The sequence below is a fragment of the Onychomys torridus genome, chromosome 9, assembly GCF_903995425.1.
Source record: "Onychomys torridus chromosome 9, mOncTor1.1, whole genome shotgun sequence".
NCBI classification, from domain to species: Eukaryota; Metazoa; Chordata; class Mammalia; order Rodentia; family Cricetidae; genus Onychomys; species Onychomys torridus.
In genome coordinates, this window is record NC_050451.1 from 106,548,507 (window position 1) to 106,620,595 (window position 72,089).

Here is a 72,089-nt window from a genome sequence, read left to right on the forward strand (position 1 = left end):
AAAAATATTCATATAATGGAGTGAAGCCATTAAGCCAATTATGTTCCAGAGTGCATAAAATTAAAAAGTGGGACAAATGCTCCAGAACTCTAACAGAGCACCCTGAGGTTGTAGGCAATTAAAACTCAAAGCTAATATAAATCCTTCCAAGTTTTCCAAGAAAAAATATAATTCTTGGTTTGGCTTGGTTTGGTTTGATTTGCTTTTGGTTTTTTGAGACAGGGTTTCTCTGTGTAGTCCTGGCTGTCCTGGAACTTGTTCTGTAGACCAGGCTGGCCTTGAACCCACAGAGATCCACCTGCCTCTGCCTCCTGAGTGCTGGAATTAAAAGCATGAACCACCTCTGCTCAGCAAAAAGCAACTTTTTAAAGGAAGTATTGTAATTATTGTAATAGAGAAATGAACAAGCAGCAAGCTGAGGCTATGGCTCAGTTGAAAGAGTGCTTATTGAGCATGAATGAGCCCTACAATTTATCCTCAGCACCATATAAACCCAGCATGGTGTAATCCCATCACTCAGGACAGGCAGAAGTTTACAGTGATCCTCAGCTGTTCTATGCTGTTCTGGACTTCATGAGACAATATCTCGAAACTCTGAATCTCGGAAGTCTATCTTCAAAACACAAAAATTGCTTAAGCCATCACTAAAGTTAGTTATCCCAGCAATACATAGAAAGTGAAGTACCAATATTCACAGGAGACATGTAAAAAATATCAAGTTACCAAAGAAGTAAATTCAGGTCAGAATTGTGTTTCAAGCCGAATAAATATTATGTCATACACACTAATCATTTGCCAAAACATGATTTTTATTACCCTGTTTATTTGGTGTGGGTGAGAACATACAAGCACATATGTGCACATACAGTGGTGATGCAGCACTAATCTTAAAAGGGCTTATTAATTTAAAAAAAACTGGAGCCAGATTTTGGGGTGAACACTGGAAGATCAGAGATGCAGAACAAGCTACAGCCACCTCACCTCGCCAGTTCCTCAGCTAATCCTGTTTCCTCAGATTGGAAGCCTCTAAGTCCTCATCCATATGGATCTCAGCTGAACTGCCACTCAAAAGCCTAAAAGCTTAACCAGCTCTAGTTCCTGGTCCTCATGCCTTATATACCTTTCTGCTTCCTGCCATCACTTCCTGGGATTAAAATAGTGAGTCACCACACTATTCTCAGTGTGGCTTTGAACTCACAGAGATCCAGAGGGATTTCTGCCTCCAGAATGCTAGGATTAAAGGCGTGTGTGCCACCATTTTCTAGCCTCTATATCTAGTGGCTTTTCTGTTCTCTGACCCCAGATAAGTTTATTAGGGTGCACAATATATTGGGGGACACAGTATGTCACCACATGGTGATGTAGAAGTCAGAGGACAACTTGGTGGAAAGTTCTTTCTTTCCACCATGTGGGTCCCAGGGCTCCAGCTCAGATCTCCAGGTTTGGAGGCATGCACCTTTACTCAATGAGCCATCTTGTTGGCCCCCAAGTAAATATGTTTTCTTTCATAATATTTACCCTTCATTGAGTGGGAACTGTACCTTTTTCCATCTCACCAATCTCTCCCGATACTACTTGGAATCACATGCTGCTATGCATTATTAATAATGTTCAGAGCAAGTGACATAAACTTTCCCATGTGGGGGGTGCGGGCTGCGGGGGGGGGGGGGGGGACAAACAAGATTTGGCCAAAGTCCTTGACTGTTATAACATCTCAGTTTCTCACCTGCCTCCTGTCTCTTCCCACATATTTTAGTGTTACCAGATGAAAGTCAGGGATTATAGTTAGTGAGTCAACAATTCTGCTGCCTCTGATATAATCGCACACCACAAGGCTGGGCATGAACAAAGAGATGGAGGGCAGGAGCCAAGGCCTGCCTCAGAGGAAGTTGACACAGGCTCCCCAGAGCCAGGTTGGTGGAATGACTGGCAGGAAAGCTGTGGCCCTTTAAACCCTGGAGTGTAGCCACGAGAGCAGCAGAAAAGTCACCTTGTCCAACAGCCAGAGATGCCATTTTGAAGAAAAGAAAAAACTTCAGACTCTGAAAAGTGCAATTTTAAAGCTCATTCCGTGCCAGAGAGGTGGCCCAGTGAGTGAAGAGTTTGCTGTGCTAACATGAAGACCTGAGTTCTGGTGCCCAGTAAAGGAAGCCAGACTGGGTGGCAAGGATCTGTAACCTCAGTGCTGAGTGAGGATGGGGATGGAGGGACCCTGGACCAGCAGGGTCTGGCCAGCCCTGAGCCAAAACCATAAGCCGCAGACTCAGTGAGAGACCCTGTCTCAAAAAGATGGAGAGAGAAAGAGAACCGTAACCAAAGTTGACCTCTGACCTCCACATGCACACGTGTGAACAGATGAATGCACTACATTCATGTACACAGACATACAACACACATATGCATGCCACACATGTATGAATAACTTAGTGAATATATAGAACTTACAAAAACTGAGGCACATCTTAAGACTGTGCAGCAGCGATCCTAATTTTTCTACCCATTTGCAATACATGCTGAGTGAATATCGGAAGCCTTTCTTCTCTCCTGTTTACATATGAAATGTTAATTATTCCTCAGGACTTAAAGCAGAATAAGTATTGCTCATGTTGGTTCAATCTGCTGCCTTAAAAAAAATAATAACAGACATTTGCACAAGAAAGAACTAAATAATTTCAGGTTTTATTCCCCATCAATCAACCCCATAAAGGTATGTGTATGTCGGGGGGGGGGGGGGGGGGGGCGGGCGGGGGGAGATCTGAAGAAAAAAATGAAGAAAAGATACAAGAAAGAGTGGTGTAACTTCTCAAGTGGGCACACAAAATGCAGCATGTAACTACTACAGTGGAACACTATTCAGCCTTAGAAGGAAAAGTGGGGCTAGAAATGTTTCGGTAGTTAAGCAGGCTTGCTGCTCTTGTGAATGAGGTGAGTTTAGTTCCCAGAACCCACATCAGGTAGCTCACAACTGCCTGTTATTCTAACGCCACAGGATCTGGAGCACTTGCTGGGTCCAGAGGTCCCCGGTTCAGTTCCCAGCACTCAAATGGAGGCTCACTTACCTGTAACTCCAGGATCTGACGCCCTCTTCTGACTGCCACAGGCATCAGGATTGCACATGATACAAAGCCATGCAGGCAGGCAAAACACCCATACACATAAACTGTTTAATTTTACATAAATCACTACAGCACATTATTAATGCTGGAATAAAACTTAGGAGAAACACTAATCCTCATTAGCCCAAAGAGGCTTATGTGGAACAAAAGTTCCAAGAATTTCAAAGACACAAGGGTTAGGCGGGCTAGAGACTTCAGAAACAAAGGATCAAGGGGCCAGTGAGGACGTAGCTTAGAGCACAGAGTGTGCTCGGTATGCATGAGCCTCCAGACACCATCTCAAGAACCCTCACCCAACAAGTTCAAGTCGACAATTCAGAGAAGAAATACAAAAAAAGCTACAATTTTAAAAAACTAAAGTACTCAGGCATGAAAAGCATGATGAAAGAAACATAATGGACTCCAATTTTAGACAACAATATAAGGAATTTTGCGGCGGAAATAAAGATGAATAAAGAATGGATATATCACTCCATACACGGTACCAGGACATCTGGTTAGTGATTTGGAAAAGATGGAATGTGCCAGGCCCTATTTATACTGAAAATTATGGATCTGATACTTAAGTAGTTCTAAGTAAAAGAGCTGGAAAATGCATCTCCTGTTTCACAATACAGATGAAAACTGCAGTCGTTCTGTGCCCTCTCACCTCTCTGTGCTGGAGAGGGAGAGTGAATCTTCCTCACCATTCCGGAGAACCTGCAGGTACAGCACCGTGATCCCCTGAGGGGATCATGCAAAACTGATAGGAGCAAGCTCTTCTCAGCCCCAGCCCCTCTGGCTGAGCCAGTCAGCCAAGTGGACAGCGTCCGTCCTGTGTGAGAGAGGTCTGCAGGAAATACAGCCTGCCATTGGATAATTCGACTGTTTCTCTAAAGACTAGAATTATGAGTGGTTTCTTCTGCCATTTTTCTGCTTTCTAAACTTCCTGTGATAAGCATATAAGCATGTGTATATTTTTGCCTATATATATATATATATATATATATATATATATATATATATATATATATATATATATATATATAATGCCACCAAGTTAACCTGAATTTAGTAATGAAACAGATGGTGAGCAGCAGCTCCCAGTGGTTCTACCTGCCTTTTACACTGTCCCGTGAGCCCTGGGAACTTCTTCTGAGGAAGGTGGATGTGCCTGCTCACCAATCCACAGTGTGGGCTTTTCTTTCATCTTCCACAAATGGCCGTGTCCCCACCTGACCTGGTGACTCAGGGGGAGTGGAGGAAAGGGGAGGGCTAAGTGCTTGGTGGCCAGCTGCCCTGCGCACTCGGGGCCTTATCCTGCCTTTGAGCCTGCTAGCATATCAACAGGATATGGCCTGGACATTTTTCTCCCTTGGCTTCCCCAAACACAAAATGCAGTCTTTTGTCTGGACAGCACTTTGATGGGCTCTGGATAGGACCATTTTCAACTTTCTCTCATTAGATGAAAATGTCCTGCAGCCAATTAAAATTTAATCTGTGAAAGCAATGCTTGTGCATTCTAGATCCACAGCCTGGATGAAGTTTGACTTCTGATACTTCTCATGTACTTAGCCTGGATTTGATTCTGAAGAGCTATTTTATTGTTCAAAAAGTCTTAGCACTGTGTTTAGTGCCTTTCCAGTTTGGTCTCATCTTTGGCTAGTAGGAGCTCTGTTTTTTGAGTTAGTACATTATTTTGCAAACCTTCCAAATCTAGCTGTTGTCTTACTCTGTTTTCAGTCGTTATAACTGAATGCTTGAAACCACAGGAATTATAAAGAAAGATACATATGTATCTTACGGTTCTTAGAAGCCTAAGATCAAGGGGCCACATCTAGTGTGGACCTTCTTACCAATAGGGACTCTACACGAAGTCCAAGGTTTGCACAGGGCATGGAGTGATAAAGGAGCTCACCAGGGTAGCTAATCTGGTTTTAGAATACATCTGATCCTGTTAACTTCCTTCCTCCATTACTAACTAATCCACTAATCCATGTATGGATTGATCTATTCATAAATTCAGAGGCTTCCCTTACTCACTCACCTCCAAAAGGTCCTGTCTCTAAATACTATTAAATATGACTTTGGGAGATTAATTTTTCAACTGAAAAATTCTGGAGATAAACATTCAAACCATAGCAGCTACTTTGTACAAAGTACAAAAAAAAAAACTCACACATTTTTCAAATGATAAAATGGACACTCTAAAAGCAAACCTACATAACAGGAAGCAGTACCATTTTACTATTTTAGAATGGCATTTAGCTCTTGCCAGGGCTTTGTCTGTGTAAGGTCTGGAGAGTATCTACTGCCTAGTTTATAGGTCTCAATGCAAAATGAAAAGATGTGGCTCATAATTTAAAAATTATGAAGACTTCTCAGACAATGACAGCAACTCATTAAGCCAGTCTCTCGGCCCTTCTAACCATGGGGTCCTGGGCTGCACAGGTCACATATCCACAAGGCTGTTGAGATAGACAGTGTGAGTCCAAATTATACTGTGTGTCAAAATGCATTCACAGACTACACAAACTGTGTTTTTATAGGAATCATCTTTGAAAATACTTTGCTTTTAAACTCAGGTGGCTGCAAGTCATGTGTTTATTTTGTGAGAGACTCTGATAGAGCTATAAATAGTGTTCTCTGTGTGTTTTGGAATTGGTGGACTTGAGAAAATCAGACCTTTCAAGTCACCTTCAAAGCTAACAAACTTTCTGAGTACAACAACGGGCAATGAATGAGACGGTCATGCTGCTTTGTGTGTTTAGTCAAACAGCTATAATCCATGAGTATGGCTTCTTTTGATATTTTGAAACTGATGCTTTATTTAATCCATGTTTTTTCACTGGCATTTGAAACATTCATGGGGTCTTTGTGGTGTAATGAGAGCATTTACTGGGGGAAAACACAGCACTAAGCCACGTCTCCCATTCCCACGCATCCTCTCCCAAGAGAAGACAATGCCAATCACCTGTCATACGAGAAAAGCGTCATTGACAAGGCACATCAGGCCACCAAGCTCTGTTCAGTCGAGAGAGAATTTGGGTCTTGCTTTTTCTTCTTTTTATAACTGAAACTCAGATCTGAGTATCTTGGTATATAAGGAAAGTTTGTTTCTTTATGGTGTGAGCTCTGACCGGCTGGAACCATCACAGACTCTAATGAGATATGGCAGAGCATTATGTGGGTACAGATGGTTCAGTCAGCTTCCTCACCATCAATTGGTCTCGTTAGAATCTCAATCAGACTTGATCCATGGAGCACAGACTTGTACACATGGCATCTTTTATGGCTGAGATCTTCAATGTCCTCTGTAGGCCTCTGATGGTAAAGGAGAAGGTGGTGAGGCCTGTGATAAGAAGGATTTAGTAGAAGAAAACTTCCCAAGCATCCCGAGGAAGGGGATACGGGGACTCTTGCTTCCTGCTGTCATGAAGCAGTAATATTTCCCCCACTGTATACATCTCCAACAAGCCCCAAAGCAACAGGGCTGAGCAACATGAACTACAAACCCTGATACCCCGAGCCCAAACAAACATTTTGTCTGGCTAAGTTGCCTCAGCCTTTTGTCACAGTGAAGGAAACCAACAGGCCATCATGCTTGGGTTTCTAAACAGCGGTTCAGAGCAGAGACAAGACACGGAAGAGGGGAAGAATCACCTTTGAGCCAAGTGGACATGTGGGTATGTTTTAAAGATTTAATGTGTATGTTTGTATGTATGTGTACCACATGCATGCCAGTGCCCTCAGAGGTTAAAAGAGGACCACCATGTGGGTGCTGGGAACCAAACCCAGATTCTCTGCAAGAGCAGCCAGTGCTCTTAACCACTGAGCCATCTTACCAGATCAAGAGGACATGTCTTAATTTGAATTTAGACACTGTATTTGTTCTTTGTGGTTAAGTTCCTCTTTTAAAACATTTCCTTACTTGTCAAGTGGGGAATTATTAATATGTACTTTATAAAACTGTCATGAGAATTAAAAAGTTAAATACATGTGTAGATATCTACACATATAATCATATATGTATAGCTACATGTGCACATACATGTAAAATTTGGCCCATTGACACTAAGTAAATGGCAGTTTTTAATAATATTTATTTGTTTATTTATTTAAAATTGTTCAACACAGTCTCACTATGTAACACAGACTGTCTCAGCTCCTCGAGTGCTGGGATTATAAGTATATATCATCACGCCTAGCTATAATTTGTATTATTACTAACTATTTAAGCAAGAAATTTGCACGACAGCCTCCTTGATAGGAAAAGAAAGAAAGAAAACTCTACACAGCATTAAGTTACTTATATTATCTCCATAAAATTAGATTTGAGGACAAAGAGAAACATCTAAAAACAAGGAGAAAATAATAAGCTCCAGTGTGTGTCTGACTACTAATTAAATGTCATTAATTTGCATTCTGTTTCTCTCCCCCCCCCCCGTGTGTGTGTGTATGTGTGTGTGTGTTTCTCTCTGTGTGTGATTCTGAATGTGTGTGTGATTCTGTGTGTGTGTATGTGTGTGTGTGTTTCTCTCTCTGTCTCTGTGTGTATATGTGTGTGTGTGTTTCTCTCTCTCTGTGTGTGTGTGTGTATGTGTGTGTGTGTCTCTCTCTCTCTCTGTGTATGTGTGTGTGTGTTTCTCTCTCTCTCTGTGTCTCTCTCTGTCTCTATGTGTGTGTGTTTCTCTGTGTGTGTGTGTGTGTGTATGTGTGTGTGTGTTTCTCTCTCTCTCTCTCTGTGTGTATTTGTGTGTGTGTTTCTCTCTCTCTCTGTGTGTGTATGTATGTGTGTGTTTCTCTCTCTGTCTCTATGTGTGTGTGTGTTTCTCTCTCTCTCTCTCTCTCTCTCTCTCTCTCTCTCTCTCTCTCTGTGTGTGTGTGTGTATGTATGTGTGTGTTTCTCTCTCTCTGTGTCTCTCTCTGTCTCTATGTGTGTGTGTTTCTCTCTCTCTTTCTCTCGTGTGTGTGTGTGTGTGTGTGTGTGTGTGTTTCTCTCTCTCTCTCTCTCTCTCTCTGCGTGTGTGTGTATGTATGTGTGTGTTTCTCTCTCTCTGTGTCTCTCTCTGTCTCTATGTGTGTGTGTTTCTCTCTCTCTTTCTCTCGTGTGTGTGTGTGTGTGTGTGTGTGATTCTCTCTCTCTCTCTCTCTCTCTCTCTGTGTGTGTGTATGTATGTGTGTGTTTCTCTCTCTCTGTGTCTCTCTCTGTCTCTATGTGTGTGTGTTTCTCTCTCTCTTTCTCTCGTGTGTGTGTGTGTGTGTGTGTGTGTGTGTGTGTGTGTGTGTTTCTCTCTCTCTCTCTCTCTCTCTCTCTCTCTCTCTCTCTCTCTCTCTCTGTCTCACCAGGCCTCCCTCCCTCTCTCTGTCCCTCTCCCACTCAGAGCTCATATATCTGCAAAGCACAAGTTCTACCACTGAGCTACACCCCGGACTTCTATGATTTAATGAAGATATTAGTCGGAGGATCAAATATCCATAGACAGTTGTATAAAATAGGCGTGCACACAACTCTGTTAAAGGAGTTTGTAGCTGCGGGTAAGGCTCAGCAATAGAACACTTATTTGACATACACAAGGTCTTAGGTTCAAAGTCTAGCACTGTAAAAAACAAAAGTACATGATTTTAGCAGCTTATTGAGCCCATTTCAAAGATGATTTTGTCTGTATCTACCAAATGGAAACAGTGAGTTGTAGTGGTCTGAAAGAAAATGGCCTCCATAGGTTGTGGCACTATTAGGAGGTGTGGCCTTGTTGGAGTAGGTGTGGCCTCTTTGAGGAAGTGTGTGACTGTGGGGGTGGGCTTTCAGACTCCTGCTGCTACCTGCAGATCCAGATGTAGAACTCTCAGCTCCTTCTCCAGCACCACGTCTGCCTGCACTCTGCCATGTCCCACCATGACGATAATGGACTAAATCTCTGAAACTGGAAGCCAGCCCCAATTAAATTTTTTCCTTTATAAAAGTTGTGGTCATGATGTGTCTTTACAGCAATAAAAACCTTAAGATATGAGTATCCTTGTATAAGATTGGTACTTTTGGCTACATATTACTCTGTCTCAATTAATTGACCCTAACACAATCAAGTATATGCCCAAAGGCATGATTATTATAAAGGTAGTTCAATTATTGGGGATCCAGGTCCTTTCTATACACCTGCCCTGCCATCTTTGGAATGTCAATAATTTTGTCTCCCAGTGATAATGCGGCTCAAAAGCTTCAAACACTGCATCCTCCCACAGAACCTATAAAAAGACTGAAAATAACCAAAGAAAAGGAAAGAACAGAAAACCCCTATCTCTAACTTGTGGCTTAAGAACAAAAGAATAAACATTTCTCATAAGTGTCCTCATAACAGACTCATCATATCCCATTAGTTAAAGTCAGATCACACGTTCATTCCTAACCCACTCACTGGCAAGTAGTATAGATTCAGCTTTTGAAGAGGCTGGAGCCACCTCTGCAGAAACACAGGGCTCCATAGAGTTTAGACACTAAAGAAGAAAAGTCAGAGATGGGACCAGGGGACAAGAAGGTGACATCTAGCAGTGTTTGCTCACCACTCTGGATTCCTGTGAAGATGAGTGAAATAATTCACTGGAAAGCTTTAATCCCCTAACAATGGGCTCTTCTCTGGACACCTGCCACCAAGCATAACATTTAATCACAGGGCTATGATTACCCACTGGAACTGTCAACAAGATTGGGCCTACTGATGCTGTCTCATAGAAGGGGGTGTGAGTGGAGCCATTGGGCACTCTCTGAAACTGCAGTCACTTCCTTTTGTGCCTGCCTCTGCTACCATTGCTGAAGATCAGGCCAGATGTTTCCAGATCCTTGGCCTCTTATCCAAAGAACTGAAAATAAGGGCTCACACAGATTTGCAAAAGAAGCAAAATCTCTTTATTTAAAGCAAAGAGATAGTACAGATTATAGAGGGATGATACACTGTCAATATTGACAGCAGGCCAGATGAGTAACAGCACTTGAGGGCCTCTGCCTACAGCCAGGGATCTCTTTACGGGATATAAAGGAAGGAGTTGGTTCATGCTTTGACTGGCAAGTGAGATCATGCATTCTTTTTTCCTACCGCCCTTGTCCCTTCCCATAATGCATCTGATTTTAATAATATGCATGTCCAAGTATACATAGACGTAAGATAGTGTGATGGTCCAATTAGCAATGTTCCCCTTAGGCTCCTGTATTTGAGCTCTTGGTCCCCAGTTATGGAACCTTTAGAAGGTGGAATCTTGGTAGAGGAAGTACATCACTGGAGGTGGGCTTCATAGCCTGAGTCCACTCCCTGTCCTCACTTTCTGCTTCCTGTGCACTGATGAAAAGTGGTTTCTCTGCTTCCTGACTACAAGGCTGTCCTCACACCCCTGCTGCCTTTTCTACCGTGATGGATTATGTCTCCTCCGGATCTGTAAGCTAAGGTAACACCTTTCCTCCCATAAATTGCTTTTGGTCATTGTATTTTATCACAGCAACAGAAAAGTGAATAGTGTGGATAGTACATGGGAAATTCTTCTAAAAATGTAGCAGACATAGTCTGCCTCATTGCATATGCACCCAAAACCAGTTCAGGTTGGATTAGCCCTCTGTTCTTTATTCCGTGATACATTGGGAATACACATGAATAGAAACTGTCTAAATTGGAGTTGTTATTAGAGGTGGGAAACCTATATTGTTGCTCAGAGATGGGAGGGAGTAGCTCAATGTGGGGGGGCATTGAGGGTATTCTGAGGTTTTTAGGTGTATTGTTTGGAGAGAAAGATGTGTGTGCACAGTACATGCAGGTGAAGTAACTAGACAGCCAACATCACTAATGGAAGAGGAGGTTGTGGATAACCCCAAAAAAGCAGAGTCACAGGACAAATTACCTCTCACGCCTGCCTCTTCACCCCTCATCTGTACATAACTCTGTCCCTGCCATACCTGATCATGGGTGGCTGCTAGAGTACAAAGGATATGGAAAGTTAACTGAAGGAAGGTCTCCATCTGTGGAGAAGTCATCGTCCATTTGAGGGTGGAAGCTTTCCACAATGCAGCAGTTTGGGGGTCACCCACATTCTTGTAAGTAACCACCATATTTGTGTAAATAAACCCAATAGACTCATTGGTCCATCAAGCTGAGTTGGGTGGGATCATTCCTTTAGTCTTTCCTTGGTGCCATATCTAGTGTTAACAGGCATTTGTTCAGGTTGCGCCAGGAAAAGTTAAAGTGACAGATACATGGAAAAAGTCCTTCACTTTGAAAATTTGTAATTCCTAGTTGGGCAGTAGTGGCTCATGCCTTTAACCCCAGCACTTGGGAGGCAGAGGCTAGCCTGGTCTACAAAGTGAGTTCCAGGACAGCCAAGGCTACACAGAGAAATCCTGTCTTGAAAAACCAAAAGAGAAGAAAGAAAGAAAGAAAGAAAGAAAGAAAGAAAGAAAGAAAGAAAGAAAGAAAGAAAGAGAGAGAAGAAAGTTTGTAATTCCTGCATCCACACCAGGCAGTACACAATTGCCTGTAACTCCAGTTTCAGAGGTAGCAGCAGTCATGAACATATACCCACACCCAGAAACATAATTAAAATAAACCTTTTAAAAAGAAACCAATAAATCAAACAACACACACACACACACACACATGCACACACTCACACACACACACTCACACACACACACGCACACACACCTAACCAGATTGACACAAAGCCCAGAATACCCTTCTAGCTCATCTTGTTTTTCCCAGAGTTCCCATCAGCAGAGACCTGTCTGTCCACCACCCCACCCCCAACCCACGGTGTAGGCAGCTCTGACAAGACCCTTGTGGTCCTGCCCCATCTCACTGCTTCCCTTGGCTGTAGGCTGGGCTTGATCATTTGTTTTTGTCAAACAGAACAGTGAATTTCTGGGATACTGTGTCCAAGCTGAGGTAATATGAGACTATGACTTTCATCTTGCCCAACTGCTTTGTTATTTCCTCATTTATTACATCTCAGTGAAGGAAGATACTGTGTGGGGAGAGGCCCCTGTGGCAAGGAACTGAGTGGCCTTCTGCCAAGGCTGTGTGAGGAACTAAGTCCTTCCAACAGCTCCAAGAGGGTTTGGAAGTGCCTCACTCTCCTGCTGAGCTTTGAGAGAGACTGCTATGCCAGCTGGTGCCTTGACAACAGCCCGTGAGAGGCCAAAAAGGTCAATGTTGGACCCAGCGCTACTGGATCCTGGTCCATGAGTATTATGGGATGAGACATGCTATTTCAAACTACTTCAGTTTGAAGTCATTGTGTGGGTTCGCTTTGTGAGCTAACTTGAGTAGGTTAAAGGATACCTAGGAGCCCATAAAATGCATTCTGAGTGTGTGTCCTGAAGAGATGAATGTGTGAATGAAGATGTGTCTTTGCCTCTGTGGCAGGTATCATCCAATCTACCCTCAGATGCAGACTGGGATGGCACCTCCAGTTCCCCTGACTCTCCGGCTTGTGAGACCACTCAGCATCCATAGTTGTATGATCTGTGACATTTGATTTCTTTGATAAATCTCCATATATGCACATACATATGCACACATACGTGCATACCTGTGTATATCACACAGCATACACATACGTAAGTCTCACAATCTTATATATAAATAACACCGTATATATCTATATAGGTGAACATAGGTATTACATTATTTTAATTACCTATCTACTTATTGAAGAGCACAGTGTATGTGCCATGGTGTCTTTGTGGAAGTCAGAACAACTTTTAGGGGTTAGTTCAGCCCAGTCCTTCCACCATGTGGGTTCCTGAGCTTGAACTCAGGTCAGTAGACTCACTGATGAGGACCTCTACTGGCTGGGCCGTCTCATCAACACACAGCTTCGGTCTATTACCACCCTGAACACGCCCGATCTCGTCTGATCTTGGAAAAGACAAGATCTAAGTAGTCCCAGGTTGGCCTCTGACTTGCCCCTGTAACTAATGATGACATCAAAGTCACAGTTATCAAACTCACAGTCCGTCTGCCCGCCCCCCCTGCACCCCGCCTCTGCCAGTGCTGGAATTATAGACGTGTGGCCAGTGTTATCCAGGGCTAAGTGCGGAACCCAGAGCTTCGTGCATGCTAGGCACACACTACCAACTAAGATACATCTCCAAACCTCAACTATTACATTCTTTAAGAAAACAACAACAACAAAAAAGTCCAGCTGCATGTGACGGCACACAACACTGATCCCAGCTGTGGTAAGAGGCCTGAGAGTTCCAGACCAGCCTGGGATGCAGAATGAGGTTCTGTCATGAAATTTCAGGAAGGGACAGAAGTAGGATTGGACTCAGATGTGGCTTTCCTTAAGAAGAACGAATACTAGCTGATCCTACTGTGTGCTGATTTTGTGCTGGGTGCTATTTGAAGCGCCATAGATACAGCAGCTTGCTATAGCAACCTCATGAGATGGGTGCTGCATCCTCTCCACATAAATGAGAGAACTGTAGCACCAACCAATTAGGGAATGTGTCTAATGTTACATATTGAGCCATAGGGTTTGAATCCTGTCCAGCTCTCTAGTTATTCCTAGCTTTGTTGTTGTTGTTGTTGTTGTTGTTGTTGTTGTTGTTGCTCTTTGTTTTGGTTTTGTTTTGATATGTGATTTTTCTGTGTTGCCCAGGCTGGCCTCAAACTCCTGGATCTAAGTGATCCTCCCACCTCAGCCTGAAGAGTAGTTGAGCCTCTAGGTATATGCCACTGCCCTAGGCTTATTGGTGTCAAGTGTGAACAAAGGGGCAAGAAATCTAGGCAAAGCACGCAAGCACAGCACATAATTTAGGCTGGAATCTTATTTGGTTTTGGTCATATACACCTAAGTGCCTTGTAACAGAGTACTTGGCATATCAATCCCTTCACCTGCATGTACTATGTGCACCCACCTGTCTCCAAGCACTGCACCCACCAACCTCAGAAACTACTGGACCCTGTCCCTACACCTGCATTGAGCTATATGTACTCCTATCTAGGCAATAGTATGAGCTTTCTCATCCATAGTAACAACCAAATTTAGGCACTTTCTACTCATTCCAGTATGTATGTAACTGGAATATTCATCAGTCTACCCGGCCCCTGTAGCTGCTCAGGCCCAATTAAACACACTGAGACTTATATTACTTATAAACTGTATGGTTGTGACAGGCTGCCTGCTATTTTATATCTTAAATTAACCCATTTCTATAAATCTGTACCTTGCCACATGGCTTGTGGCTTACCAGTATCTTACATCATGGTTCTCCTTGTGGTGGCTGGTAGCGTCTTCCTGCCTCAGCCTTCCACCTCCCAGAATTCCCCTCTCTCCATATCCCACCTATACGATACTTCCTGCCTGGCTACTGGCCAATCAGCATTTTATTTATCAATCAGAGTGACACATTCACAGCATCCCCAGCACAAGTATATTCCCAATATATTATGATTTAAAGAATAGAAGGGCAGATGTATAGTGAACTGGTTTTCTTTTGATTTTATTAGTAAATTTTGTTTTCTCACAATTTTACACACATGCTGTAGTTCCAGGTTACTCCCCCTATACCCTCTTGTGGTAGTTTGAAAGAAAACAGCCCCCAAAGGGAGTGGCACTAATGAGAGGTGTGGCCTTCTTGGGGAGGAAGTTTGTCATTGTGGAGGAGGGCTTTGAGGTCTCCTATGTTCAAGCTATACCCAGTGAGACAGACCACTTCCTGTTGCCTTCAAGTCAAGATGTAGGACTCTCAGCTACTTCTCCAGTACCATGTCCACCTGCATGACACCATGTTGCACCATGATGCTAATGGACTGAACCTCTGTAAATGTAAGCCACCCCAATGAAATATTTTACAAGAGTTGCTGTAATCATAGTGTCTCTTCACAGCAATAGAAACCCTAATTAAGACACCCTCCTATTTCCTTCCCACACTACAAGAACTCATACTCCTTACAAATCTCTTTCCCACAAAATTTGACCAGGGTCATCTGTTTGACCCCACATTTAGAAATAACTATAACATCCTGGTGAGCTCACCTGTGGGTATACAACTGAATATTATGCCTCCAGAATCTGTTAGTTGCCAGCAGCTCAGCAGTAAATGACAGGGTCCTGGAAGTCCCTTCCTTCTCATAGCTGACTATTAGGAGGTCCCAATTTCTGTGAACCCAGTGTCAGTATACACAGCTGCTACAAGTCTGTGGCTGCCATGACCTTATCATACCTTGAAGATGGTATTTTACAGCCCCGCTCCCCTACAGCTCTTACATCCTTTCCACACCCTCTTCCTCAATGTTTCTTGAGCCTTAGAATGATGGTGTAAATATTTTGGCTTAGGCTAAGCCTTGTCTTGAATCAACCATCCTTCTTGTACCATAATGGGTCTTTGCATTTATTTCTGTTCACTACAAGGAGAAATATCTCTGTGTACGACTGAGAGTAGCCTTTGTCTGTGGGTATAAACAAATAGTTAGGAGGTGATTTAATACTATGTCAATCCTGCTAATCAGACATTTTAGGTACCCCACCCCCCCCCCCAGGGCCTGAGACCTCTTCAAACACCAGCTTTGGACCAATTTTACAGAATAAACCTCCGATCCAATTTGCAAGCAGTTGATTGTCCCCATAACAGTAATGCCACCATTACACCAATGGGTACATCTTTCTAGGCAGTTGAGTACTGTAGTTTGTGGAGTTTACATCTGTGTTGGACTATTGGTACTTTTACCCTACAAAAGCCTCCATGGACCATCTGGCACTATAAAAGCAAGCTGGTAAGAAGGAATCTTCCAACCCAGCTGAACTGGTTGGGATATGCACTGTATCCTTTAGTAAAGGTTTAAGTGAAATCCCTATTTACCATCTTATGCTTATTAATAATTGGGCATGCATATGACTGAAGTCAGATGCATTAATGGAAGAGATGTGAAAAATAAAATAAAAATAAAAATGACCTAATCTATCGAAGTGAGGAACTACCCAAACTATGCCTCTTTAGTATCTAGCCACTGCTTTTGAATCTCATATAAAAGAAGGCCCAAACAACAATTGGGGACCTTGAGTCCTCTTCCTCATGTGGCCCTCTTTTGATCTTAATGGCATATCTCTTTCTACTCTGTACTGTTATTTTTCTCTGAATAAAATTGTCTTCTTACTTTCATAAATCTATGTGAGCCCTTATTTCTAATTCTTTGGACAAAGGGCCTGGAAACATCTGGCCCAACACCCAACCAACACTAATATAGGAAATTCTTTCTTGGAGCAATGTCCACAGCTCCAATGGACACTCTGGGTTAATTTTTGCAGCTGAGGGGAGCAGGCCATAAGATATATGCTATATTTGTTCATGGCTACCATGTCATTCTGGCCTTTGGGAAAACATGGTTAAAGTTAGCATGCTTTTCCAAAAAATAGGATAAGATATACACAATCTAAAAATCTATCATTTTAATTATTTTCCGTGCTCATCTTGGTGGCATTAAGAGCACTCTCAGTGAAGGCTGGAGATGTAGTTGTTGATAGAATGCTTGCTTAGCATGTATGAAGCCCTGGGCTTACTCCCCAACACTGAGGAAAACTGGGCTGTAAGGAAGATCAGAAGTTTAAGGTCATCCTTGGCTGCATAGCAACTTTGAGGCCAGACTGGGATATGTGAGATCCTGTTCTCCACCTCTACTCCTCCCACCACCAAAAAAAAAAAAAAAAAAAAAAAAAGAGCTGGAGAGATGGCTCTGTTAGTAAAGTGCCTACCATGCACGCATGGGGACCTGAGTTCAAATCCCCAGCATCCATGTAGAAGTCAAGGGTAACAGCATACATCACATCTGTCACATTTAGTTTGGGAATAACAGAGATGGGTGGATCCCTGAAGCTTCTGACCAGCCAGTCTAGTCATCAGTGATCTCTGGGTTGAGTGAGAGACCTTGTCTTACAACAAACAAACCTCTGACCTCCATAAACACATGTATATACATGCATGTTCCTTGCATGCACCTACACATGAACATACACTTCAGGTACCCATACATACACAAAATTTTAGAAAGAATTATTATCAATGTTATACAATTATCACCATCATCCATTACATAATTAAATATGCCAAGAAAGCATGTCCAGTCCTCAAAATTCTGCCTGGAGCTTTCTGGTTAACTAATGTTAGGCTATTTTGAAAGGACTGCCAGGTGGTGGTGGTTTACACCTTTAATACCAGCATTCAGGAGGCAGAGGAAAATGGATCTCTGAGTTTGAGGCCAGCCTAGTCTACAGAGAGAGTTCCAGAACAGCCAAAGCTACACAGAGAAATCCTGTCTTGAAAAATCAAAAATAAAAAAGAGGCAATGAATCAAGTTGCTTTTTCTTATAGTTAGAGACAGAGATTGAACATACCTACCTCAAAAAGGAGGCAATAGTTTGCCTTACCTTTATTCACTTGAGTGAGTGACAGGAACGGCTTTTGCTGTTCTTATTGGCCACTTAGCATCTGTCTTAGTTAGGGTTTCTATTTCTATGAAGAGATTCCATGACCACAGCACTCTTATAAAAGAAAACATTTAATTGAGGTAGCAGCTTACAGTTTCAAAGGTTCAGTACAGTATCATCATGGTGGGGAGCATGGTGGCATACAGGCAGATGTGGTGCTAGAGGAGTAGCTGAGACTCCAAAATCTTGCAGCAACAGGAAGTGAACTGGGACACTAGGCATTATCCTGAGCATAGGAAACCTCAAATCCTGCCCCCACAGTGACACACTTCCTCCAACAAGGCCAAACCTACTCCATTAAAGCCACACCTCTTAATGATGCCAATGATGCCACTCCCTATGAGATTATAGGGTCCAATTACCCAACTACCATTGCATTAAAGTTCATTATCCTGTGTACAGTCTGGGCTGAAGAGAAGCAGGGGCAGCCTTCCTAAATAGGAACTTGATGCTCTCCTGACTCCAACTTCCTTTGCAGCTAAGACACACTCCTCCCTAGACTCTGCCATCTGGACTCACTCACATGGAGTTTTGACTCAGGATCTCATGATGCAAAGAGGAAATACTTGCCTGGAATCCAATCTAGTGTAAGTAGAAAACACTAGGACATCCATTTTCAGAGTATGGACTAGCATTTCTCACCATGGTGTTCTGAGAACAGTCCCCAAAAACATAGCATCTGTGCTTATGACAGCAGCAAAGGACATCTCCACAGGCCCAGCTTGGTGGCAGGATCTTGGATGTTTTCCTGTAGGCATGACTTCCAGTCCTGGCTTTCTCTGACTCTGAACATGCTGAGGATTACTCCAGCACCTTTTCTAGACCTGGGTGTTGTGACACATGCCATTAGGATCAGCATAGAGTCGGACTCTTGTAACCGAATTGACCATCACTCTATCCTTCTGACAGAGGTGAAGGTCATCATCTCACTGCTACCTGTGAGAAGGTCCTGTAGAACTCAGGTGACCAGATGGGAACTTTATTTTCATGATACTATTTCATAGCTTAATAGACAGCTCTGACATCTGCTTGGGACACCCAAAACTGAACTCAGAAGACTCAACAGAGGAATTTTGATTTGAGTCTGGGAAGGAGGAAGTGGCCTCTGGCTCTGAGCATGAATTCCTCCTGGATGTGTAAATCCCTTACCTCTCCTTTGAGTAGCCTCAGGGATCTGTCCTGGGATGTGAGAGGTGGAGAGGTTCAGTACTGGAAGTGAAAGTTCCTCAATGGCCAAGGGCAAAGAAGAGCATTCCTTACTTCATAATACAGCCCAGTTCCCCACTCCACTTTTATCTACTCAGCAAAACTAAGATGAGTGACTGGAGATGGGGCTAGGAGTTAGACTCCTGGTGGGCGACAGAGAGGGAGAGGCAGACTGTGCACCTGCAAGATGGCTGCCTACTTCCTCATCTTCAGACCTGAGACAAAAGCCTTGGAGCTTGAAACAAAGGCCTCGTGGGCTTTTTCTGCTTCTGACAGACTGGTTCTACAAGCTCTAGATTGGATCAGGACATGTTTACACAGTTGTGGGTCGATCAACCATCCTGTCTTTCTTCAAATTGACTTCCCCTAAAGTAAGGGGAGGAAGACCCTTCAAAGACTTTTAAAATTCAGAGCCCTCAAGTAGAAGCCAGACTTTGGCTCTCTGAGTACCACCACCACCACCACCACCACCCACTCCTCTGCTTTGTGGAGGGTCTTTACCTCTGCATGTCTGCTGTACACGTGTGTTTCCTTAACCCTAGTGAAAGCCTTTCTTCAACTGCTGACCCTGTTTGCTGTGTTTGAGATCTCCCTGGCTAGTACCTGTCACACTGGAGATTTTCGCTTTAAATTCTTTAACTAGCAGAGAAAACGAATCCAATCAAGACCCATAACCATAGCAGGAGCATCTCAGGGTGTGATTAATCACTTTGGATGCCGTTGATGCAGGCTGAAGGTAGTGTTGTGCTGATCGCAGCAGTATGGAAGTCTACTGGCTGGTGGCATTTATCTTCAAGAATTATGAGTTACAGTCTTGTTCTCCAGTGAGACCAAGTGACTGTCATGAGTATGAGACAACCACTTACTACACCCACAAAGAAATGCCCATGTGGAATGGCCACATGAACCCCAAAACATGCACAGAGCGCCTAAACATTGTTGGCACCTGGAGGTGACCATGGAACATCCTCTGGTGATGCAGGGCAGGTGTGCTTGTACATGTTGTAAGGGCAGAGTCCTGGGTCTGCTTCTTTCCTAGACCAGTTCCCCGTTACTGCTGCACTGTTTATCCATTGACGTAACCCAAGCATGGCACAAGTCCCTACTCCCCTGTTGGCATGATGCCTGGTGCTCAGCTGCTGTACCTTCTCCTGATCCACGGGAGCGGTGTGCAAAAACAGCTGTGAAACTGTGCAAGTCTCGGGGTCACTCCATGAGTAAACTGTTTAAAGCTGCTGTCAAGTATGAGGCAAACATTTATTTTGGAACTTGGAGTCCCAGAAGTGTTCTCATTCTTCATACAACCACTTTTAAAGCCGTAACCAAGGAAGAATCATGGAACCACACTGGGGAAGTAAAGCCTAGCAAACCCATGGCTAACACTAATACATCCTTGACATCCCAAGCAGATGTAAGAGCAGAGTGTTTCTTCTTTTTGCTGATGAACTAGCAGAGAAACTTAGAAACCTCCCTCTAAACTAAAGGCCAGTTCCTTTCACTTACATATTTATTAGTCTGCAGGGTGAGGATTGAACCCAGGACCATATGCACACAAAACAAACGAGTCACTGTTCCACACTATCTCCAGACCCTTTCATTTCTTACTCCATCAGAGATGAGCAGGAAACTGTGAGCCTGTCATGCTTTCCTTGTTCCCTTTCTAAATTCACTTTCTACAGTCCACAAGCAATGTGAGCCTGTGTCCTGGCATCATGTGTACGGCCAGCTGATGATGGCTTCAGAATCACTCTCTTATGGGTAATAATTGAGAGATTTTTTAACTGAAATTTTAGAATTCAAGGGTAGGGTAGTGCTCATTTGTATTGCTTGTGATGTTCCAGGGAGTTCTAACAAATAATTATGTGATATGAGATATATCATCAGAATGAACAGGAAAAAAAAAAAAAAAACAGAGAGTCAAATTTGCATGGTAGCAGGTGTTCATAGCCCCAGCCATTTTGGGGCTGAGGCAAGCGTTTTTCATGAGCTCAGGAGTTTGAAGCCAGACTGAGTAATGTAATAAGACCAGATATAAAAAAAATAAATTTGAGTTTCAGAGAAAATACTTAATTTGCTGGGGCCACACTAAGACAGGGATAGTGACAGAGCTGAGCATGTGCCCACATTTTCTGACTCAATCCTCTTGGCTTTTGACCAGTCAATAGGCTCTTCTCCATTGATATGTGATTGCCTCAGTAGGATGGGTTTCAAGACTACTCAGAACTCCATCAGCCTTTTGTGAGTAGTCTTTACACGTGTTGTTTCTTCTAGTTCTCTGTTTCGTTGTTATGATACAATGCTCTGACCCGGTATCTGTGGACCATCGATAGCCCAGTTGGCAATGGTCTCTGTCATAGTCCAGTGTCTACGGATCATCTATGACCCGGTATCTGTGGACCATCGATGGCCCAGTTGGCAATGGTCTCTGTCATAGTCCAGTGTCTACGGATCATCTATGACCCGGTACCTGTGGACCGTCGATGGCCCAGTTGGCAATGGTCTCTGTCATAGTCCAGTGTCTATGGATCATCTATGACCTGATATCTTGGCCTCAGCCTGGCTTCTTAAATTTGTAGTGACATCGATGTCTTGAAATGCAGCTGTCATATGAGCAATGATGACATATAAAGCTAAAGATGCAGCTAATTACCAGAAACCATTTTGTTTTTCTGGAATGTACCCCACTCTCATGCACAGCAACCCTGTTTTCTTTTTAGTGTCAGAATAGCATCTACCCACCCAAGTTCTGTGTCTAGCTTACAGCCACCCACCCTCATCTTACATAGCTTATTAAAGTTATAACTTTTCCACACTCTCACACCCTTATGCTACTCTCAAGTAATGTCAGAATTGTCATTTTTCTTCACATTGAACACTAGGAAATAAAAAATGACCTGCCTCTGATAATTTTCTCAATACAAATTAAAAGTATTTATCTAGAAGGTATAAATTATATGAAATTCAAAACAAAATTGTATTTGTTTCTTTGTGTGCTTACTTACTTATTAAGTTATTTTGAGACAGGATCTTCTTCTGTAGCCCTTGCTAGTCTAGAACTTTCTCATGTAGAACAGGTTGACCTTCAACTTGCAGCAAATCCTCCTGCCTCAGCTTCCCGAGTGCTGGAATTGCAGGCCTATCTGAAATAGCTGCATGGTCAGTAAGAACAGGTGTCTCAAAAAACAACACAAGGTGGCAGAGATTGAAAAAGACACCCCACATCACCCTCTGGTACACATGCGCACACACACACACACACACACACACACACACACACACACACACACACACACATGCATACACATACACACACACACACACACACACACACACACACATACACACACACATACACATACACACACACTATTAAATTTCTAATGACAAGAACATGATATTTTTTAAATTGCATTGAGCTTGACAGTTTTGAGCATGTGCCTGAATTGTCTTGGTACCTTGTTACAACACTGGTCCAGATTTAGTGGGTCTGGAAATCTGTTTTCTTCCACTCTCCACTCTTCCACACATGCACTATGGATAAATTTGCCTGCCTTTAAATGTTAGCCTAGCCAGGGTGTGGTATTGAATGCCTTCAATCCCAACACCCAGGAGGTAGAGGAAGACAGATCTCTGTGAGTTCAAGGCCAGCCTGAATTCACATAGTGAATTCCAGGAATAGCCAGGGCTACATAGAGAGACCCTGTCTCAAAAAGCAAACAATAAAAATTAAAATTAATTAATTAATGTTATCTCAAATAATTTTTGTGAAACTCCAAAAATTAAAATAATGGCTACCATTATTCCCCCTTGCTAAGAAGTCTTATTTTGTTATATGTTAAATATTTTATTTTCTCTGCATAGTTATAATTTTAACTAATAGTAAATAGTTAAATAGGAAATAGGAAAATGGGGATTTTTAGATGATGTGATGAAGAGAACCTTTGTTTACTTGATGTTCAGAAATTAGGCCAGTGTCCAGCATTTCTAAAGTAGGGTTAGGTCTCCATGGAAAATGTCATAGCATTGGCAGTCCTGCTGCTATGCAGGCTAGGAAAGCCCCAGAATAAATACACATGCCAGGCAACTTCTGGTTTTTGTTTTGTTTTTCTGTTCCTCCATGTCCAGCCTAGCAAGATGTAACAGCACCCAAACACTGAGTTTGCATACTCATTGGTCACGTGTGTGTGTGTGTGTGTGTGTGTGTGTGTGTGTGTGTGTGTGTGTGTGTGTGTGTGTGTGTGTGTGTGTGTGATTCCTTCTCTAACCTAACAGTTTCTGATGGGATGGTCTGCCCCTTGAGGAACTCCTAAAGTTCTCAAGCCATTGTCTAATCCTGTGTGTTACATACTGAGCTGTATCACACTATCATTTTTTTCAAGCACGATGCGATTGCCCTGGTTCAGGGTTTCGTTCTTTACATAACAGCATCATGCCATTTTCACATCCCATGGATGACTTTCTTACCCGGTCGCTCTTTCTCCTTTGCTCCTTGGCATGGGAGACGTAGGAGTCCATACTAAAGGGTGAAAGAAGGGGAGGGCTCAGTGCTCGACTAGCAGGCGTGAAGTCCTGGGTTCCATCGCCAGCATCACAAAAAACCTGTCATCCCAAAACTCAGAAGGTGGAGGCAGGAGGACCAGGAGTTTAAGGTCATCCCTGAAGACAGAATATGACACCAACCTGGGATACCTGAGCTCCTATCTAAAAAAAAAAGTCCTGAAATGAAGAGGGGGTAGAAATCCTGGGTATTCCTTTAAAGGCAATGGTGTCAGCACATAGAGTGAAGCTTTTAGCCAACCAAATTTTCCTCCACAAGAGAAAATATTAAAACTTTCCCCAAATGGAGAAGAACATGGCATCTTTATTTGTGATTGCAGTCATTCAGGAGAGAAATAATCACTGGGACCTGAATGGTTGAGGTGGAGCTGGGCTTAAGTGTGTAGCATTTGAGCAATGTAGAGATTGCTGGAATGATTTACCTACGTGGGAGGGGCCATCACAATGGTCCAGACTTCAACTCTCCTCTTAACTTCCCTCCTTCAGCATTCTACCTACTTAAAAAAAAAAAAAACAGACAAAAACAAATAAACAAACAAAAATCTTATTCATTTTCACTTTTCTTGGTTTATTGATGCAACATTCATAAGAAGTCTAGTCAGTCTTACTGTGCTCTAGGTTACCCTAAAAGTGTTATGTTCACAGCAGTGTCAGAGTTCAGAGAAGGATGGAGAAGCTGAAGGGCAGTTCTTTGCTCTGGGGTCAGAATGTTGCCACCTTTCCACTGAAGAACAACCATTCATCTTCAGGCTCATTTTGCATGAAAGAAGTCTAGAGAATTGCAGAGAAAGCATCGTGATGACTGTAGAGAAGGACCTCTGGAATACACTTATCTAAATTACTGCCCATGTGCCACTGTGCCATCCCCTCTCTGTAGAAGCTGGCTGGTTCTGCTCCATCAAAGAGTACCTTCTCTGGTTTATACACAAAGAAGAATATCTGCAAGGAAGTATTGTAGAGAACTGTGAGTTCCCAACCCTAAAACACTTGGAATTCACCCAATGAAAGGTCCTGGCCTTATTTCTCCATCTACACTAGGGAATGCAGTTTTTGTAATAAAGGAAAAAGGTTGTGTTCTCTGCCTGCCTATGAAAGAAAAATAGGGACTGTAGTCCCTTTCAAGTCCAAGTTTTATTCTTAGGTCAAAGGCACCTCAGGAGCCTCCTGCCAAATGCATTGAAAGGCTTTGTTTGGTTATCTGAAGCCATCAAAGGTCATGAAGGTCATCGTTTCACCCATGCTGGGTTTGAGAAATGTGGCCTTTCACCGCTTCTAATGTGCAGCAGAAATGAATGCTCAATGTTCGCTTCATTACCCAGTCCTCGCCTTTTCTCTTTGGACTTGATGAATATCATCACCCAAAAGATAGTCGGTCAGTCATGTTGTGGCCTCTAGCTTGCCTTAAAAGCCTTGTTAAGTCACAACAATGCAAGCATGTCCAGACTTAGAGAACAATGGGAGAAGCTGAAATGTTTTTCTCCAAGGTCAAGACACCTTTCCAGGGCCTGCTGGTTTCTCTCCTGGATAAAGGTGGCCTCAAAAATCACAGACAGACTAGCCAGCCAGCAGCAGGACACCAGGGAGCCTGTTTTCAACAACACTCAGGAAACCCTTCTTTCTTCATGGTAAATACCAGTTAATGACTGAGAGGTAATAGAAAACTTAAAATTACCTAAAGCAAACATCAGAAATAAAGGTTGCAGACGAGTGTAGATACAAAAATTAGCAGATCAAAGTACAAAGAAGACATTATCATAGATTCAAAATGTATACCACAAGGCTAAATCCAAAGGGGAAATATTAAATAGACAGTGGAGAAATCTGTGATGGAGCTGATATCACCATGATCAAAAGATATCAACATTATCTATCTCCTTGCATGATATGCCTGTCAAAGATATAACATCATTTCTGTGGTTGTTTTTTTTTTTTTTTTCTCTCTTTGTCTGTTTGATACAGGGTCTCAGATGGCCCAGGGTGGCTTCAAACTTACTGTGTAGTCAAGAACATGGCCTTGAACTAAATCTTCTGACCCTGCTTCCTGAGAACTGGCATTACAGGTATAGACTGCTATGCCTGACAGTTCTGAGGTCTTGTCCAAAATGCATGACCTTGAATTTAATCGTGAGGAAACATTAGACATGGCTTTGATGTCATCAGTTTCAGTAGTCATTCCTCATCTGGGTTACACTCAACCTGCCTGCTTAGTGTGATAGTCAACATGCCTGCTTAGTGTGATAGTCAACCTGCCTGCTTAGTGTGATAGTCAACCTGCCTGCTTAGTGTGATAGTCAACCTGCCTGCTTAGTGTGATAGTCAACCTGCCTGCTTAGTGTGATAGTCAACATGACCACTTAGTGTGATAGTCAACATGACCACTTAGTGTGATAGTCAACATGCCTGCTTAGTGTGATAGTCAACCTGCCTGCTTAGTGTGATAGTCAACATGCCTGCTTAGTGTGATAGTCAACATGACCACTTAGTGTGATAGTCAACATGACCACTTAGTGTGATAGTCAACATGCCTGCTTTGTATGACTTGAGCATCTATTCTTAACTCCTTTTTTTGTTTGTTGGTTGTTTTTTGAGACAGGGTCTCTCTGTGTAGCCTGGGCTGTCCTGGAGCTAGCTCTGTAGACCAGGCTGGCCTTAAACTCACAGAGATCTGACTGCTTCTGCCTCCCTGGATTAAAGGTGTGCGTCACCAACCACCAGGATCCTAACTCTGTTCTTTTGTTTCCTGGGGCAGACTTTTCTTTTGACACCAGACTTTACAGGATGTTTCTTCTTACCCATGTCTCAGGTTTTTTCCCATCTTCCTAGCCGTGGCACTTCCTATCATTTGTGTGGTGCCCCAAAGTGATCTCATCCACTCTTCTGTTTCTTGGCTATGGGTAGGAATCAGAAAGTTAGGAAAACACCATGGTCCAAGACCACATACCTTAAATATTAGCATATCAATCTTATTTCACTTGCTGGCCCCAAACTCACCATGTAGCTATGCATGACCTTGAACTTCTGATTCCCCTGCCTGTACCATCCACATGCTGTGACTTCAGGTATATGCTACTATGTGCAGCTTATGTGGTACTGCAGTTCTGACCTGAGGTTCCTTGCATTCCCTACTGAGCTACAACCCCAGCCTGGCACACTGATCTACTCACATTCTATTGTGAGTATTCAATGGCATAGGTACCCTCAGCTCTAAGAGAGCTGCTGTGTGCTAAGTTACCAAGAAAGCAGGCACCGAAAAACAATAAGCAACAATGGCAGGAGTCAGATGGACCTAGAGTAAAATGATGGATTACTGGACATATAATAGGATGATGTGATGCGTAGATTCTCTTTCTTCTTGTGTGTGTGGGAGTGCATGTATGTGGACATGGATATGGAGGCCTGTGGGGGGAGTGCATGTATGTGGACATGGATATGGAGGCCTGTGGAGGAAGTGCATGTATGTGGACATGGATATGGAGGCCTGTGGGAGTGCATGTATGTGGACATGGATATGGAGGCCTGTGGAAGTGCATGTATGTGGACATGGATATGGAGGCCTGTGGGGGGAGTGCATGTATGTGGACATGGATATGGAGGCCTGTGGGAGTGCATGTATGTGGACATGGATATGGAGGCCTGTGGGGGAAGTGCGTGTATGTGGACATGGATATGGAGGCCTGTGGGGGAAGTGCATGTATGTGGACATGGATATGGAGCCCTGTGGAGGGAGTGCATGTATGTGGACATGGATATGGAGGCCAGAGAAGAACATTGGATGTCTTTGTCTCTCTCTTACCCTTACCCTCTTGAGACAGGGCTCTTTACTGAACCCAAAGCTCATTGTTTCAGCTAGGCCTACTTGCTAGCAAGTTCCTGGGATCTGTCTGTTTCTACCCCATAGTGCTAGGGTTACAGACACATGTAGCCATGATTGGTTTTTGTTGTTGTTGTTTGTTTAATGTGGGTGCCAGGTATTTGAACACAGGTCCTCCTGCTTTAACACAAAGGAATCTTACTTAACGAGCCATCTCCCCAGCTCTGTGATAGTTAAACTTGATTTTCTATAATAAACACACACAACAACAACAAAAACCAAACCTTTATTTATGTGTGCCCATAGTTTTAGATAATAAAATTTAGGGGAAAAAAGACTAGAGAAGTGGGGTAAAGGTATCTTTTTACTGAAAAAAAAAAAGCACAGAGCAATGAAGGAAATATCTCCTTATTTTCCAATTTTATCCAATGATGTATGGAATTGGAATAATACTAGTAAGATACACATTAGTGGAAACTCAGCTTTCCTAAGTCAGGTGACTTGCTCCACTTTACAAAGTATCTTGCTCATGCTGCTTTCTCAGTAAGTGCTTGACCATTGAATGGATGACTCTAGACCATGGCTTACAGGTGTACAGCCTAAGTGCACAGGCACTGGGTGCTCTCCAATTAGTACCTTAGAACATAAACCTCTATGAATCAGCAGTAAGATGTTGTGCTTCCAAGTACTGTGGGCTAATCTGTTCCTCTTCCTCAGAAAAAGTATTGCCTTTACTAATGAGGTCTAGGAGGGGAATGTTTCTGTCAGTTTGAATTTGAGGAGACAGACATTGTCACCATCCATGCACCTTCTATAGAACTGTCAAGTTAGGCTTTTGTGAATGACTTGGTTGATGTTTTTTAGTAGTATCCTGCATGTCCAAAGAAACAAAGTATTTTTTCTTTCTTACTAAATAAAAAAAAACCCTCCATAATATGTGTGGTGGTTTGAATGTAACTGGCCCCCATAGACTCATAGGAAGTGGCACTATCAGGAGGTGTGGCCTCGTTGGAGGACGTGTGTCACTGGGAGTGGGCTTAGATGTCTCAAATGCTCAAGCCAGGCCTAGGGTCACTCTCTTGTCCTGCTGCCTGCTGATCAGGATGTAGAAATCTTGGCTCCTTCTCCAGGACCATGTCTGCCTGTGTGCCACCATGCTTTCTGCCATGACGACAGTAGACTAGACCACTTAACTAAAAGCCAGCCCCCATTAAATGCTTTACTTTATAGGAGTTGCCATGGTGGGGAGTTAAAGGAATTTTACAGTCTTGAGGTTAGGCCTTGAGGAAAGTCAGAGGAATTTTTACAATCTTGAGTTTGGGTCTTGGGTTACAGTACATTCTGAGATTTACAACTTTTGATTACAAAGTGTTTGTGAAAGCCTGTGGCTATCTTGACACAGCTGCTTCCCCTGTAGCTGAAAGAAATGCAGGACAAAGGTTACCTAGAAGCAACTGTTAAAGGTTAACCTTTGTCTGAAATAGTTGTCAGCTCCAGTATCCCTGGAATATGTGTGCAGGCTATGGGCATACAACTTTTCACATTCCCGTCTTGAGGGACACCAGAATCAAAGTCTTGATTCTTCTGAGTCTGAGTCTGAATTTTCAACAGTTGCATATTGGGGGCAAAGAATCAAGAGTTCTACTGGGGCTGGAGAGATGGCTCAGAGGTTAAGAGCACTGGCTATTCTTCCAGAGGTCCTGAGTTCAATTCCCAGCAACTACATGGTGGTTTACAACCATCAATAATGAGATCTGGTGACTTCTTCTGGCCTGCAGGCATATTGTACACATAATAAATAAATTTTTTTTAAAAAAAGAGTTCTACTGAAGAAATGTGGTCTTTTACAAATCTAATCAGCACATTAATCACACATGGACCAATCATTAAGAGTATCAAAAGAATAAGTCCATCAATGGAGGGCAATAGTGTTGTCAGCTGAGGGAACCAATTAAAGAGCTTATGGAACCAGGAAAGTGATTGATATCTTTCTTTTTGTCTTTCTAGGAGAATCACTTTGAGCTCTTGAGTGTTTTTAACAACTCCTGAGTGATTAGCATAGAAACAACAGGATTCACCCAGGGCAGCACACAGCCCTCCTTGTTTCAGGAGTAGTAAATCTTGTTCCATTCTGTTTTGTAGAACCATTTCTGCTAAAGAGTCTACCTGTTGCTCAAGGTATGCAGTTGCTGCGCAGATGTGGAATAGGTCTTTTTCCACGGCCTCAGAGAGACTATCATTACTGGCTCAGCTAGGGATCAGTGCTGCTGCTCTTAGGGTGGCAGAACCCACAACCCCTACTCCCACCATTATGGGGAAGGATTGGGTTTCCTCTTTTATGTCATAGCTCCAAGGAGGAGTCCAAATGTTGCCTGCCAGCCAGACCATCATAATAATGTATTAGTGGCAATTTGTCCTAAGACACAGAGTTCAGGTTGGTTTCCCATGGTATAAAGGCTACTTGATATACAGGGACATAAACCCACAGGGCAGGCATACCAAGACCCTCGTGGGGTGACCAGATGGTAAGAGTTGTTTAGGTTAAAAGTATTGGAAGACCTTGAGAAAATATATATATTTTTGCATATTGATGAATAGGCAGTTTTGTCTAAGGGATAATTATATGAGCAGAAGCAGGTGGCATCTCTTTGAATGTCTCCTAGGGTGAGAGGTACAATCTGTCCTGTTGGTTAGAGACACAGTCCTGAGTGTTACGGATGGCTGTGTAACTAGAAGACCTAATCCTGTATAAAAAGGCAATCTAGGTTCTAGACACAGCCAACAGTCATCAGTAATATTGGTATCGTCAGAATTAAGGAGGGAGTAGGTGGCCAGGACCATTTCAAAGTGGTCCATAGGCACTGGTGTTTCAATCTGGTTTATTATTTTCTTAGTTATAGTTAACACATTGATTCCTGGTGAGGTGACATTCTGGACTATCTAGATAGTGCTGGGATGAGTTGTGAGAACCTGAATGGGAATTAGGAGAGGCCTAAAGAGGTCATGTAAAGATTCTATGAGAACAATAGGAGTCCTAATTTGTGGCTGCTATATGGTAAATGCCATTCCATGGTCATTACCAGACTCCTATAGCCTAAATCCTAGGAGCTACAAGCTTATGGGTGTGTAGTATCCCATTTCTTAACTTGGATTGTAATAGGGTCACAGAATATGGGTCTTGTGCAGGAACTATTAACAGAAGCTGATATTGTTATTAAGGGCTCATTGTCAACATTCCAAGAAGGACCCCAAGTTTCACATCCCCAAAATGGACACCAGAACTCATTTTGACTGGAACAGGCTGAGTAGAGATAGCCAGACAAACATTGTAGATTTCCCTTGAAATTTTCCTGAGAGACATTTAGCTAAGGCTAGAGATTTGCATACTTTTCTAGGGTAAGAACCAAGTTGGAAGGTTCCTCTATGATCAGATCTCCCAAGTATCTGATTGAATATTAGGTCTGGCATTAGATGACATAAATCAGCCATAAAGACTTGGCTGCCTTAAAATCTGTTTGGAACACCTCAGATGTTAGCCATCCTGTCCAGAAGTCTGTAAGTCTCCAAATAAAAGTAACAGGAGAAGGTACTGGGAGGTTCCCAAGAGTCCCAGAAACTAGTCATGAGTATATCAGAAGGGTCATGATAGCTTGAGAGCTCCTAGTCTTATTGTTAACAGGTCCTCAGGGTGTGTGAAGGCTCTCCACTGGGCGTCTGAGTTGTCTGATCTTCTGTCAGGAACAAGCTTGAGATGAGAGTGGTGAATCTATGTCCTGATCCCACTGACTTTCATAGCAGTCTGCATAGTCAGGATAACTCTGTGTGGCCCCTTCCACCATGACCCAAGGGGCTCTTTGTGATGTCTCCAAACAAGGTCTGCCAGTTTATGGTTATGTGGCTTGGCAGGTGGTAGCTCATAGATGTCTCTCAGAACTGGAAAAATGTCGTCCTGTATCACGTGGAGTGCCTGGATAGACTTAAGAAACTTGTATTCAAACATCCTTGAGGTCAGAAGTTTTCCTGTGTCCAGCCCAGCTCCACAGTCCCTCAGCCGCTTATACAATAATCATTCAGAGGCTTAATATTCTTTACAACTGTATGGCCTATGGCAGGCTTCTTGCTAGATAGCTCTTATTACTTAACCTATTTCTATTAATCTGTGTATCTCCACATGTTCCATGGCGTTACTGGTCTGTTGCATCTTGCTGCTCCTTCAGTGGCATCTGGCCATGACTTCTGAAGGGAGCTTAGGAACCAGAGGAGGGGGCCTGACAAATATGGATTGAATAGGGAGTGTTCCATAGTTGGAACAGGGCAAAGGGTAGGAGGGCTGTTCAGTCATCTCCAGTGTCTAGGGTTAATTTAGTTAAGGTCTCTTTTAGGGTCTGATGCATTCTATCTGTCCTGAACTCTGGGGGTGGTATGCACAAAGTAATTTCCAATTAGTTCCCAATATTTAACTAAATCTGTGTTACCATAGAGATGAAAGCTGGTTCATTGTCTGACCCTATTACAAAGGTGTGGTGATATATTGTGTACTCTAATAAAATTTGCCTGAAGATCAGAGAGACAAAGGAACAAGCATATGCATGTCTTACCTCTGGGACTCTTCAGCCTGAAAAGCCTCTAGTTCCTGTCTCCTCATGCCTTTGATACCTTTCTCTGCCCACCCATCATTTCCTGGCATCAAAGGCCTGTGTGCTTCCCAAGCAAAAGCATGAGATCTCAAGTGCTGGGATTAAAGGTGTGTGCCACCACTGCCTGGCTCTGTTTCTCTCCTAGATTGAGTCAATCTCGTGTAATCTAGGGTGGCTTTCAGATCCAAATGGATCTCTGCTTCCTGAGTGCTAGGATTAAAGGTGTGTGCCACCACTGCCTGACATCTATGCTTAATCTATTGGCTTGTTCTGTTCTCTATTCTTCTAGCAAATTTTAATGTATTAATTAATAGGGTACACAATGTGCCACACATAAGAAAGTCCACACCCTGAGGTGAGTCCATTGACGATCTTCTTGACTTCTGTGGATGCTCTCTTTTGTAGTGAAGAGAGCTTCTATCAATCTGAGAAAGTACCTATAAAGACTAGGAGATATTTATACCCATATTTGCCTGGTTTTACCTCAGTGAAGTCCACCTCCCAGTGGACTTCAGGGGAAGTTTCTCTTCCCTTCTTGCTTTGAGAGGGCTCTTTATTTTCTGGGCTAGAATCCTGGTAGGAAGCATTCAGTCACACAGTCATCCACTAATTGATTTATGTTGAAAATTTTGAATTTTGAGTGGCCTACGAATTTCTAAAATTTTATTTGGCCTAACTGTGTCCTCCTGTGGATTTGGCAGATCAGGTACTTGGCCACTGCAGTTGGCAGAATGAGTCTTTCATCTGTAGTATACAGCCATCTGTTTTTAACCTGGGTGTTTGCCATCTTGGGCAGAATAATCTGGCATCTTAGACAACATATTATCTGGTATTATTATCAGTAAATTGGTGGTGGCCAGGGCAGCCTCCTTGGCTGCATGATCTGCTCTCTATTGCCCTGAGTTTCACAAAAATTTCCTTTCTGATATCCTGGGGAATGGCTGATGGCCAGTCTTTTTGGGAGCCAGAGAGTAGACAATAAGTCTAGGATCTCTTGTTTATTAATAGTTTTCCCTTCAACAGTTAGCAAGCCTTTTTCTCTGTAAATGACAATGGACATGGGCTGTGGTATAGACATAAGTTTCTGTCCCACCAGGTCCCACAACTGTTCAGTCCCAAATAAACACAGAGGCTTGTATTAATTATAAACTATTTGGGCTATTGCTCAGACTTATAACTAACTACCTCTTACACTTAAATTAACCCATAATTCTTGTCTATGTTTAGCCATGTGGCTTGGTACCTTTTCTCAGTCCAATATTCTCATCTTACTTCTTCTGCATCTACCTGGTAACTCCTTCTCTGCCTTTTCTTTTCACAGCCTTCTCCTAGTCTGGTCACCCCGCCTACATTTCCTGCCTGGCTACCGGCCAATCAGTGTTTTATTAAACCAATAAGAGTGACAAATCTTTACAGTGTACTAGAGCGTTATCCCACAGCATTTCCCCTTTTTTTCTTTTCAAAACAGAAACCCTAAATCTAATCTCCTTTGTTTAGCTTTTTCCTGATCATTATCCATAACAATTTGTCACCAAATTTTTAACAAAAGACAAACATCCATAACCCACCAAATAACCAAAGACCACCCATACTCCCCAGCTATTGGGAATGTGGGCATAGTTTTCTCCATACTGCTTCCTGTTGTCTATGGGTGAAGGCATCCCAGGAGTCCCTGAGAAAATTTTGAGATAATGACCAAGTGCTCTGAAGACTGTCAGTAACTTTTGTTGATAGATATCACCTGTCAAGTTTCAGGAGGTCTCCCTTGACCAAATCTGATCCATATTAAACTGGAACAAATCCACAGCTTTTTGGTTCCTGTAGAAACAAAAGCAAAACCGCTTCTCCAAAGCAATGCATCTTTCAAAGACACTGCAACCCACCCAGAGGAACAAGATGTAATAAAATATAAGAAAAGCCACAAGACACATGGCAATACATAGATTAACAGAAATAGGCTAATTTAAGATGAAAAACCTAGGTAGCAAGAAGCCTGAGCCATAGACCAAACAGTTTTATAACTAATGTAAGTCTCTGAATAATTATTTTGTAAGTGGTTGTGGGACCACAAGTGGGAGAGATTCATCTGGACTGCTTGGCTGGGTGGGACAGAGAAACTTCCACCTACACCAAAGCGTAATGGCTGTCTGTATACATGTTGATAGTTTTGTCTTTTCCTAATTGTAGGGTCTTGGTTAGGGAAGTCAGTTCAGCCTTTTGTGCTGAGGTGAAAGAGGGCAAGTCTGCGGTGTGGTGATATTTTGTTTGTACTGAAATGTGATTTTATTTGTATATTAATAAAGTTGCCTTGGGGTCAGAGCAAGCCATAGCAGGAGCTGGGCAGTGGTGGTGCATGCCTTTAATCCCAGCACTTGGGAGGCAGAGCCAGGCAGATCTCTGTGTGTTCAAGGACACAGTCAGCATGGCGACACACACCTTTAATCTCAATAGCAACCATAGAAGACCTGGAGGTCTGTACAGACAGGCAGTGTTGAGGAGGTCATGTGGCTGGGTTTACAACCAATGAGAAAGCAGAACTGGAAGCCTATATAAAAGACAGGACAAAGGAAGTAGGCCTCTTGCAGAGAGGAAAGACAGAGCAGCAGTGAAGGGTAAGGTTTTCAGCTCTCAGCTGTTGCTCTGACCTTTTGGCTATTAACTCTGTATTTGGCTCTGTGTTTCTTATTTAACAAGATGATTACATCTACACTGTGGCCCAGATAGTCTCTGAGAATGTCAATATTACCACCCCTTCATACCTGGTTCCTTCCTGGATGATGCTGCTGCCATCCCTGAAGCATGTGAGGTCTGGATCCAGCCAGGGGATGTCAGTCAATTCTGGTCAGATTCCATGTATTTGCTGCAGTATCTCTGTGCAGTCATGGATGATCTGGGTTAGGCAGCAAGGTCACTAGGTTGAGCAAAATGCTTGGGAGGAACCTAATGTGAGGGGGTTGAAGAGCAAGGCCTGGTAGTGTGTCAACCATGCATTGGTCATCCACCAATCAGGAGGATTATTGAGAATCCCCTTTATCAAGTGGGGAGTAGTTATGGTTAGAGGTTGCCCCAGAGTCATTTGTCAGTATTCTTGACCAAGAGAGTTGTAGCTGCGATGAAAGAGAGGCATCTGGCCATCAAGAGGCCACAGGATCCAACCGTTGGGATAAATAGACCACAGGCTGCTTCCAGGGTGCAAGGTACTGAGTCAGCACCCCCTCAGCTAGCCCCACTCTCTCATCTACAAATAGCTGGAAGGGCTTATTTATGTCTAGCATAACAAGGTAGGGGCCTTTAGCAGAGTTTTCTTTGTGGCTTTAAAAGCCCTTTCTTGAGCCTCAGTCTAGAGGAAGGACTCCTCTGTCCCACAAGTGACCTCAGATAGTGGTTTGACCATTTTAGCAAATCCTGGTGTCCAGAGTTGGCAGAATCCAACTCAGAGCCTAAAAATTCTCAGATTTTCCTTCAGGTCTTAGGGGCTGGGATATCCAGGATAGTCTGCTTCCAGGCAGGTAATGGTTATTTCTTACTTTTTTAAAAGAATGTATCCTAGGTACATGACTTCTGAGATGAAGATTTGGGCCTTTTTAGCTGATACCTTATATCCTAGATCATCTAAGTCTTTTAGTAAGTCTCTAGTTGCCTGTAAGCAAGAGTCCTGGTCCTTGGAAGCAATAAAGAGGTCATCTACATATTGAAGGAGGCTTACCTCAGGGTGTGAGGCTCACTATTCCTTCATATCTGAACAGGGTAGGCAGGTCCTGGTAAGGTGCCCACTGAAGCCCTGGTCTGGGTCATGCCATTTGAAGGCAAAGAGGGCTGACTCTTGACCTCCAGGATTAGGTTGAAGAAGGCATCTTTATGAACTAGGACTGAATAAACTTGGAGCTCTGGAGAGAGGGAGCTCAAGAGGGTATAGGGATTGGATATAACTGGATGAATATCTTCAACCCATTTGTGAGTTTCCCCGAGGTCCTGCACTGGATGATAATCATTGGTCCCTGTCTTTTTGACCAGAAGAAGTAGGGTGTTCCATGGTATTACAGTCTGGGGGAGGTCAGCTCCCAAGAACTGCTCCAGGGTCATGAATAGAAGAAGACCTCAGAGTAGCGAGGGCTTAGGAAACTTTCTTTAAAGGTATTTAGAAATAACTTTCTATCTATCTGACAGGTAAATAAGGAAACACACCTGCTCTCTGAAGATATCTTTCTCTTTTACTTCATCTTAAAAATGTTCTCTCACGCTTTTTGCCTCCACACAGTTACAAATCTCCACACAGCCATAGCTATCCATCTCATTTCCATAGCCCTCTCACCATATAACACTTTACACAGTTCCTTCACACTCTCACAGTTCTTACACAGTTCTTACACATGGCAGCAGCTCTTTCACACAGCTTTCCTTCTCACACATTCATTCACACACACACACTTCTATATCATTCATCCACTCTTTGCTCATTCATTCTCTCACATTTCCCTCACCTTATCTATTGCTGCTGCTTCTTCATCTCTCACGCAGCACACATACATTTCACTCACATTCTGTATAACTTCCTTATCTACATTGCCGCTGTTTGCCTCATAGCCAAACTCTGGACAATATATGTTACATTTTCAGGGGTCTGACACAATCTCATAATACATGGTAAGATAAGTCACACAGGTTTTCTCAGGCTAGGAAGGTCATGCTGACTGGTGAGTTGTGCTTAGCTAAGCACATAGCCCTTTCCCAGACAGAGTGACTTTGAAATTCAGGACTTACAATAGCAGTAGCAGACTGAACCTTGAGTAGTAGGGGTATGTGCAGAAAGAGAATTATTGCAGAATGTTATATCTACCAAAGTTGTTTCAGTTCTGACCTTGATTCATCAACAAACAACACCTGGGATCTTGTCTTTGTGTATTTTCTGCAGGGGCAGCTTAGTCTGTTTTGAATTTGTTCTAAAGTCTAAAATTAGCTGTTTTTGAGAATACTGTTACTTTCTTGAGTTATTAAAAAAAATAATCTGGTATTATTTCTATACATCAGAATTATACAGCTTAAACAGAAATCATCTTCCTGACTATTCACAGCTAAGTGTGCCCAAAGATGTAACACATTACCAATGAGCTGTGGAAGGAAGCCCACAGCTGTTCTTTGTAGGGAGTATAGTCGTGGCACATGAGAAAGTTACAGAGAGAAAACAACCATTTTCCACAGCCAGTGACCCCATGGCCTTGCCAGGTGGGGCTCCCCGACAGCAAGTTATACATCTGGTGGGTTGACTTGTTAAACACTAGCTGTATATTCTGTATATTCCCACAGCCCTCAGTACCATGGAGACTGGCAAGGCACTAGAATTCCATGCTCCAGGAGCTGGTTGATATTCTTAGTGATCCCCAATTGACTTCCGGACTCATGGGGTACTGCCTTACCCAGATTGGTTGGGCACTTGCTTCTAAGATAACTGAGACTGGGGGAATTGCTGGCTCTGGGAGGCTGGTCTCTGTCCATACTCCAGGGATGGAATGTTAGAGTTCCAGCATCAAAGGAGACACACCTATAGTAAGCATCTGTGGAAGAAGCCTGTATTACTCTTCTAGGTCCAGACATAAGGCGTAGACTTCACGTCATGGATAGATCATCACCCTTTTCCCAGTAAAATTAATTTGAACTTTCATCTTGGTCAACAAGTGTCTTCCTAAGAGTGGGTAGGGGCATTCAGGGATAACCATGAAGAAGCGTGTAACCTTTTTCCTTTCCAAGTCCACAGTTTGTTTTGTGGTCCATGGATGTAGGGCTGTCCCTGTAGTCCCTTGAACGGTGTTGGTTTGTTTGATAGAGGCCTTGGTGGGGTTTTTTTAACATGGAATGGTGAGTTCCAGTGTCCACTAGGAAGTCAGCAGTTTGCCCCTCCACTTGTGGGGTTACCTAAGGCTCAAGGAAGGGCATCAAGCCTCATCCCCTTCAGTCATTTAGGCCTGCCAGTTTGAGGACCTTTTGACCATTTTTAAGGTCTTTTTTGTCCTTTCTTTCTCTGGGGACATTCCCTCTCCCAGTGGCCCATTTCCTTGTAGTATGCACATTGATTCTTTTTGAGACAGGGTGTTTGGGGTCCTCATTATATCCTTGCCAATTAGCTATTTGGGCCAGCTGTTGGTTCCTGAGTTCAGTGTACCATGAGATGTGAGGTATTGGTCTGGTCCACCACACGTATGTAATATTGTATTTGCAGGACCTGGAGGAGGGGGGTAGGTTGTACAAAGATTCTTCTATGGGGAGAAGTGAGCTGCTGTGCTGCTATCAGCCACACCAGGAATAGAAATTAATGAGCTCACAAGAAAGCTTTCCCACAGGGGCAGGAAGAACAGTAACAACAAAAACAAAGCATTCACCATCTTTCCTAGAAGGCTTGGCCTAAGGCAAACACCTACGTCATTTCCTTCCCTCCTTCCCATTTCTTCTTCCCTCCTCTACCCCTTCTTTGTCTTTCTAGTTAGTCTCCTTGCCTTCCATCAAGACTAAAATTTGAGCCAGATCATAGGACTTAATATTTGCAAGATTTCTAACAAATAATAGGGAAGAGATGGATGGATAGATGGATGGATGGATGGATGGTCAGACACACCAGTAGGCATAGTCCCATAGTAAGATAATACCTTTGTCCCATATGAATAGTTACTCCTGCATTGTTGAGGATATTTTTAAATCAAGTATTCCCAAGCTACTTTGAGGCATGCACACTGATTTCAGAAATCAAGTTACAGTGATGTTAGGGCTTGAAGCCATGTGTAGGCTCAGAAATGTCTGTCCTCTCAGATACTAACCAAGGTATCTGGGCGCTGTTTCAACTGAGTATCCTGTTTGCCCATAGCAGCCCAGTCTTGAAGCCTGGGTATAGGAACAGCCAGAAATTCTGTGGTATGTATTTGTGCTCAAAGGAAAAGATATGGTTTTCATTTTATTTGTATTCCCTATGTTCTATACTTCTGCCAGCCCCGCCATCTCTGGAACTTACTGAATAACTATTCAAGACTATGCCTCCTACTCTAGAATCTGTTCTGATCAGAAAACCACTGAGAGCAAAAGGAGTATTACAGAGTCATAACCAAGTACTTCAGAGGAAATTGTGAAAAACAGCAGAAATTTCATTTCTCAAAATTCTATATGTAAACGAAGTCTTTTGGGAAACATCTTCCAACATCCTAACTTCGTAGTTACCTACAAGCTTTTGGATTCTTCCTGTGTCTCTTTCACAGGTCCATCTTCTCTGAGAGTGTGGATTTCTTCAATGGATTTCTGACTATCCTAATTATATTGATCATACTGAAAAGACTTTGTTTCTGAATGAGGTCACAGTCACAGACAGTGTGAAGGAATTAGGACTTCAGCATCTTTGGTGGCCCTATAACCTCAGAACCCAGGAAGCTGAGGCAAGAGAAACATTTGAGCCCAATAGTCTTAAACCAACCTTGGTAGCATAATGAGGCAGTCATTTCTTAAGAGAAAAAAATAAAAGACAATTCATCCACAACAAAGACTGGGAAGGAGGATGTATCTGTAAAGATGATAGGGAAATTATAAGCCAAATGGTAAGCCAGATCACTCAATTCTATCATAGGTCTAATGGGGTCCATAAACAACTCCAGAGTGAGCTAATACATTTTCACAGGCAAGAAAGAAACTTCTGTTTGGTATACTGTATGCTAGAAATTGACAAATCAATATTATTTAAGATGTGTGTGGACATAAATATTTTGTACACAATATTGCACACATCCTGCAGACTACACCTCATAAAAATGGGGCATCAGCAAAATGTTGAAAGATGTCCATCTTTTTCCTTGGGGCTGGGTCTTGGAATGTGGTTCTGAAAGGTCCTGTGTATCTGTTTTTTATTTCTGCCTCTAAATGATTGAACTGGTTTCACACCCACCTCACAAATGAGGGGTGGTCAGAGCCCATAGGAGTACAGAGAGATTATACTTGGAGTTTGTAGACTAGGTCCTGGGAATGGACTTCATGCCTATTTGCTCATAAATACTTACCTAATAAGCAGCTGTGTGTATTGAAGAACTCCAAATGTAAGACCCTGGTATAATCCACTAACAAGACTGTAGGGACACAGTTAGTTCTCTTCTATGTATTAACTTCCAGCATTCTTCAAAGCTGCTGGGAAAGACCTAATTGTTTCCCAACAGCAAACTGAACTGGTCAGTTCTTTTCCATGGGAACACTGTAAACCACACAGGATGGATAATCAGTCATAGGGACCTCCTGGTCTCTGAGCCCAATCTCTATCCTTAATTCCATTCTTTGCTTGTTCTGACCTTTGTTTCTGAGCTTACTGTGAGCCAGATTTTCTACTTCTTCTGGATGTTTTGATCAATGCCTGAAGACTACACTGTCGTCCCTTCCTTCTACTTCAATGTCCTTCCAGATGTTGCCTCTTGGCACATCCTTGACTTTAGGTGCTGCTGTTGAAATGTCCTTACACCCAGGGATCATCCAGGTCCCAAGAATTCTACCTGAGACTCATGCCTCAACTTTTCCACTCTGAACATTTGGATTTATTTTTTTCTCTCAAAAGAGCTTCAGGGACCAGTAAGTCTCTTCAATGCCCATTTGAGCAACTAGATATCCTATCAGCACTGTAGCGTGACACCTATTTTCTTGTGTTTCAGATTGAATGGAGAAAACCAAGAGGCTCTGCACAAATGTGCATGCTCTAGCCTTCACCCTCATCCATTCAATGCAAACGTTCACACTTCCATGCTTTGACTTTGCCCTCCTTGGAATGTGGGAACAAACAGAGTTGGAGATAGTAGAAAAGAGCCTACTGAAGCAAAACCAACATTGGATTCTCCTGGAAAAGTTCAATGTAAGAATGACTTAGCAAATCTTTGTTTTTCTAGTTTAGGGCCCCCTCCTCCTCTCCCTCCTCCTCTTTTCTTCTTCTGTTTGTAGTAGTGACCATGATATAGCACATTCACAGTTTTAAGTTAGTGTCCTTGTTAAAATACCAGAAAAAAGTCAATCTTATTTAAACCAGGATTTTTCCCTCTTTCTTTTTGTTTCTCTCTTTTGAGACACAGTCATTACAGCCCAGAATAGTCTATGACTCAATATATAGCCAAGGATGACTTTGAACTTCCAGTTTTCTTGCCTCCACATCTGAAGTGCTAAGGATTACAAGCATGGACCATCATGCCCAATTTTTTTGATCCTTGGAATCAAACCCAGGACTTTATGAATGCTAGACAAGCACTCCACAAACCGAGCTACATCCCTAGGTCCCTAGAGGAGGCAGTTTCAAATATTCAGCTGGGGTTGGTTTCAAATACATAAATTGTAGTAGAAAATAGGAAGAGCATTGCCTACTGCTCCCACTACCATGCTTTGCCATCATGACGGATCCTCCTGCCAAGTGACAACAAAGTCACCTTCCTTCTCGAAGCTGCTTTGGTCAGATGCTTTGTCACCACAACAGGAAACATAACTGCCACACCTTCTATTAGGAGCCGGACCAAGAACAACAAAGCTCTCCTCAAGTGTCTAGATGCCATCATAGCACACCTGAGGGATGTGCCTAGTGTCAGCAGCTGTCTGTTGGCCACAGGAGGAGAGCCAATGTTTGAGTATAGATGTTGCTGCCCACGACACCCTTGGGAGCTTGGGGGCAAAGCAAGAGTTCCCCTAGTTTAAGTGATGGTGGCTGGGCCAGGATGGCTACCTGGTTTCCTTGGCCTTACCACCAAAGGGATACAACTTAAAAAAACCAAATCCTTCTTAGCTATGTGAGGCTTGAGGTCCTGGCTGGCTCTCTTCACTCTCAGTTTCATTTTCTGTCTCTACAGGGGAACCCATGGCTGTGTGACAATAGGGTTCTAAGATTTGGGAAACTGGGCAAACAGCTCTAAGAAGGCTTCAAGGGAACATGTCTCTATGGCTGGTCCTGACACAATGCCTACAGGAAAGCCCAGAGATGAGGATGTGAATGAGGTTCGCCTACCAGGAGAGTCAGCTGTAGCTGTCAATTCCTTTGTATTTGAATCTGAACTACAGGGAGAATACTGGAGAGTCTCCTTGTTATAGACGTCTAATTCTAAAGTGTTTTTTCTACCATCAAACTGGAGGCCATTCTTCTCCCTCTGCTTTTTCCTCCTCCTCCTCTTCATTTTTGAATCAGGCAGGCCTTGAACTCAGTCTGTAGAGGATGACCTTGAGTTTCTGACCCTCCTGCCCCTATTCCTGAGTGCTGATATTACAGGCATGCACCACCAGGCCCAGTTTATGGATGGGACCCAGGACTCCATGCAGGTTAGAAGAAGCATTCTACTGACTGACTTGTTACAACAGCTCCTGGGCCATTCTTGACAAGACTTTTCTCATTTTCTTTCTAGCTTAGGTCTTGAAGTAAGAGACTTTGACCCATACTTCTCCCTTTCTCCTTAAATTCCTGGAGCACGTGGTCTGTTTATTCCCTTTGCAAGTCCTTATATCATACTCTCTCACCACGTCCTTCTCACTTGGTGTGCCATGTTCAGTGTGAAGGATATACTACACCCACTCCCTGTGATCCAGATGACACTTGTGGATAAACCTACATGGTGTTGGTGACATTCACTGACTGAGCTGGCTGGACAGTTTTTGCTTAGGCTTGATTTGGTTTGGTTTTTCTCTTAAGGTCAATGCTTTGATGGAATGCTGCCAGACATTATCAGCCCTATTCTCAGTGAAGTAATCCCCAACAAGGATTCAAAATTTCTACAAACAGGCATCCATACTACAACTCAAGCAACAATCTAAGATCTAACAAAAATTAGCTCGTGGGCTGTAGAATCAGTTTGTGGGCTCGGTAATAGAATGTTTGCCTCAAATGCACACGGTCTTGGGTTTAGTCGCCAACACTGCAAAAGTAAAACATGTAAAAAAAAGGTTGCTTTGGTGGACTGATTGCCCTTCCTTATATCTCCAGAAGCAGAAACCTCACCTACTCTCATCCACCACCCCCAGGAAGTGCCTGAGACTGAATTTACTTAGCAAAATACACCAAACACTCCAGCAGTATCATGATGAACCTCACGCAGTGTGCTCTGAAGCCTCCACCACTGGCCAGGTGTGCAAAACTCAAGAGCAAAAGAATCCTGGGAGCTCAGAGATGCTCTGGCTTGGAGGACACTGACAGCTTGACCTTGGCTGAGCTAATTCAGTTTCCTCTCATTTTTCAGACACAAGCCCAGATCTGCTTCATTGTATTGGCTTGAGAGTGAAATACACTGACACTTGAATTTAAAAATCTGTGTTTTCTTCTAAACACCTAAATCATTAATCTGTACTTTTAAGACTAATGGGTCCTGGTGTGCAAACACCCCATCTCAAAGGTTAATATTAAACACCTGTATTGCTTTTCCCTTTTAGAAGTTGAGCAATAGAAACTGCTCATGTGTTGACTTACCAAATGCAAGCAGAGCACTGGAGGACCAGCCAAAGAATAATCATTATCAACAATAAACATAGAAAACAGGCAAGGACTGAGGCTCTTCCCTCCCTAACAGAAAACCCTTATCATGGTGACTTCAGTAATCCCATTACAGCGAATCTCTGCTAATCATTCACTATTGCGTGACTTCTGCTCCTTTGGTTATTTTTAATTGAATTTCAGTTCTTTGAGGCCAAATGGGCTAGCCAATGAGGTGAATGATTTACCTTTTTGTTATCCCTTCAGGCATCACTGCCCTTTAAGGTTTAAGGTCTATAAAACGAAGTAATACATACTTCTTGTCTTCAGAGTTTGAAATTCCATTGGGAGGAAAAGACAGTTTATGGGAAAAGCAAGCATGTTGGGGCTGAGAAGGTAGCCCAGTCAGTAAAATACATGAGACCTGAGTTTGATGCCCAGCATATATGTATTAGCAATGTGTGGGCAGTGCATGCCAGTCCAGTCATCTCAACACTGGGGAGATGGAGCCAGGAGGATCCCTGGGGCGTGCTGGCTAACTACTGTAGAAGAATCAGTGAGTCTCAGGTTCTCTAAAAAACAGAATGGAAAGTGAGTGATTAAGGGACACACCTGGCCTCCACATTGATTTAACATGTGTTGAATACCAAGGACTTGAAGAGACAGATGAGCAGAATAATTTGCATGAAGAAGCTCTCAGCTCTTAGTGTAGGAGACAAATAAAGCCAGAAGGAGGACCTGTTTCCTCAAGTCAAAGCACAGAGGCAGTCATCTCAGCTCCATATGTCCAACAGAACATGTGACTGGCCACACACTCCACTAACTGAAGACCCAGTGTGCTCCTGCTTACTAGGGCATCTTCACACACTGTCCTGGCAGCTCCTGCTGAAGTGTGTAAGAAGCCTGAGGTCTCAGTATCACTCAGTGCATGTGAATGGTTTGAAATATAGAGTCAGGTTTTCCTGGACTGAGTACTGACTGATGGTACCAAACATCAGAATAAAACAAACAAGGACTCTTGAAATCCACTCTAAAGATCTGGGAAGAGATCTCAGCTGGTAGAGTATTTCTGATGCAAGCATAAGAACCCAAACTCAAGCCTGAGCATCCTCATAAAAGCCAAGTATGTGTGCTAATCCCTGAGAAAGGAAAGAAGGGGGACTCTTAGTTCTGATAGTCAGCCTAATCAGCTATACTGTCTTAGAAACAGGGTAGATGGCTCCGCAGGAATGACAGTGTAGGCTGACCTCTGACCTCTACAGCATATGCATTTGCCCCTACACACACATAAGATGGAAACTAAAATTGGTCATCAAGTCTGGAATAAACAAATATGTAAGTATAAATAAAATCAGTCATCAGGCTGGAATATAGTGTTAGCCTATTAACAAATGAAAAAATGGTATACAGAAAGTCTATGGTATGTAGTGAACAATGGGTATCTAAATTACGGTCATAGTTCCTAAAAATGAAGTGCTTCTTGAAGACAAGGCTTTGGGACATCCACATCTGCTCCAGTTAACATTTATGCTGGGAACGATGATTGTCACTGCCTTCAAAGAACCTTACACAAAGAAGGAAAAACAACAACAACAAAAACCAACCACCATGTTGTGAAACGCTGGAGAGAGGCTTTGGTGGGTGGAGCCAAGGTGCCTCATGGCAGGTGAGGGAGACAGCCATGCAGACAAGGCGGGCAGCAGGCAAGGAGGCACAGCGGAAAGTCACTCACACCATGCAGACACGGCACCCATGTGGAAAGTTTTATTAAGAGGGAAATGGAGAGGGGAAGAAAGAGAAAACAGGCAGGGTCTGAGGAGAGGCGAAGAAGAAAAAGAGAAAAAGGAGGGAAGAGGTGTGTGCTACCTCGTGGCAAGAGAGGGAGGGAGAGAGAGAGAAGGGGAGGGGCTTTCTTTGAAAGAGGACTTTATATGAGATGACATTGTCAGGGCACTGGGCTGGCCAGGGGTGGGTCTGAATGCTAACACTTGTGGCTTTAATTAATAATGCAAGGCAACCCAAAAACCAGTAAATGACAGTTGTCCTAAAAGAACCTGGTTTCTTTTAGCCATGGGACTGATAAAGTCCCAAATTTGGGGATGTGGGTTGCAGTCTTGCAAGACAAACTGCTTTAGAAGCTTCTCCCTTTCTGACAGGGGTGTGAACTGGGAAGCGGAACCACGAGAACTGGAATGGGAACATTTGTGTGGATTGAGATGAATACAACAATCTTCAAACTCCAGGGCTCGCTCGCTCTCTCTCTCTCTCTCTCTCTCTCTCTCTCTCTCTCTCTCTCCCTCTCTCTCTCCCTCCCTCCTCTCTCTCAGATCTGAGAAGACAAGGCTCTTTCTCTTGTCTGAAGACTCCTCACCTGCTGTTTTACGGGTTTATGCTTTGAACCAGCAACCGAGATAAGCCCCTCCCACGGATGCAGGGGTGAAGCAGCAAAGCACTGAGTAACTCAACTCCTGTCATTCTAGACTCTGTAAAGCTGAATTTTGCTACCTTTAACATTTGTGCTGACTTACAGGTCAGTCTTTATTTCTAAGAGAAGAATGCTTCCACTGGGAAATCCATCAGTAGTTCCAAGGAAACTGACTATTGGCCATTTCTCTTGTCAAAGAACAGATTCCTACAAAGGAAACTTGAATATTGAAAATTACTAACCTGAATAACTCAATGATTAGGGGAAACAGGTTGTCACTACACAGAGTAACAAAGACAGACCAAGTCAAACAGAGCTCAGTTCTCTGGAGTGATTCTTCATACCTCCACGTCTAGTACCAGTATTTTTAAAAATGACTGCTTCAAGCCAATGAAGCCTGAGTACACAAGGACTCTGATCCTTCTTGCATGGAGATGTTGGTCACTCTTTTAGGTAAACAATTGTGTTTGCCAAGTATCCTGGAGAAGACCAAAGGGGAAATGGAAAAGGAGTAGAAAAAAATTCAACTACAGCCTGATTGTGCTGCATCATAGAAATGAGGATTATGGGAGAGGAATCATTTCTACTTTGAATTATTATGAATTGTCTAATATCTATCACTCTAATATAATACTCGAGATAAGCAATGTGAAGGGAATGGTTTATTTTAGTCAGGGTTCCAGAGGTGTCAGCTCATAGTGGACTGGTCTCATGATTTTTGAGACTGAGGCAAAGCAGTGTATTATGGTAAGAGTATGTGGCCGAGCAAGCTGCTCACCTCACAATGGCCAGAAAGCAGAGAGAAAGGGAAAGAGAGTCGGAAAGAAGTTAAAGCTTCGAGGCAGGAAGAGAGAAAGAAGGGTATCTGGGTACCAGTGTCCCCTTCAAGGTCATGTTCTGACTTCTTGTAAGCAGGTTCCACAGTTTCCCGAGAGCCTCAAGCAGAGGAGCAAGCCATAAACATTCAGGACATTCCAGATCCAAACTACAGCAGTGTTCACCATGTACATATGGTCAGCATTTTAGTTTATGTTTAAAGATGTCCACTTAGGATTAGACCTTTTATGACAGTCTTCTGTCTCTCTTTCCTCTCTCTCCAGGTCTCCTGTATCCAAGGCTGGCCTCAAATTCTCTAGGGAGCTGAAAACGCCTGTCAACTATGTATCCTCCTGAACACCGTACTACCTGTGCTTCCATCTCCAGAATCTTGAGATTACAGGGAGGTCCCACCTTGCCCAGCTTATGTGGTACTTGGAACTGAACCCTGGCTTAGTACACACACACACACACACACAGACAGAGAGAGAGAGAGAGAGAGAGAGAGAGAGAGAGAGAGAGAGAGAGAGAGAGAGAGAAACATTTAGAATTATCCAGTTGATGTTTGTTTGGGGCTGGATCTGCCCTTTGCTGTGTATCAGGCTTCCCCAGGGTGCTGGCTGTTGCTTCTGTGTCACAGAGCTTCCTCCCAGCCGGTTTCATCTAGCTCCTGTTGGCCTTGACCTCCACAGCAAACAGCAGTGTGTTGTCATTGATCTTCCTCGAGGCAGATTTGCTGATCAGGAGAACTTGACAACCAAGTAGGGGCCAGATTTCTTTCTCCTAGGGACTCAATTCCAAAATTATACAGGATCTGTCCAGAACCACAAAGTCTTTGGCTGCCAGAATGTAGGTGACGTGCAAGTCTTCTTTCCTGGAGCTGTAGAAACCTCCAATGACTGTCTCCCTGATCTTCTTGACCTTTGATTTAATCTCTGAGAAGGACAGGGATGTCCTATGTGTTCAAAGCCATCTTGATGAAAAGAGTGCTATATGGATTATAGATGGTGCTTTAATTTATAATGCACATCTGTATAAAGAACTAGAAAACTGTTTATATGAATTGGTGATGTGCTGGGTTCCGGTAAACAAATTCAGAGTTTTTATTTCAACTTCAAGATGAATAAGTTCAGAAGTGGTATTGTGCCGAGAGCATTAAGTACAATTCTTAATATACTTAGTGACACTAAACCAGCTCAATAAAATGATGAATTTTATTTTAAGTGCCTTTTACTATGACGTTTTCTAATGAACAAAACTATTCTGACTGAAGGACCCCACACACACCGTTCCCCATTATGCTTCTCTCTAATCCCTACATCAATAAGCTTCCGGCGTGCAGAGACAGGACAAACTCCAAATATGCCTCCCAAAGGACAGGGTTGGGAGTACTATGAGATTAAAAAGCAGGTGGCTAGCTGTGGAGGTACATACCTACAATCTCGACACTTGGGAATTTGAGGTGAAGCCTAAGGCAGAGGACCGTAAGTTTGAGCCCAGCCTGAGCTACATAGTGAAACCCTGTCTCCAAACACAGAGTTTGGGGTTGTAGTTTACTGGTATAGCCCGTGCCTACCATGTACAAGGCTCTGGGTTCAATCCCTAGCACAGCAAGAAGAAAGGTGATCTCAGGCATGAAGAAAAATGAAGGGCGGGGGTGGGGGAGTGACACAATTGTCAGTCTGCACATGTAACTCAAACTGCATGCTCTCCACAGGAAGTGTTTTCAGAAAATGGAGGTGCTGCAGAGATCCAGCAGTGAAGACCTCCTGCATCAAAAGTCACCCACAGGACATCTACCCAAACCCCAGTAAGGAGTCAGTGGTTGCAGCCAGTTTGATAGACAAAGGCAGCCTTGAAGGTCTTGAGGAATAATTTGGGCACCATCACTAGTGTGTCCCCTGTGCCAAAGGATATCTACAGCAGAAGTGGAGGTACCCTGCCTGCCAAGCTGTATGGCCTCTAAACTTAGCAAAAGCAAGTAGCTAATAGCCATGGCAGGAGAGGGTCTTTCATGCTTCTCTCCATTTTCCTTGTAGATACCAGAGGCCCCTGCACGCACAAGAGGGTGTAGAGCAGCCACAGGAGCAGGAATGCACGTGGTCATCCATGTTGCCTGCCCCAAACCTACCCTTTAGTAGGCTTCTCTAGACTCCTGGTGCCAGGACTCTCCAGAGTATATATCCCAGAGGAGCTTGCTGGTTTGCTTCCTGGGTGTTTTGTTTGTCAGCAGGGTGCACCATAGATAGACTACAGAAGGCTACAGGAGGAAAGTGGAGAATTCCCTCTGGTGTCCATCAGCATTCCTCTGGCTTCTTGGGTCAACACCATTATCACCACCATGCACCCTGCTAACACTAAAAGCAGCCAGCAGTTCCAGCCCAGGGGAGCTGACTCTCTTGGATTAGATCTCCTCAGGGGGTCTACATAGCTCTTAGCCACCCACGTCCCTTCTCCCATGCTCTGGACAGTGATTGTGTGGAAACCTGGCTGGTGGCTAAGTCACTGCCAAACTCTAAATTGCTCCATGCTGTGTGTGTGACAGTGGTTCTCAGGCTGAGTCTTGCCCAGGGTGTAGTTGGAGAGCTTCTCTCCAGGATCCACCAAGCCTCTGCGGTCCCACAACCCATGTATAAAACAATCATACAGACACTTATATTATGTAAACTGCTTGGCCATTAGCTCAGGCCTACCATTGTCTAGCTCTTACTCTTTTATTTAGCCCATTTCTGTTAGTCTATACTTTGCCACATGGCTTGTGGCTTACCGGTGTCTTTACATGTTGCTTCTGATGGCAGCGGCTGGCAGTGTCCTCTCCCAGCCTTCCTGTTCCCAGCCTTCTCCTCTTCCTTGTCCCGCCTACCCTCTCCTTCCTGCCTGGCTACTAGCCAATCAGCACTTTATTCATACAGAGTGATATCCAAAGCACCTGGGTGAGTCTGTTTCAAGTGAAAAATGCAGAGGCAGGATGACTCTACAGCTCTTTTGTACATGTAGACACCACCGCCCACCCAGTCCCAGCCATTAGCAAACTGATGAATATTTCCTGCAGATAAAAACGTATAGAGTGAGGGTCCATAGGCATGAGGCACTATAGCTTTTAACACACCCTGCTCCCCTTCATATGATGGTTAATGCTCTGTCAAAATCAGTTTCTGTAGCAGCTTAAGATAATCCTCTGCCACCCCCACAACCAGAATCGTATAAGGAACCAACCAAAATTGACAAGTAACTCTGACTCAGCTTTTTAGGATGTTTATCATTGTTTAGCTGGGTTGGTTGCAAGTTGTCATTGGTCATGGTCAGGAAGAAAACTGAGCAAAGGAGGTTTGATTCAGGGATCTTCTTCTGAAAAAATAAAAAGGGGGCATGTAGGAATGATAGGATAAAAGGATAGATTATTGAATCTGCTTTGAAACTAAAAAGCAACTACTAGTCTCAAATATTTTATGTTGGTATGAATTTTTGCATATTGATACAAATTTAAGGTTGTCTTTGTTGTAATTTTATACATATATGTATAAAATTATATATATGTATAAATATACACACACATATATATGTTTCTACTCTTGTTCAAGGTATTGTACCTATACAGCTCATCTAACAATGTAATGTAAATCTCTAGTCCTTGAAAGTTATTATTACAAACTATTTAAGATAATTAAGAATGCAGGTTAGTAGTCAGTCATCTATAACACTCAAACTTTAGTCATGCTAGGTATGTTTTCAAGGTCAAACAGATATATTTTAAATAGATTGGTCATCTTAGAACACTTCAGAGATTTGCAGAATATGGCATTTAAGATGTTTTAATAACATAAGGCTTTTCATGACAGTAAGACACATCTGCTCCTGGCAGCACCAATCTACTTCAGAGAAAATGATGGGCACCAAAGAAACTCCATATGGAGTTTGCTTTCACTTGTGGCAAAGTTAGCCACTGGGCAAGAAACTGCCTTCACCTCAACTGCTGACAATATGCTGTCCAAATTGGACAAGCAGGACAAAAAGAAGACAACTGCCATACTTTGTCATGACAAGGTAGGACAGTCCTTCAAAAGTCCTGCTTCACAGAATGGAAGGCCTGGAGGATAAAGATGGATGCCCCAGGGCTGCAGAGGGAACTTGGGTGACTGTCCAGGCAGCCAGATGCCGGTTTTTTCTATAGTTTTGGAACTTGCTTTCTCTACACTGCCTGTTTACTCAGATCATATTTTGTCCTTCTCAGATCTCTGATAGGGCTGAAGATTAGAGAGTTATTGCATTTTCTTTGTTACCAAATTCAGAAAAGAAACTTACAAAAGAGATGTAAAAATTATAAGGTTGGGAGACATAAAAGTTTAAGTTATTCATATAAGAAAATGTTTTAAGGTCTAAAATGATATTTTTAGGATGGTAATATAAGTTATGACAGAAAGTGGTTTAGGTATAAAACTTTGGACTCATCAAGATAGGTTAGATAATAGAGTAATTTCTCCAAATTTGTCAAATACAAATGGACTGGACATTGTGATTGTAATTCTTACCTGATAATTGTTCTTATTGTATACAGTTTTACCGTGTTAGAGTTAAAGCCTTTCCTTTTTATTTAGACAAAAAAGGTGGAAATGTTGTAGTATATTTGGTTGTACTGTAACATTCCAAGACTGTTAATAAAGTTAACCTTGAATCAGACGGCAGAGTCAATGACTAGCTGACTGGAATTAGTCACAGAGATTTTGGAGGATCCAGGATATGGTATGATAGAGAGGCACAGGAAAGAGTAGGGAAGGCCTTAGAAAGATTTGTGGGCCTTTCTGATCTGGGAAGGTGGAGAGAGAGGGTCAGCTGTTTGTTCCTCCACTGCTTTCTTGATCTATCAAGATTTTACCCCCAAATCTGACGCCCGAGTTTTATTAATAATAGAACAATTTAGATAACTGCCTCTGCTCCCCCTCTTCCAGGGGACCAGAGTTCAGTTCCTAGCACTCACATCAAGTGGATCACAAACTCCAGCTCAGGGGGACTCCAACCCCCTCTTCTGGCCCTATACCATCTAATCTCCAGAGTTGCTTCCCCACCCCAAATTCTTTCTCTCCAGTTATCAGATTCTTCCTTTTATCAAAATTCTCCCTGTTAGCACATGGATGTACAGCTTTCCCTCTTAACAGACAATAATAGCTGTGGTGGTATTGTGTTCCCCGAAATATTGTGTGTTCCCTGAAATAAACTTATCTGGGGTCAGAGAGCAGGACGGCCACAATACTAAACATGAGGATAGGCAGTGGTAGCACACGCCTTTAATCCTAGCATTTCAGAGACAGAAATACCTCTGGATCTCTGAGTTCAAGGCCATATTAGAAACAGTCAGGCGTTAGAAACAGTCAGGCATGGTGACACATGCCTTTAACCCCAGAAACCCAGCCTTTAATCCCAGAAAGCAAGCCTTTAATCCCAGGGAGTGGGGGGCAGAAAGAGAAAGAGTATATAAGGTGTGAAGACCAGAAACTAGAAGCATTTAGCTAGTTAAGCATTTTGCTGGTTAAGCATTTGGCTGGTTAAGCTTTTAGGCTTTGGAGCAGCAGTTCAGCTGAGACCCATTGGGATGAGGACACAGAAGCTTCCAGTCTGAGGAAACAGGACCAGCTGAAGAACTGCCAAGGTGAGGAAGCTGTGGCTTGTTCTTCTCTGTTCTTCCAGCATTCACCCCAATAACTGGCCTCAGGTTTTATTTTATTAATAAGACAAGATTCATGCTACATCTGGCACTCAACATTAGTGGTATGAATTTGCGAAAAAGCTGCTTGCCTGTGGCCTTGTGAGCCCCAGCTCAGGCCCGAGCTACACTCGGCACGCTGTGGTGGCACATGCTGGTAGGATTTACTGAAGAAGGCAGAGGCAGGAGGATCCTGAGTTTGAGGCTGGCCTAGAAGGCTTGCTAAGGAGAAGCTTTGACCTAGCCACAAACGGTAGCTGTGGGACCATGGAGCCATTGACTGCTGCTCCGAGTTGCAGGCTCCTTCTCATCGTGTTGGTGACTGCAGTGATGCTGCTACCTGGAATGAAGAGTTCACTGCTGCTTGTTCAGAGAAGAATTGCCAGGACCATCGTGTTACAAGAAAGAATCGGCAAAGGTCAGTTGGAAAAGTTTGGCAAGACAAATGGTGGGGAAAAATTGCTGTGAAGATTTTCTCTTCTAGGAAAGAACATTCATGGTTCCGAGAGACAGACATTTATCAGACTGTGATTACTCCAAACCACAGAGGAGGAAAAAAAAAAAATGTCTGCAGGAAACCATGAGCATGCCTAACATTGACTTTGAAATCTTCAAAAAGGTGATGGGACTCCACAATGATGATTCCACATGGACTATGGTAAAGCCATTAAGCTGATTAATACCACGAAAAGATCAGCTTTGGACTACAAACTGCTCAGGACAATTTTGAGATGGCTGGCTGAGATGATCCAGCCTGACAGGTTACTTGAACAAGGACTTGAAACAAGCCCTGCACTTTCTCATTATGCAGCGGCTGGACAAATGATATAGGACTTGACAATTAACCCAAAAATAGAGTTTTTGTTTAAAAAAGAAAAAGGAGAATATAGATCACTGAATCTACCCTGAGAAAAAAGATAAAGAAATAATAGGATAAATGGGTAGATCATTGAATCTACACTAAAAAGAAAAAGGGAAAGATATAAAAATGACAAAAGGTAGATTACTGAAGCTATTATGAAAAGAAAAAAGAGAGAATATTGATATGATCAGATAAAAAGGTCAATTATTGAATCTACATTTAAAAAGGAACTACTTGTTTTAAACAGGATAAGTAACAAATTTTTTTTTTTGCCTGAGTTTATCAAATGTTACTGGACTGGACATTGTTATATATTACTGGAGTTTTTCATCTGAATCTGTCAAATGTTAATGGATTGGACATTGTTAATGTAATTCTTGACTGTATATACTGTATATACTTACTAGATAGTTTTTCTTGTATTAGTTATAACCTTTTTTTAATTTTAGACAAAACCAGGGGAAATGTGGTGGTATTGTGTTCCCCAAAATATTGTGTGTTCCCCGAAATAAACTTATCTGGGGTCAGAGAGCAGGACGGCCACAATATTAAACATGAGGATAGGCAGTGGTAGTACACACCTTTAATCCTAGCTTTCCAGAGACAGAAATACCTCTGGATCTCTGAGTTCAAGGCCAAATTAGAAACAGCCAGGCATGGTGACACACGCCTTTAATCCCAGAAACCCAGCCTTTAATCCCAGGGAGTGGGGGCAGAAAGAGAAAGAGTATATAAGGCGTGAAGACCAGAAACTAGAAGCATTTGACTGTTTAAGCTTTTAGGCTTTGGAGCAGCACAGTTCAGCCAAGATTCATTGGGATGAGGACACAGAAGCTTGAAGTCTGAGGAAACAGGACCAGCTGAGGAACTGGTGAGGTGAGGAAGCTGTGGCTTGTTCTGCTTCTCTGATCTTCCAGCGTTCACCCCAATACCTGGCCTTGGGTTTGATTTTATTAATAAGATTCCTTAAGATTCCTGCTACAAACAGTGTTCTCCCATCACTGCCTCACCTTTTTTTTTTTCTCAGAAGGCCTTTTGAAAGAATTGTCTTCACTCACTTTTTCAAACTCAGTTTTCAGTAATTCAAAACTAGTCCATACCAATCCTGGTCTCCCCTCTGCTACGCCACAACCCACTTTTTGGAAGCTTGCCTGAGTACCTCCATGGCCAATCTCGGACACAGTCACAGTGATATCTCGGCCACCAGTGGACCACGTAGCTGATGGTGGACCCATAAGATCGTAACGGAGCTGAAAAACCCCTCTCACCGTCTGCTTGTAGAGAACCTTTTCTGTTTTGATGCGTTCAGATACTCCAACACTAAAAACTGTGACAGCGCCTGCAAGAAGTCTCAGCAGACACAGACATTGCTGTGCAAGCCTATCGACGTAAGTTTGACACCTGGATCCCAGGATGGAGGGGGAGAACTGATTCCTCCAAGTTGTCCTCTTACCTCTACACACAAGACTCATCATGCATGCTCCTGCACACATATCAGATGCACACACAAATAAATACAACAAAAATTGTAAACTTTGTATTATAATGTCCTACAGTACTCAGTTGAAGGGTTTGCAGTCTGGAAGCTATAGGCTATACTCTAATTGCACCTTGGAGGAGACTACACTTCTAAGGGTTCGGTAAGTATTTTATGATCACACAATAACAGACCTCCTAGCCTTACATTCCTCAGATGTATCTCTCCCTTTCTGTCTCACGTTAGTAAGCGACCCCTCCATGGAGCCAGTCTTGCTGTGCTGGACAGTTTATGTCAATTTGATACAAGCCATCAGAGAGGACCCTCAATTAAGAAAATGCCTCCATCTGATCTGGCTATAGGCAAGCCTGTGGGGCATTTTCTTAATTAGTGATCAATGGGGGAGGGCCCAGCCCCTGGTAGGTGGTGCCATCCCTGGACTGGTGGTCCTGGGTTCTATAAGAAAGGAGGCTGAGGAAGTCATGGTGAACAAGTCAATAAGCAGCTCCCCTCCATGGCCTCTACGTCAGCTCCTGCCTCCAGGTTCCAGCCCTGCTTGAGTTCCTGTCCTGACTTCCTTCAATGATAAACAGTGATGTGGAAGTGTAAGCCAAACAAACCCTTCCCTCCCCAAATTGCTTTGGTCATGGTGTTTCGTCACAGCAATACTGACTTTAACTAAGACACGCGCGTTTTAAAATCGTTGTTCTTATACCTGATGTATTCTCTACCCCCTCCTCCTAGCCCATTACTGGAAGTTCCCTCAGGAAAACTACGTCCGACACTGTTCTTCCCTCTCCTGCCGTCACAGAAACCAGACTGTCACCTTTCCCTTTTCTTTCCTTCTTTTCTCATCTCACTTAGTAAGCCCAGACTTGCTCAAACTTGTGATCCTCCTGCCTCAGCCTGTGGTTCTGCCTCTCCCTAACCCACAGCGGGCTGCACCACGGCTGTGACTCAGCGTTTGACGCAACACTATTCAGTGTCCATGGTAACCTAGGGGAGCTTTAAAATGGAAAAGGTGGTCTATCACGGAGAGATCCTTGGTGGTGGGGGTGGAGGGTGGATTCGGGTTCTCGTTACACAGCACAGACTGGCCTTGAATCTGTAATCCTCCTGCCTCGGCTTCCCAAGTGGTGAGACTATAGTTGCACACACCTCACCTGGCCTCTGGGAGATTCCTGCACACCAGCGCCCCCCTGGAGGTGGTGTTGAGGTATGGGAAATGGGGGGGGTGGTGTCTCCTGTGCCTAAATGAAGGCACAGTACTAGCTACAGCTCAGTAAGAAGCATTGTAAAACACAGCACTTAGTACCTATATGTTTCTGAAGGAACACCATGCCTTTCCCTAAGCCACAGCGGGCTGCATCCAGCTGTGACTCAGAGGATGATCAACACTATTCAGAGCCATGGCAGCCGAAGCTAGTTTCAGATTACCTTTAAAAGGTAAAAGATGATCGATCAATGAATGATCCATGCAGCAAAGCCCATTGCTTCTGTGTGTTTGTGAATATTGTAAAGGGAGCAAAACGCAGTGTCCTGCTGGGCAGGACTTGGGAACTCTTCTCCTTTGCCTTCCTCTTCTGCACGATCAATCTCTTATTAGACTGATAGCTTGCTTTATAGAGTCAGGGACAAATGGAGAGGCTGTCCTCAAGCAACCGCCTGTTCTCTTTGCATAGAACCGCTGAGAGGCACGCTGGCTGCGGGTGGGGGCAATGCCCTGTCTTTAGGATACAGGACTCATTTGTCATCTCTGCAGAACTTTTGCCTTTGATATTCCTGACCCTGGAAGGACAGCCCACGAGTACAGAGAACTGGAGCTTCCTGTGAACGGCTCTGTGTAAGTCTATGGAATGGCTGGTAAAGTTCCCAGTCCCCTTTCTACAAAACGAGGAAGAGATAACAGTGTAGAGAAAGTCTCGTTTGCAATTAATTCTCAACAGCACGATATTAAGTTTCTATGACGTTCCAGTGCCTCCGGAGTACTGTGTGCTTAGTGTTTATGCGGTGCTGTGCTTGGTGCTCAGTAACCTCCTTCCACTTCCTTCCCATCAGATGACTCATATCTTTCTCTGTAAGAAAATTAAAACTAAACTGCATGAGACTGGGAAGCTAGAAGATTAGAAGAGGTCAGATTGGAAGTAAGTAATCAGTCTTGCTCTACGTTTTCTGCCTTCATTTACTTCCTTGGGTTCATCACTGCCGGGTTCTAGTCTTCTAGACCCTTCTGACCCTTCTGAGCAGGGCAGCCTCAGTCGCCAGTGTCTTATTGGTGTGTGGCTGCCACCTACCGGCAAAGTCATGCAACTGCAAGAGTGGACATGCCGTGTGGACCACCAGAGGCAGCAAAGTTTCCGAGCAATGTACAGGTGTCCACAGTAATTCGGGTCCCTCGCTCTCCTAGGAAAGGCCACAAGAGGCCTGACTCATGGTAGGAGCAAAATATGCTCAGGCTAAAAGAAAAAGGAGTAAGAGAATGGGCAGCAAAAGGTGACGGATTTCGACATCATTCAAAGGTCCAGGTGTGCAATCATGCACAGCGTAGCGTGACAGCACCACGTTCCACAAACATACAACGTTGTGAAAGCCGCCCTCCCCTGAATGGGAGTGTGAAAGTCACACCCAAACCCTGCTACACATTTGCTGGCCCTTATTAATGTATCTGTTGGTGCTCGTGATCCCTGTGCAAAGTCACGGCGGACGTGTCATCTGTATGATTCTGGAACAAGGGTAAGGTGTTTTGGTTTTGTTTTTCCCGTAACTAAGTTATGAAATACAAGTAAAACTAAGAGGGTGTGCTCAGCATAGTTAATAGGCGAATCTTCTGTGAGCCATGTCAGGATAACTGGAATAAAGAGTGTAGGAGCCAGCGAGATGGGTGGGTAGGTAAGGGCGCTTGCCACCAAGCCTTACAACTCCTGGGGCCCATGCAGTGGAAGGAGAGATTCGAACCCTACAAGTTGTCCTCTGACTTCCACACACACTGTGGTACACACTCCTCTCCCAAGAGAAAAAAAATGTAATAATTTTTCAGAAGTTTAAAAAACTGGAGATATAAAGAGCAAGTAGCAATGCTTTTCCATGAATAAGAAGGTGGAAACAGCAAGCTGGGTGGAGCAGTGGTGGTGTTTGCCTTTAATCCCAGCACTGAGGTGGCAGCGGTAGCAGGGAATGGGGGGGGGGGGTGTCTCTGTGAGTTCGAGGCCAGCCCGCTCTACTCTATAGAGCGAGTTCCAGGACAGCTAAAGCTACACAGAGAACCCCTGTCTCAATAAACAACAACAACAACAACAACAAAAACCCCTAAACAAACAAAAGAGGAAAGTCTAAAGTCACCACCCTCTCATCATGGCACAATCAACCACACCTTAGTGACATCAGGGCATCTACTTCTGGACCCAGACAAGGGGCTGAGCCTGCAGCTTCCCAGCAGGCACCCCTGTGGTCTCTAGGCACCTGCCATATCTTGACCAACCTTCAATCTCATGTTCAGGCTACCTTGAGGGCTGATGTGGCTTAGAGAATCAGAACATACAATCTCAGGGTGACTCAGGCCCTGTGACCCTTGTCTTCCTACAAGTCCCATCTTCTAAGCCTGTGATCTGTACATCTTTCTGCCCCGTGATCCTGGGATGGCTCACCTCAGAGCTACCACTCCATCTGGTAAATGCAGACAGACACAGATAATAGTTAAGTTGTTGGGGTGCCAGAATTTCTATGGTGGGGGGCTTAGGGACAACAATTTGGTTGGAAAGAGGCTGGGGGCTGCAATTTGGACTACCCTAACCGAATCACCACTGGCTTCTCATGAGAGAGAGCAAGAAAGGGTGTGGATTTGAGTGGGTGGGGAGGTGGGAAGGATCTGGGAGCAGTTAGTAGAGGAAAACCATAATTAGAATATGTGTATGAGAAAAATCTTTTCTCAGATATAAAATTTTTTTTAAAAAAATGACAACAAAAACCCACCTGATGAGAAGCAGCATAGGGCTGAAAAGTCAGCTTAGGCTCACAGCTCCAGTCCGCAGTTCTTCGTTAAAGGAAGTCCAGGCAGGAGTTCAGGGGTGGGAACATGGAAGCAGGATCGGCTGTTGTTCTACACAGCATCACCTACAACCAAGGAACTCACTTCACAACCAGAGAATTGCAGCAGGAGCCGTGGAGGAGGATGCTTGCTGTCTGGTAGGCTTATGCTCAGCTAGCTTTGAAAAGAAATTATGTCTTTAATTTTTGAGATTATAACATAATTACATCACTTCCTCCTTCCCTTTCCTCACTCTAAACCCTCCACATACCCTGCCTTATTCTCTTTCAAATCCATGGCCTCTTTTTAAATTGTTGTTACATATGTAAGTGTGGGGGCTGAATGGGAATGGCGTCCATAAACTCATATATTTGTGTGCTTAGACCCCAGTTAGTACACTGTTAGGAGGGGTGGCCTTGTTGGTGGAGGTATATTACTGGGGTTGGGCTTTGATGTTTCAAAAGCCCACATCAGGCCCAGGGTCTGTCTGCCTGCCTACCTACCTGTCTCTGTCTGCTGCTGCCTGTGGATTGGGATCTAAAGCTCCCAGCCACTGGTCCAGCACCATGCTTGTCTGCTTCCTGCTGTGACCATGAACTAAAGAGTTGCCTTGGTCATGGTGTCTCTTCACAGCAGTAGAATCCTAACATGGTGTGGTGTGTATTTTCTCAAATAAGAAGAGCCTGCTCAGTCTATATAAGGTTTCGTGTGTATGTCCATTTTCAGGGCTGAGCGTCTGATAGTAAATAACCAATTGGTGTGCGCTTCCCTGAGCAAGACTATTTCCCACTCTCAGCCTTCTTTACTTGGCTGTAGTCTGCTTTGTGTAGGGTTGAGGCCTTGTGGACTTTTCCCGGTCTGCTTTGGCATGTCCACTGGTTGTCTTTGTTCAGCTCCTGTTGATATAGTAAGACTTTATGGTTATGGATTCCAGCATTACTAGGAGACACAATCTCACAGCAAGCTCCCTGATCCTCTGGCTCCTACAGTCTTCCCACCCCCTCTTCACAGTGATCCCCAAGCCTTCGGTGCAGTCGGTACAGGAGGGTTTGTAGACACACCCACTGACGCTGGCCTCCACAGCTCTGCATTTTGACTAGCTGTGGTTTTCTGTAGTGGTCTCTATCTGTTGCAGGGAGAAGTTTCCATGATGAGGAGTGAAGACCACGCTTATCTATGATAACGTCAAGTATTTAGAGTGTTAGGGATTGTGCTGGTTTAGGAAAGCGGCAGTTGTAGGTTCTTGAAGACCCATGACTTTCCTAGCCCTGGGCAGTTGGCTAGGTTTCCTGTAGCAGGCAGTTTCCCTCTTGCTGATCAGGTCTTAAGTGTGTTAAAGAGCTATTGGTCACCACATGAAATGTGCCGCTCTTCTACCCTGGGCTCATGGTGCTGTGCCGAGTGTTATTGCATGTATCATGGCTGGGGAGGGTTGTCGGTTGCTTCCCTGCTTTGGAAGTTTGCTTGGTACCTACTGGTGCCATGAAAGATAGTCCCCAGGAAGGAAGCTTTCAGGTCAGTTCTGGATCAAGGATCTCTGATTCCTATGTCTGAAAAGTATGGTGTCTTCAGTAGTAGGGATTTACCTTCCATCTCTGGGGGTAACCAACCCTGATGAACAGTTCAAAAGAGAGCTTCTCATGCCTGGTGTTGGGTTTTAATAGGTAATTTGGGGCTCCTGGAGAAAACACTGTCATCCCAGATGGGAAACTTTCATTTAAACTATATATTTATATTTATATACAGATTTAGGGATATTATAGGTATTTTTAGGTAGACAGTTAATAGTATGGTTCCTTTTTTTTTCCTTTTCCGTAACATGAATTCTAAAATGGTCTTTTTAATAATTAACCCATAGCTAGATATTGGAGATAAGTGCTAAAACATCAGAGAGACAAAGGAAAAAGCCACTGCCACATCTTACCTCTGGGACTCCTCAGCCTGAAAAAGCCTTTAGTTCCTGTCTCCTCATGCCTTATATACATTTCTCTGCCCAGCCATCACTTCCTGGGATTAAGGGCACTATTTGGAGGTCTGGCCTTGTTGGAGTAGGTGTGGTCTTGTTGGAGGAAGTATGTCACTGTGGAGGCAGGCTTTGAGGTCTCACATATGCCTATGCCATGCCTGGTGAGACAGACCACTTCCTTTTGCCTGTGACCCAAGATGTAAGGACTCTTAGTTCCAGCACCATAACTGCCTGCATGCTGCCTTGCTTCCCACCATAACAATAATGGGCTAAATCTCTGTGAGCCAGCCACCACAATTAAATGTATTTCTTTGTAAGAGTTGTGTGGTCATGGTGTCTCTTTACAGCAATAGAAATCCTAACTAAGGCAGAAGTTGACACCAGGAGTTGGGTATTGCTGTGATAGGCCTGACCATGCTTTTGTTTGATGGAATATGGACCTTGGGACAGTGGTTTGAAAAGCAGTTGAATGCTTTAAGAGCTGCCAGGTATGTGTCCAGGGTGTCTCTGAATGGAGGCCTGGAGAGGCAATTTCATGAAGCTGTGAGATTGAAGCCTTGATTGCTTTGGACACCCCAAGATACTAAAGATGCCAGAGTCATGGGATAGCTGCCAAGGAGAGCTGCTAACAGGGAGTGGATCCAGCCCAAGAGAAAGAAGTGTGTTGCAGTCAACAAAACTGAAAGGAGTTGGAGATCTGAAAAGCTTTTTGACATCCAACATGGAGATGTTGAGTTTGGAATTTGCTCAGCTGGTTTTCAGTCTTACTTTGGTCCAGTATTTCATCACAATGCTCCCTTACCTACATTTTGAAACAGTAATGTATATCCTGTGTCATTCATTATATGTTGAAAGTATGTGAACTATTTTTTTTAATTTGGACTTTATAGGGATTACAGGTAAGAGATTGCATAAATCTCAGAAGAGACTTTAAACTTTGGACTTGAAAACATTGTATAGACTGTGATAGACTATGGGGACCTTTAAAATTGGACTGAATGCAATTTTGCATTATGATATGGCTATAAGCCTTGGGGAACCAGGGAGTGAAATATGGTGGTTTGAAAGAAAATGGCCCCCAAAGGGAGTGGCACTGTTGGGAGGTGTGGCCTTGCAGAGGAAGTGTGCTGCAGATATTTGATCACAGTGTGAGCCCTGGGTGTGTTTTATTTACAGGAAAAACTATTTCTAGAAATCCAAGAGCTTTCTGCTTGAATATTGTAAACAGGTTAAACAAAGTCAACCATAGGTCAAGAAGAAGTGAAAGCAACCAGTTGACAGGAAGTGAACATAATAAACCATAGAGAGTAAGAGGACATCACATTGATGGATAGAGACTCTCACAGGAAATAGAAGGGAGGGACATTCAGTTTGGAAGTTCCTTTTTGTTTGAGATGGCACAGGAGAAGGAGGCTTCTGGGATGATGGCAGAGGAGGAACGTCAGCTAGGTGCTTTTCTCTGCCTCTCTGAGCTAGCAGGCTCTCACCCCAGCATCTGAGTCTTTATTGATAAAATAGAATGACAGAGACTTAGTTAAAAACAACATTGAGTGCTCCAACCTGTGGCATGACCACATGGTCAGAGAAATCATGCCAGAGGTGAACAAACTAAGAAGTCATCAGATTTGGTAAGACACCTAGGAAGCTCTTAAGGAGAAAGTAATACACTTAAGTAATATTAAAATGAAAAATCTTTCCCACATTAAGGATGAGAAATATTACAATGCAGAGAATTAAGACCCTGTATAGTGCTACTAAGGATGGCTTGAAAATAGAAGCAGAAAATGAAAAGATAATGACTTAACTGAGGTTGATATAATACCACTTATATTTACTATCAGTCTGGTAATTCATATTTTATCCTCAGCAGTCACAGTGTTTTTTTTGTAGTTTGATAATTGTGCCAACTATCAAAAGTAGACTGATAAGACACAAGTCTTAGAAATACTTATAAATGAAAATAAGAAAAATACTTAGACACAGACAGAGGAATTTAGAAAAGAATCTACCATACCACCACATGATGAAACTGAAGAGGGGTGGCCCAAAGTTGTTAGAAAATCAACCTTAGTTTATCCAGTTACTATATAAGAACTACCAGCAGATGACAGGTACCCCCAACGTTATCAAGAAGTTAAATGGAATCCTATAGAAAGATTAGATTTGAGGAGATTTAAGGAGGAGGTCATTTCATATGGTATGCATTCATCCTATATGAAGCAGATATTAAATTCATGGACAACTCAGAACAGAATTATCCCCCAAGACTGGATTGATTCAGCTATAACAATATTGGAAGTTGGTCTTCAGTTACAATGGAAAACATGGTGGAAAGAGGAAGCTAGGGTCATAGAACAATGAAATAGGGCTAGAGGGATTAATATTTCTCAAGATCAATTTCTGGGTGAGAGCCATTATGCTGAGTTACAAAGACAGTGTGAATGTGATGATCATATCTTGGCCCTGTGTCATTTAGTGGCTTTAAATGCTTGGGACAAGGTTGAAGAATCAGGAGAGAGGTCTGAGTCATTTACTAAAATTAGACAAGGCCCAGAAGTAGACTTCACTGATTTTTTACAAAGGTTGACTTCAGCTATAAATAGAATAGTATACGATTCAGAAGTCAGATGAATATTAATTGAATCATTGGCTTTTGAAAATGGTAATTCAGAATGCAAAAGGGTGATTAGGTCTTTAAAGACAAGATCAGCACCAATAAATGAATGGATTAGAAATAAAGCTGACTTTGAAACTCATGTTTATGATGCTGCTTTGCTAGGAGAAGTAATTTCTAAAAGTTTTTATTTTCTTCTAAAAAATCAAAATGTCAGATGTTTTAATTGTGGTATGCTAGGTCATTTGAAAAGGGATTGTAGGCCAGGTGTTCCTAGAAACAATGTTTTTTTTTTTCCTAGAAATAATCCAAAAAGAAGGCCCCAGCCTTCTGGGGTATGCAGAAGTTGTGGCAAAGGCCTGCATTGGACTAATGAATGCAGATCAACAAGGGACAGGCAAGGTAACCCTTTGCAATTGGGAAACGCCTTATGGGACCTCCCACAGACCCCAGTATCAAATTTGATTCAGTCATTCCATGTCAGTGTCAGAGAAACTCATCCACAGAGCAATTAAAAGACTTTATAATGCCTGTTGTTAAAAACAACACTGCTCTGCATGTGATCAAGGACAGAACAGCTTCAGTAGATAAACAATTCAGGAGAGACCATAAAACAAGTATTTTGGCAAACAGCTATAAATGGTCATAGACCAAAGCTAAAAATACAAATAAATGGCACTGAAATTGAAGGTTTAGAAGAAACACAGGCAAATGCAACAATAAAATTTCACCCAAATCTTGGCATCCACATTGGCCTCTTCAGGAGGCAAATATGCAGATCTTTATCTGATCTTTATCTGAACTTTATCTCAGGTAAAACAAAGTGCAAGATGGATTGAAGATATAGGGCCAGAAGGACAAATAAGAAAATTAAAGCCACATGTGGTTAATATAGTCATGAATTTATGGGGATGTGATTTGTTGCAGCAATGGAAAACATGGATGAACATCCTCCAATCTCAGAAACAAACCATAAAATAAAGAATGCTTCTGAGAAAAATATTAAAAGGCATTATCAAGAACAGTCACAGACCATTCAGTTTGTATATAAGCAAGACACAACAGCTGTTGGTTTTTTAAAGCTACCAACAGCCCTACCTTTAAAATGGTTAACTAACAGATCCATGTGGGCAGAACAATAGCCTTTGACATAAAAAAAAATCAGGCCTTAGAACATCTGGTACAGGAGCAGCTAAATGCTCAACACATTGAAGAATCAACCAGTCCTTGGAATTCTCCTATATTTGTCATTATAAAGACATCTGGATAATGGAGAATGTTAACAGATTTAAGAGTCATAAATAAGGTGATGCAGTCAATGGGCTCTTTACAGCCTAGAATTCCCTTGCCTTCTTTATTACCTAAGGGATGCTCTATTATGATGATTGACTTAAAATACTGCTTTTTTACTACACCTTTACAAGAACAAGATTCCAACAGGAGGGACCTCATGAATAAAGAGAGGCGATAGATAGTCCACCAGACAGCGTGGTCACTCAAACTACATTATAAAGACTAACATATGACATTCATTTGATCAGGCATGAAAAAATAAAGATAAAAATAATATTTTAAGGATAATTTATCAAAGGCACACTTGTCTTACTAGCATGAAAGGAAAAATGATTTTTTAAACCACAAGTCTAAATTCCATGTTAGAATGTTAAACTGTAGATTGCCATGTGGCCCATGCCATCTGGGACATTAACTTTTGAGTTTTCTTCTTAAATAAATAGGATACTTTTGTCATTTGATATTGAAAACTTAGTTAAGACATTTAAAATGTTTTAAGTAAATTCAAAGAGTTACTACAGTTCAAATTTGTTTTCTAAATCTCTAAGAGTTGGAGTGATATAGAGCCAAGATAAAATATTTGAGCAGGACAATGATAGTCCATGCCTTTGATCCCAGCAGAGACAGCTGGATTTCTATAAGTTAGCTGTTTTCTAAATCCTAGAGTTACAGTGAACCAGGTGGTGTTGGTGCATGCCTTCAATCCCACCACCCTGGGATAAAACTCAGATACAGCTCTAACCAATATGTTGGCATATCATATTTACAGATTATTAAAAAAAAAACTCTACAGGGTTACTAGAAAGGTAGCTAATTTCCAATGGGGACAGAAATGAAGAGTAGCTTTTGCAACTGATGGTAAGCTCTTCTCCATGCATACAACCCTAATTAATATTGAACCAAAGAATATCCTAATTACAGATATAATATTTATTGGCGAATTGGCAACTGAGGACTCTTCATAAAAGCAAAAAGGAATCTACCAACATTTGCCTGTTGGCTTCTATTGAAAAATTCTCTCCATATACAGAGAATAAATATTTTCTGAGAAACAAATCTGGACAATTTACAAGGCATGGGGAATCTTACACTCAACCACCCAAAGCCATGGAAGGAAAGGATTAGAGTGGAACTGGTACCTGTCTGAATTCCTTTGTGACCACAATATGGTAGCAAAGGGATCTGTGCACTGAGAAAATAGCTCATTTGTCTAAACTTCTTACCCCTTTCCCAAGAGAAGCACTATTGAACAGTAGAAACCAATGGAAAGGTCACAGCATTTGGCTAACGCAAGGTTTACTGGTGGTTCATCAACCACTGATGGAACCAAAACTAATGGAAAGCAACAGACTATAGACCAAGGGATGCAATGGCCAATACCAAGGGAGGAACCACAAAATCAGTGCAGCACTATTGGCTATAAGACATGCAACTAGAAAAGCAGAAGGAAAAACCTCTACCATCTCCAGTTTGTGGTGTGTGTGCAAAGGTATAGCTACATGGTCATCAAAATGGAAAACCACTAGCTGGCAGATTAAATGGCAAAGATATCTGGTCATAGGAGGCATGAAAGGAAATGAAAAAAACCCAGCAAAACTTAGCAAAGATGTCAAATCAAATTTTATGTAGCTCACACAGACAAGACAGACAAAACACCTGAAAATAATGAAATAGTGGACAAATGAGCATCATGTTTAGTTCAGACTAGCATATTAAAATTTGCCAGGAAACAAATTAAGAATAAATCAGCAAGAATGATAGATTATACACTAGGAAAACTTGAAAGTTTACCCCAACACTAAAAAATAAGGGGAAATGGAGAACCAAATTAAACCAGCATAACCCTATGAGAAGAACTACTATAATGAATCCATAGCAAGGAGGTAGTTCACACCTTTAATCCCAGCACTTGGGAGACACAGGCAAGCATATAAGAATTACAGTGATTTAAATTTAAAAGCCTCTTGCAAAAGCAGACTTAAATTCAAAGTGAATGTCCTTTGTGATCTAAAAATAAAGACACTGAAGCCTTGAATTTATATATATAAAGAGAAAGGAGAACACAAGTATATTTATCCACACATACTAAGGTATATTTAGTTTCAAAATTTCAAAAGAATTTGAAAGAATATTTTTCTGTTGAAAGAATTGAAAAATTGAAAGAATACTTTTTTTCTGTTGCCAAAATACATTTGCCCTAGGAAAAATATAACCTACCAAAAAAGGAACCCCCAGAGTTAGGGTTTTGGCAGGGTTTTACTTTTATCTTTCCAAGAGAATAAAAGCATCCAACTAAGGAATCTGGAGAACACTGGACAAGTTAAACATCTGAAGAAAAAGGACAGATCATCAAGAGAAAATGTCCCAAGAAAAAGAGTAAATTGGCCAGGTGGTATCGCCCACTTCCAGTTGATTGGCCTAAAATGCCAGCTCAGAGGCCCAGCCTAGTACCAGCACCATGCCACCATCTTGACTAAGTGGTTGCCCCTTCCCACCAGAAAACCACCCGAGGTTCTCTGCAAGCAGTGGACACCTTTGGGTTGACTGCTGTATTCTACATAGCCAGGATTGTCACTAAGTTGACAAACACTACCCAAAGGTCAGCTTCAGACTACCAACTGCTCAGGACATTCAAATTGCTGCGTTCATACGAGACTGACACTAACATTTTACAGAGCTTTGAACTCAAAAATACTTAATTCTAAAACTGCCAAATACAACCAAACTGGACATTGTGGGAAACTAGGCAGAAATAGCTTCATTATGATAAACAGTTTTTCTGAGTTAGAGTTAAAACCTGTCCTTTTTATTTAGACAAAAAAGGGGGAAATATTGCAGGATATTTGATCACACTATGATCCCCTAGATTGCATTATTTACTGGAAAAACTTCTTTCTAGTTATGGATTGGCTAAGCCCTAGCACACACCTTTAAGAGCTTTCTGCCTGAACATAGTAAACAGGATTAAATAAAATCAGCATAGTTCAAGAGGCAGAGCAAACAATCAGTTGGCAGGAAGTGAACAAGAAAAAAAAAGAGTAAGAGGAAGTCAGGAGGAAGGAGAGAGACTCACAGGAAGTAGAAAGGAGGGGCATTCAGTTTGGTAGTTCCTTTTGGTTTGAGATGACACAGGAGGAAGAGACTTCTGGGATGATGGCAGAGGAGGAAGGCCAGCTGGGTGCTTTTTTCTGCCTCTCTGAGCTAGCAGGCTTTCACCCCAGCATCTAGTTCTCGGATCTTTATTAGCAAAATAGAATGATTAAGGTTTTGTTAAAAACAACAAAGTGTGTCACTGTGGAGGTAGGCTTTGAAGTCTCATATCTGCTTGAGCCATGCTCAGTGAGACAGATCACTTCCTGTTGCCTGCAAGTCAAGATGTAGGACACTCAGCTGCTTCTCTAGCACCATGTCTGCCTGCACACTGCCTTGCTTCCAGCCATGACAATAATGGACTAAATCTCTTAAACTGTAAGCCCACATAATTAAATGTTTTCCTTAATAAGAGTTGCTATGATCATGATGTTTCTTCACAGCAATAGAAACTCTAACTAAGACAGCTAGTATGCACAAGAAAAAAAACATTTGAAGGTGAGGGATCAAAGGAAACAAAGCCAAGTTACACAAAATGATAAGTAAGCTATGGAAAGCTGAGTTCCACAAGGGACCTATAGCTAACAGTATGGTATATAATTCAGCTTTGCTGAGAGGGTAGATCACATGTTATTGGTCTTACCATAATAATAATAATGCATGGAAGAAACCTCAGAGAGATGACAGATTCATTTATGGCCTTGATAGTGATATGTTTTCAAGAATATGTGCATGCCCTTGAACTTAACAATCTGTATACATTAAGTGTGTCCAGTTTATGGCACTTACATGCCAATAAATGGTTTTAAGTTTTTTTAGTGTTTTTGTTTGTTTGTTTGTTTGGTTTTTTGAGACAGGGTCTCTCTGTGTAGCTTTGCGCCTTTCCTGGAACTCACTTGGTAGCCCAGGCTGTCCTCAAACTCACAGAGATCCGCCTGGTTTTGCCTCCCGAGTGCTGGGATTAAAGACGTGCGCCACCACCGCCCAGTGGCTTTACGTTTTAGAAGAACTGTATTGTACTTAATTCTGTATTGTTCATGCACACACATGAGATTGCATGTTCTGTGGCATGCATGTTGAGGCGAGAGGACAACTTGTAAGAACTGGTCACGCCACTCCTCCATGTGGGGCCCAAGAACAGAGTTTAGGTTGTTAGGCTGAGCTGTTCTGCCAGCCTGCTTTTACGCTTGTTCCTTTTTAAAAATAATTGGAAGCCACTGTGGAATTGGAAGTCAAATGCATACACAGAGCTGGCAGGGCAGTGGGTTGTGAATGGAGTACCAGTCGTTAGACGACTGGGCGGCAGGCTAGTGAAGGTTAGAGCAAAGTGGCCCTCAGAGTGAGGACAGCTGGACTTCTCCCAGTGAACTTGATATCCATGCAGGGCAGTGTTGGACATTATGTCTCAGCTTCCCCCCCCCATACGTGTGTGATGTCTCACAATAAAGAAAAGATATGTAGTAGCCTGAAGAGCAGGCTCAGGAGTGTTTCTGGCTGCTTCCCACAGTTAGCCCTGCTGAGTCTGATCTCAACAATGCTGCAGTTTGGGAAGGTTAATTTGATTGTCAACTTGACAGGATTAAAATCATCTAAAAGACAAGCCTCTGATGACAGCTGTGAGGGAGTTTCTAGAGTGGGATAGACTGGGGAAGCTCACCCACTGCAGGCAACACCATGCCATGGGCTGAGTTTCCAGACTGAACACAGGGGAAAGTGAGCAGTGTGCCATTGCTCATCTCTGTGTGTGTGTACAGATGCAATGTGGCCAGATACAGGGTAGCCAGATGCAGGGTATACAGATGTAATGTGATCAGATGCAGTGTGACCAGATTCAGTGTATACAGATGCAGTGTGTGCAGATGCACTGTGTACAGATGCAGTGTATACAGGTGCAGTATGATCAGATGCAGTGTGTACAGATGCAGTGTAATCAGGTACGGTGTGTACAGATGCAGTGTGCACAGATGCAGTGTGTACAGGTGCAGTGTGTACAGATGCAGTGTGTACAGATGCAGTGTGCACAGATGCAGTGTGTACATGTACAATGTGTGAGCATACACCGAAGAAACATACCAGAGTACATGAAGAGGATGCCATATCATGCATTCCAGGGCAGATTGGGCAACACCACACATTGAGAGAACAGTGGAGTTCACACTTGTCTGGGCTTCATAGAAGATCTTGCTTGACATTTTGGCTAACAAGACTGCTTAAAACAACTATTTGTTTAAGTAGAAAGGCTCAAGGGGGTCTCAGATAGCTGCTGTAATCCTAGACCTCAGAATTCCTGCAGTGAATGGAGCAAAGACAAAAATATGCTTGACTTGGCTTTAATCGCTTCCGACACCAAATGGTTTGGGTTGTGCTGGTCTCACTACTATGACCAAATGCCTGACTTAAGCAGCTTAGGAAGGGAGGGGCTTTGGGGACCATGGTTCCAGGGAATCAGTTCTTCATGATAGGGAGAGCACAGCAGCTGGCCCACGTCAATAAGCAGGAAGTTGAGACTGATGAGTGTTCTCTGCTCACTTTCTCCTTTTTATCCAGAGACCCTAGCCCACAGAGTTCTGCTGTCTATGTGTTAGATTAATCTAAGCCAATAATCTCCACAGACCCCAGCCCATGGAACACTGCTCTCCATATATTATATTAATTTAACAGTCCTCACAGACATGCCCAGAGACTTCTTTCCATGATGATTCTGAAACCCATCACACTGACTATCATGACCAACCACATGGCTGGTATCTTTGCTTTGCCCTGCCCCAACCTGCTTTCTCCCTTCTGTGTCTGGATCTCAGCCTGGGAGGCACCCCCTTGGAACCTCACAGCAAGGCTGCTGTCCTTGACCATGGGTTGGGAGGGAACATGCTCCCAGCAGCACTTTTCCCGTAGCCTTGTTCCCTCAGTGGAAGGGTGAGATCTTGAAGGCGGTTTTTGTTTTATTTTGTTTTCTATAAAGCCCTGTGTCACCTAGTTCAAAGACCAATTCCTTCCCTCATCCCTGTGACTTGCAGCTGGGACCACCTTGAGTCCCTGTGTTCTCACATTTGGGCTCATATGCTAAATAAGATGTAATCCTACAACATCTGGAGACATCAATGACCGGCATGGCTGTTGGGGTGGAAGGTTGATGCTGACATGGAGCAGAGATGCTGACAAACACTCTGTGACACACAAGAGAGAGTTCCTGATCCCAAATGTCAGGAACACCAAGGCTGTGAGAGCTACCCTGCTCTAGGTAGATAGAGCCTGGTAATTAGCATCTCCTCCCACTGCCCTGGCACAGAAAGCCACCTAGTTCCCACTGGCTGACACGGTACCAGATTTAGTAAACATTACCTTAGGAGGTTGCAGAATTGTGAATGAAGGACTGTGGACTGTGAGGGAAAGCACAGAGATCTTGTTGTCCTACAGAAAGAAAGAAGCTCTTAAACAGAACGCTGAGAAACTTGACTCCATCAGAATGAAGGGACCCCAGAGCTAGAGACCATCCTGGAGGGGACATCTGGGACAGCCAGAACTGACAGAGTTAATTATAACTTAGACATCCAGAATGCTCAACGTAGGTCTACTGCCCAAGAAATCTAGCTGAGGAAAATGGATAAATGTAGAAGAGAAAAACTAAAGCATTAAAATACATACAATTAGATTCCAATTTCAGTCTTTGGGTAAATATGAATTGGAGCAAGAGTATTAATATACATCTATTATATTGACGAACATTGAAAGCTGGCTTAATTCTAAGTGTCGGCAGGGATCTGTTGCTATATAGACATGGCCATGCTCCATGGCTAGAGTGTGGATGGGCACGACAAGAGCGATGGTGTGGCAGTGTGACAAATTAAGCACAGGATGAAGACCTTAAATCCGGAAAATCACTTTATTCATTACATATCCTTACAAGTCCATAACATAATAGACACCTGTGTTTGTTGGAGTGTTCTGGGATGGGCAGTTGGAGGCATTCCTACATCCCTCATAGGGGGTTTGTGTAGGAAAACTGGTGGGAGTTCACTATGGAACATATTGTGTCTTCTAGCAGCAGCAGATTAGATACGTTGCCTATTCAGAGAGTAGCACAGAAAAGTCTTAAACGTATATAGAGCCAAGAAAATGCAAAACAGAATGAGATATGTGACACAGTATCATTTTTTTTTTGTAAATTAATGAAACATGCCCATCAAATAAACACACATGTTTCTGATGAGTACAGTGTGGTGGTTAATATTCATCGTCAGTTTGTTAGGGTTTGGAATCACCATGGAAACACGCCTTTGGGCTTACCTATGAGGTTGTTTTCAGAAAGGTTCATCTAAGGAGGGAAGGTATTCTCTGTTGGTGGGTGGAACAGGTCTCTGACTCGGGCTCAGACTGGATAAAAAGGAAGAATGTTGAAAGCAAGCCGAACAAAGAACAAGGGCTTGTATCTCCCAGCTGGAGCTGGCTGCGGATGCTGACTGTGGTGTGACAGCTCCCTCCCTGCCGCCATGCGTTCCCCACCATGATGGACTGCGTCCTCCCAAATGGCGAGTCAAGTAACTTTTTGTTACAGCAAGAAGAGAAATGGGTACAGAGAGCCTAGGGGCGTGTGGAGGGTATGATAATTAAC